Source organism: Carex rostrata, chromosome 11 (assembly GCF_964058835.1).
Source record: "Carex rostrata chromosome 11, lpCarRost1.2, whole genome shotgun sequence".
In the NCBI taxonomy this organism is placed as follows: Eukaryota; Viridiplantae; Streptophyta; class Magnoliopsida; order Poales; family Cyperaceae; genus Carex; species Carex rostrata.
The window spans coordinates 297,060-366,172 of record NC_135928.1 but is presented as its reverse complement, the minus strand read 5'-3'; the positions used below and the strand labels follow the sequence as shown (position 1 = coordinate 366,172).

General features: G+C 34.7%; 5 protein-coding genes across 7 annotated transcripts; 2 read left to right on the top strand and 3 right to left on the bottom strand.

Moving 5' to 3' along the window:
* The first annotated feature begins 6,146 nt into the window (after positions 1–6,146).
* LOC144562077 (uncharacterized) lies at positions 6,147–10,117 on the top strand. 2 transcript variants are annotated; one of them, XM_078311215.1, is made up of 9 exons: positions 6,147–6,265; positions 6,480–6,615; positions 7,677–7,763; positions 7,895–8,022; positions 8,234–8,330; positions 8,506–8,583; positions 8,818–9,043; positions 9,716–9,939; positions 10,047–10,117. In XM_078311215.1, the coding sequence occupies exons 1-9, from the start codon at positions 6,177–6,179 to the stop codon at positions 10,074–10,076; spliced, it is 1,095 nt and encodes a 364-aa protein (XP_078167341.1). In that variant the 5' UTR covers positions 6,147–6,176; the 3' UTR covers positions 10,077–10,117. The 2 variants fall into 2 exon arrangements, with proteins under 2 accessions (XP_078167341.1, XP_078167340.1); XM_078311214.1 differs by having other exon boundaries at positions 6,162–6,265; positions 6,477–6,615.
* Positions 10,118–11,318: 1,201 nt separating this feature from the next.
* LOC144562403 (sulfate/thiosulfate import ATP-binding protein, putative (DUF506)) lies at positions 11,319–12,595 on the bottom strand. The gene is made up of 2 exons (XM_078311619.1): positions 11,957–12,595; positions 11,319–11,858 (listed from the first exon to the last, which is right to left on the bottom strand). The coding sequence occupies exons 1-2, from the start codon at positions 12,469–12,471 to the stop codon at positions 11,501–11,503; spliced, it is 873 nt and encodes a 290-aa protein (XP_078167745.1). The 5' UTR covers positions 12,472–12,595; the 3' UTR covers positions 11,319–11,500.
* Positions 12,596–29,987: 17,392 nt separating this feature from the next.
* On the bottom strand, positions 29,988–35,899 carry LOC144562251 (Pentatricopeptide repeat (PPR) superfamily protein). The gene is made up of 5 exons (XM_078311440.1): positions 35,667–35,899; positions 35,152–35,226; positions 31,165–34,346; positions 30,562–30,643; positions 29,988–30,433 (listed from the first exon to the last, which is right to left on the bottom strand). The coding sequence occupies exon 3, from the start codon at positions 34,060–34,062 to the stop codon at positions 31,729–31,731; it is 2,334 nt and encodes a 777-aa protein (XP_078167566.1). The 5' UTR covers positions 34,063–34,346; positions 35,152–35,226; positions 35,667–35,899; the 3' UTR covers positions 29,988–30,433; positions 30,562–30,643; positions 31,165–31,728.
* Positions 35,900–43,677: 7,778 nt separating this feature from the next.
* Positions 43,678–46,325, top strand: LOC144561792 (uncharacterized). The gene is made up of 2 exons (XM_078310886.1): positions 43,678–43,843; positions 45,220–46,325. Exons 1-2 carry the CDS (start codon positions 43,772–43,774, stop codon positions 46,153–46,155), a joined length of 1,008 nt encoding a protein of 335 aa, XP_078167012.1. The 5' UTR covers positions 43,678–43,771; the 3' UTR covers positions 46,156–46,325.
* Positions 46,326–46,668: 343 nt separating this feature from the next.
* Positions 46,669–54,685, bottom strand: LOC144561791 (signal peptide peptidase-like 3). Of its 2 annotated transcripts, XM_078310884.1 has the most exons (15): positions 54,335–54,685; positions 53,581–53,739; positions 53,290–53,404; positions 52,653–52,772; positions 52,411–52,535; positions 51,196–51,360; positions 50,801–50,835; positions 50,245–50,398; positions 50,093–50,146; positions 49,496–49,564; positions 48,877–48,969; positions 48,285–48,430; positions 48,042–48,112; positions 47,431–47,514; positions 46,669–47,073 (listed from the first exon to the last, which is right to left on the bottom strand). In XM_078310884.1, exons 1-15 carry the CDS (start codon positions 54,677–54,679, stop codon positions 46,991–46,993), a joined length of 1,818 nt encoding a protein of 605 aa, XP_078167010.1. In that variant the 5' UTR covers positions 54,680–54,685; the 3' UTR covers positions 46,669–46,990. The 2 variants fall into 2 exon arrangements, with proteins under 2 accessions (XP_078167010.1, XP_078167011.1); XM_078310885.1 differs by lacking the exon at positions 49,496–49,564.
* Between the last annotated feature and the right edge of the window lie 14,428 nt (positions 54,686–69,113).

Genomic DNA, 69,113 nt, shown 5'->3' with positions numbered 1-69,113 from the left:
TTGGCCACTGCTCATTCATTCATTGTTGTTCGAGCCGGTGCTTCCATCTAGTGGATTTGGCAACCATTCATTGGTTCTTTCGCTTTGTGGATTTGGTCATTTCTCTTCGCATCTTCCTTCTGGGAGTTTTTATTCTCCAATACCAGTGGTTCTCTTTTTCTTATCTTCTCTTGAGCTCTTCTTTCTCTCTTTGGCAATGGAAGAGTGAGTAGAACGAGTTGTACATATAGTTACTTTATATTAGAATAAATGTTTAGTTAGGAAATAAATGTTAGTTTTTGTGATGATGATGTTTTGTGTTGTTTTTCTCCTTTTCTTCTTCTTTTTCTGTTTCGAGGTGACTGTCCTGGACTAGTTGATTTAGTTCCCAGTCTGGTTTGATTTAGTGCCTGTTCAGCTAATGGGTGCCTAACTTGGTCCGATTGATTCAATTCCCGGTCTGATTTGGATTCAGTGCCTTCTCGGTTGTGATATGCGTACAGATGATACTATCGCTAGCCTCCTATCACTCTAATCAAGCAAGGATGATTAATTTGCGTCCACATCATGCACATACCCCTGAACTTTTTTTGTTTTGCTTGGTTGTATATTTTTCACAAACATTAGTTGTTTAATCTTATGTAATAGCTACTTTGTAACTTTTCTATCATATGAAACTGCCTACGGGTTTTTAGCCAAAAACAAAATAATCCCAACCAAACAATTTTTAATCAAATTTGCCTTATATGTACAGTATCTTTAAATTTCATGTTAGATTTAAATCAGAATCTCACTCCATCCATCGGATCTAATCGGATCTAAGTGTCTCACCAAATCTGAATTCCATCCAACCACCGCCCACTACTTTTACGAGAGAAATTTTACATATTGCTCTATTTTTTCAAAACATGGAACAAAATACCTCCTTATCAAAATTCTTAACAAAATATCCTTGTGGGTCCCACTTTTCTCTTCTTTTTCCCTCCCTTCCACTTCTCTTTTTTTACTTCTCTTTAATCTTTATTTAAGTAAAAAAAAATACAAATGTGATCTAAAAAAATAACATTCCATTTATTATTGACAATGTTTATAAATGTAAAAAAAATTGAAAAAAAAATCAAAAGATTATATTTTAAGTGTAATGTTAGATATTTTCTCTAGAAAAAGTTTGTTGTTGAATATAAAAATAACATAAGGTTGAAATCATACATAATTATTGTTTATCATTTGATTTTTTTTGGCGATGATAGTTTAAAGGAAATTAAATCTTTCGATTATCAGAAATATAATTTTTAATTCTGTTGTTGGCAGTGTAAGAAAAAAATAAACAAAGATGAAATGTTTTTTGATATATTTATTAAAATTTGGCTAATGAATTTCTATAGTAATTTAGTAATATTTTTCGATATTATATTTGTGAAAGATATTTGAAATTAACTACATATCTAAGCACATTTCGTTGGTCTTCATGAGGTTGTTTTGTCATCCTCTTGACGAGAAATTTGTAAAATGAGCTACGAGAAGAAAAATCTAATTAATTATTGTGATAGTTATTTGTTTCATAAGATTATTTCATATCTTTATATAGTTAGAAATCGGTGAAAAAGCACACAGTGATACCTTTTTAACATCCTTCCAAACTTGTGTCATTTTTTTCTTTCTGTTTCTATCATATAATAAGAACTTAATATAAAGAGCTGGTAATGATATATGTTGATTTTTATTTCTAGCTAGTGTTTAGTTTGAAGCGTAAAAATAATAATAATAATATAAAAAGTCATTGTTATAATTGTTTAAAAAAAAGGATGCGTTTGTATCCGAGATATTTTTAATTAAATTTGAAAATAGATCTATAAAAATTTATTAGCCAAATTTATAATTAATAGAATGGATATATGATAGGGTGGAAATCAATGCTAATAATATTTATAACCCTAATGTCTACTCTACTGTCGATTCACAAGCATATGAATATATCGTATAGTATAGATTGGGGTGTCGATCCGCAGGGATGGTGTATTAAAAGATCTAAGATGTAAATTAAGGTCTAGGTTATCGGTTCTTTTAGGTTGGTTGAGTGTGTTTGGTTGATTGATTGTTGGTAATTATTGAATTACAACAGAGGGGTAGTGGTAGATTAAGTGTTTAGAAGATGAGTTTCTAGGGAATCAAACATTCTATCATTCAAACTTGTTTAATCTAGGTTCTGATTGTCATAACAATAGCGCACGGTCTGTCACCAACTGCATACTACTGCTAATACCTGTCAGTTGTAGAGTTACTCAGTAGCATGCGGCTCTGTCACCATCCGCACACATTTGGGTAAACCGTACAAGGTCTGGTTTCAACTCCAGTCGGAATCGCACACAGTTTGGCCAAGATCGCACACGCCCTGTACTGGCATCTCTGCGATCTGAGAGCTGCTAATCCTATTCTAGTGTTGATCTCCGGTCAATCTCACAACACCCTAACTGAGTAAGTATTTGTCGGGTACTTAGCACAATTGCATATAGATTAATAATAAGTCCTAATTACTAATATTAAAAAAAAGGTCAAGTTCACTTGGTCGGTCCGTCCTCTAACCTTTGATAATAGCAACAATTAAGATTACCCCACTATTAGTAATGGAATGCAACATTCATCTGCTAAACCACGTCCTAATATGTCCTTTAACTGTGGTTCAAATACAAGCGGTCAACCGGTCAGTCTATTATACTTGTATCTAGGATAACTTATATTCTTCGGATATTAGTTAACCACAATTAGGTATGAATGGATTGCGCACTCCACTCATACGAGGTCACTTTAAACACACAATAAACAAGAATACAAAGAATAAAATCTTAGTAAGAATTCATATCATAGTGCAAAGATAATATAAATGAACAGCTAGATTAAACTCATAAGAATTCAATATTACATGTCTTCACCCTAGAATAGGGTTACTTAGCTGCTCATGGCGGGTTCAACAACAAAAGAAACAAAAGACATGAAGAAAGAGAGCAATAAAGAAAGATGGAGGGAGAACACCTATACTGCCCCTTATCTCATGCACGCCGTCTTTACGCCTTGTTCCTTCCTCCCCTTCTAGTAGAGACCTTGCTATTCCTTAGTGATTTCTCCTTTGCATAACCTCCACTAGAGTGAAACCCTGGTTCTAAGTGCTCTCAGATGTGTATATTTTTCTGTGGTTCCAGAGATTTGAGAGAGATCTTTCCCAGGCGTCCATTTGCTTAAATGGGTCTTGGTTGGGAAGTTAGATCTGTAACTGCTGTTCTGGCAGTTTCTGCGTGCAGTTACCGGAATAGCATGCAGTTTGGCTGAGATCCGCATGGCTGGTTATAACCGTCTGCGATAGCTCTTCCGAGTAACATGCGGATGAAGGCATCCGTGCGCCTGATGCTGATCAAAATTACGTGTTTTATGCCTATTTTTGCTCCAATATCATTGAAAATCTGCAATTCTCTAAAATCAAGTGAAATAACAAAAATAAAGCTCCTGAGGCTGATCAAAATTACGTGTTTTATGCCTGTTTTTGCTCCAATATCATTGAAAATCTACAATTCTCTAAAATCAAGTGAAATAACAAAAATAAATCTGATTCTCTATAAAATGAGCGATTATAACTCGATAAATGGTAATAATATAGGCTAAGTGATAGGAAAAATAGTGACTTATTTAACTCCTATCAATATACAAAAAAAAATTATGTTTATTTTTTTCTTGCACTGCCCACAACAAATTTAACAATTATATTTGTGATAATCAAATAATTTAATTTTCTTAAAAGTATGAATTAAACTATCATTGACAACTCAAATGATAAACAATAATCATGTATGATTTCAAAAATATGTTATTTCTATATTCAACAATACACTTTTTTTAGAGAGAATATTTAATAGTACACTTAAAATGTAATTTTTGATTTTTCAAACTTTTATATTTTATACACATTGTCAACAATAAATGGAATGTTATTTTGTAGATTACATTTGTATTTTTCTTTTTACTTAAACAAAGATTAAAGAGGAGTAAAAAGAGAGGAGTGAGAGGGAGAGGAAGAGAGGAAAAAAGTGGGACCTACAAGGATATTTTGTTAAAAATTTTGACAAGGGAGTATTTTGTTGTATGTTTTGAAAAAGTATGGCAATATGGAAAATTCCCCTTTTACAAATTCAGATCCACTGAAGTAACCTAAAAGTTGGGTTTTAGATTGGAATCGTCCGATTCAAATCCGTGATAATCCATCCGAAGTGGAGCGCACACATTCTAAACAACAAATTCGAATTCTGAAGCGATCTCAAGCGACAAATTTGAATCGAACAGTCTCGATCCAAAATCCAAAAGTTAGATTACTTTAGGAATCCGGATCCATGCATGGTAAAGAAATTTGATATATGCATATATTAATCTGTTTCATCACTTTTGCGAAAAACTCTACTAGAAAAAGTAAATCCTCATTGATCCACTGCATTTCCTCCTCATTCATTGGATGTGGCTCCATAAAAGTTACTTGTTATCATGACGTCAATCCATTAAAAAATAAGAATGATATAATATATATATAGGAATATGCTAGCATGATATGCGTAGCATAGAGGGCCTCTGTGCAACGGCTCAATATTTATCTTTTCAAAATTCTAACGGTCGATTCGAACTGTTCATCTTGTTCTCCATATTAATATGTGTTTGGAGACCAAATTTTATATTTTTTTGAAATTTTTTTATTATTTTTTTAGATTTATTAAAAATCATTGTTTTCAGCAAATCTGGACCATAAAAAAAAATGATTTTCAATAAATCTAAAAAAAATAGTAAAAAAATTCAAAAAAATGTAAAATTTGGTCTCCAAATGCATATTAATATGGAGAACAAGTTGAATGGTTCGGATCGACCGTTAGGATTTTGAAAAGTCAAATATTGAGCCGTTGCATGGAGGCCCTCTATGATACGCGTAGCATGCTAGCATATTCCTATATATATATATAGGATTTGGCTAATATGCTATGGGTAGCTAAGAGGCCTCCCGTGCTACGGCTCAATATTCGACTTTTCAAAATCCTAATGTTCGATCCGAACCGTTCATCTTGTTCTCCATATTAATATGTGTTTGGAGACCAAATTTTATATTTTTTGGAAATTTTTTACTATTTTTTTAGATTTATTGAATATCGCTGTTTTTTATGGTCCAGATTTGTCTGAAAAACAGCGATTTTCAATAAATCTAAAAAAATAGTAAAAAATTTCCAAAAAATGTAAAATTTGGTCTCCAAGCACATATTAATATGGAGAACAAGATGAACGGCTCGGATCGACCATTAGAATTTTAAAAAGTCGAATATTGAGCCGTAGCACGGGAGGCCTCTTAGCTACCCATAGCACCGTAGCCAAGTCCTATATATATATCTGTATCATTGACCCCATTTAAAGAAAAAAAAATAACACCTCATCATATAGCATAATTTTGGAGATAATAAACTGCTGCCTGTTAGAACATGATGAAAAAAAAAAACTTATGGTTGAAAATTTTGAACTATTTTTCCAAAAAAAAATATAATTAATTTACAAATATCGGTCTGTTTTGAAATCTTCCAAGAACAGCTATAATAATATATAAAGACAAATTGTCTGAATTATGAAGCTGCTATGTAAAGTCAACCCACCTACTCAATTATTAGACTTCGTCTATGGGGTGTTGAAATTATCTCTCAACTAACCGTATTTTTTTTATTTATAAATTGTCTCTAACTGATCTCAAGTTTCCAAGTTGGGTGCTAGGCCTGGTATGCGGGGTGAAATGACAAAATACATTTTAATCAATATATTCAAAATATCTGAGAAATTTTGAAAGTTTTCTTACAATGAAAAATATTTGTATGGTTAGTTTCCTTTTCAATCAACAACGCAAAATGATATTCATAACAATATTTGGTGGCAATAAATTTCAGATATAGACAATTTGATTAACCGAGAATGAAACGGAATTGAACATGAATTCCAGATGAGAGACAACTAACCAAACAAATATTAAAAAAAATAAAATGATTAATGTTCAGCCAATTAAGTTTGACTTGATGTGCACTAAAATATAAATACAATTAGCTATAACCATGAGACTTTTAATTTGCTATAGATAGATGTAGATGTACACCATCTTAATTTGCCAACGACTGACATTATTTGCTTAGTTGAACATGGAACCAAACAAATATTCCCTGTGGATTTTGGTCTTGAGCATGTTGGTGCTTTCTCTATGCCTTGCTGCATCTCCATCATTATTCAGGTAATTGCTTTTGGTTAACAATTTCTGCTCTATGATTATAAATTCTTGCTTCAAAATTATATATTGCCCTTCTTTACAAGCGAAAATCGAATAAGGATTGAACAGCTCTGACCGGTGCGGTCATCCGACCGAATTTGTTTTGTATTAATTTATTTTTGGTCCTTTGATTTGCATCTAAATACAATCAAAATTTTGTTTTGTTGAATCAAAGAAGAGAGAAAGAGAGAAATCTCGTTCACGCCATTAATGAGGGAAATTCAAGCTACAGTTGGACAATAGTGAGCAAAGAATTCACATTTAATGCGGGACGTGCACCGTTCAATAGCTGTCATGCATCAACCATTGTAGAGGTACTTAATTTCTCTTAAATTTTCCAATTTTAAATTTTTGATGTTCTATATTTGTTGGAGTTATATGATCCATTTTGTACGGAAGTATTAATAATTCTTTAAAACCCAATCTTCATAACTTTTCTTTTGTAGATAGAATCCCGGGACCCGAGTGGTTTTAATTATAATTGTACTATTGAAAGATTTTATTTTTTTGTGGCTTTAATTGCTTTTTTTTTTGGATGCTTAAATTGTTTAAGTTTGTATTTGAGCAAAAGAATTTGTTTGGTGAATCCATGATGCTCACTGTGATCTCTGGCTTTGAAATGCATGTTTAGTTTTTTACTTGAGAATTGGATCAAGCTACCATTGATACCAGTCCAACTGATATCTTTCTGATTTATGAGCACTGTTCCATTGATGCATTGAGAACATTGTTGAATTTCAGATTTATGTTGTAACAGTCTACAACAATGGATCTCTTTTGGATAATAATGGTGAAAGTAGGGGCTATATTATAAAATTTCAAGGTCTGACAATTAGACCATATCAGTTGAAGCCTCTCTTAATTTTCTTGATATTCTTACATTATAAATGACTGTGATACTGTCAAATGGATCAGATCAGATCAGATCACAACCTGTTTATCCGTCTAGTCTATACTCTATACCCAACACATTAACACATTGATGATTCTTAAACAGATCATATCAGGTTATGCTGACATGACTCAGATGTAGATACAGTAATATGCCATTTCGAACCAGTTTTCATTAGAATATTATTACCAGTATCATGTCAGTTAAAAACTTAAAATACATTACATTTCTAGAATTATAAGTCTCAAATTCACTGTAAAGTAGCAAGTAGGATAGAATTAGGTTTCCAACTTCATTGGCATTGGTTAATAACAAAATTTCCCCATATATTTCGAATGGAAATTAGGATTTGATTTTTCCCAAAAACTGTAAGCAACTCTCTGTCAGTACCGCTACTGTCAATTATGACAATTCATGATTTAGACATATGTGTTTTATATTTAAATATATACAACCTTATCTTTTGTATTATTTGTGTAGTAGGTAGAGAGAAACCACTTATTAATTGCCTATTTTGGCGGTTCTAAGGAAGGTGCCTCTGATGTAAAAATATGGCTTCAAAGGTACAAGGTATTAATTATTATATTATATAAGACTTGTTCAACGGAATGCTGTTATCTTTCATAGATTACGAGACCTACATGAAATTGACTCTAAAAGCTTTCAATTTTTTATTTATTTATTTATTTATTATTTAATAGGGAGGAAACTGGAGTCCTCCATTCATAGCAGACAAAGAAGAAAATGTGCCAATGTGGAATCCTGTATTGTATAAAACACCTAACAACAGCTTGCTTCTCTTCTACAAAATTGGTGTAGATGTACAATCGTATGTATTTTTTATTCATCCGACAACAACCACTCTCATAAGTCATAATTGATATGAATTATTTGCATTCTTTATGGGATGGAGAGAAAAGTAGGAAAGTCTTACTCTGATTTTTCTTAAGAAATGTAAAATTACAAATTAAACCTTTATGAAAATATTTGGTACTTGTACATTTAATATGTTAAAGTTACTTATCTTTTAATTCAAATAGATGGAGTGGATTCATGAAAAGATCATTTGATGGTGGAGTGACGTGGCAGCCGAGGGAACAACTGCCACCTGGCATCCTTGGACCAATAAAAAATAAGGTTCTTGTTAAAATAATTTGCATTATGAAGTTATATAATGCACTGAAATGGAATCTATTTCATTAACAGTACTGGGTTTGATCCAATTCGTTTTGAATTGCAAGGATCTCCAATTTCAAATCCTTTTTGTGAAAATATTAGTGTATCATCTAATCATAAATGTAATCTTGTTAAGCCTTTTCTTCTAAGCGATGGTCGTTTGCTGTGCGGCTCCTCTGTAGAGAGCTGGAATTCATGGGGATCATGGATGGAGGTATTCAAATTTATCTCTACCAATTCAAGTACCAAACAAAACAAAAGAGGAAATAGGAATAACCAGTGTTCTAAATAGCTAGCTATAGCTGCGCTATAGCTTTTTCGGACCCTAAAAACTATGGCGCTATGGGCGATATAGCTACTTAGTGCAATCGCTTATTTTTTTTAAACCGTCCCGCTATACCGCTATAATCGCTATTTAAACCATTGGGAATAATGCATTATTGCTCAGGTAACGTCAGACTATGGATATACATGGCAAAAGCATGGTCCGATTTACATCAAAGAGAAACCAAGAGGTGTCATCCAACCTGTTCCATACCAGACCGAGAATGGTACATTACGTGTCCTAATGCGGTCATTCACAAATCTCAGCAGGATATACATGTCACAATCAACTGATAGTGGTATAACTTGGAGCTACGCACAACCTACACAGTTACCAAACCCTAATTCAGGTTTTCCTCAACCTATTTGTTATTTTGGTACAAAAAAAATTCAGATTTTCATTTTAATCAGTCATCAACCTGCCCTGCATTAAAGGCACTGATTAAACTATTAATACACATTTGACTGGTATTAATATGAATAAATCCGTATTTCTATTGCTGGTACAATCAGTTGCAACAACATGTATAACCTTCACTAGCACCAGTAGAAATTGTGTCATGTCTAGATAACAGAACAAATGTTCTAATCAGCTTTTAGTCTAACAGCTTCATAAAGAACTGATTTACCAGAACCAAACACCAACAAACAAAAGCCTCTATCAGAAACACTCCTGCAAAACTTGACTGTTTACTGAGATGGAATTGAATTAGTGGGTTTGTAGACAGCTCTAATTAATTTGGACCTAAAGCCCATATATGCCCAACCCAAGCTGGCCAAGAGCTCACGAGTACCCATGCTAAGATATCTATAGATTTTGGGTTATATTAGCTCAAGGAAAAGAAAACAAAATAATCAAATACTAAACAAGCAACTTGAAAATGTACTGATGAAAGCAGAGCTACTCAGAATCTTGACCCAGCACCTTAGAAATTTATATAAATCTATGTTCCAGAAATGAAAAAGAATCTCAACTATAGAGAAGGTTAATTATGATGCCAACTACATTTGCAACTTTATAGGAATTGATGGTGTTAAACTAAATGGTACGGAGGTGATAGTTGCATACAACACAAATTCAAGGGAAGAATTAAAAATGGCATTTTCTAACGATGACGGAGATTCATGGACTGAGATTCTTACTCTGGAAAATAGTAAAAATTTAGAGTTCTCTTATCCTTCTGTTATTAAATCATTGGATGATCTAATACATGTTACTTACACATACAACAGAACCCAAATTAAGGTAATATTTTTCTTCTTTTTTTCATTAAAATTTTTCTTTTTAGTTTTGTATCTGTACGACTGTACCTATATGGTCTTATTTACTCTTTTCTTTTAAAACAATTGCAGCATGTTGTAATTCAACTTACAAGGCTATGAAGTATTGAGATAGATGTTCTATCAAACTTCCATTATATATTACTTAGCACAGCATGTAACTTTTTAGTTTTTTTATTAGATTTATTTGTGCAAGTTGTATACATTTTCACTTCCTAATAATTATATCTGGCCGCATTGCTGTAGGTGTTTCATCTAGTAAATTCTTACAGTTATTTTCTTTTTGATAGCCCGTAGGCGTGCTTACTGTTATTTGGAGAGATGAACAATGCTTGAATTGTACATTGATTGTATTGAATAATTCATATCTAATTAAGTACAAGGTTTACATGAGCTTATATAAACTAACTAGCCGTTGTACATACATTCCTAAATATCCTACTAGCTGGTATGCTATCCTATTTTAAACTGTTAGTGTATCTGCTGTTGCACTTTCTATATGCATATCATGCACTTGTTTACTGCATGGCATGCACTTGTCGACCTTGTCTCCGAGGAACCGTTGAACGAGCTAGCGACTCATGAATGCAGCCGGGTCAGACAATTAAGCAAATAACTCGATGGAACGCGTTCGGTCAGTTTTTTGAGCAAGAATAAAAATTAATGTTACTTTACCTTCACCATGATACGGACTCCGATCGAGTTCTTATGGCAGGGCGGGCCAGATCAGTGGAGTGCGATCGAGCTGGAATTATATATGATATGACATGACATGACATGACATGGCTAGAGTAAGAGAGAACAGTAAAGATAACAATCGCGGAGCCCGTTTGGTGGGCTGTAGGAGCAGCGGGCAAGTGCTTCATCAATTTCTGGTGGTCTTACAAGTATATATCGTCTTTCTATTTGACGTGCTTCCTCTAAATGAAATTTCAAATCAACTTCAAATCAAGATATGTTTTTTAAATAAAAGACGCAGTCGTATATTATTAAATTTCTGTACCCACACTCCTTTCGAATCAAGAGATGGAAGCTTCATATTCTTCTCGAAACAAAATCAACAAAATACAGTTTAATTAAATATAAGTCCGCCCGTTGTCACTGAAATTCTATCCATCCAAGAATTTGAGTTTGAATTTATATAATTTGAAAAAAAAATTATTTAACCGGTTTCGCACTGTGCACTGCCCACTGGTTTGTAAAGTGGGTAGTTGAAGTAGAAGGGAATTTAGAGGTTAAATATTAGCTGAGGATATACTGTTTAATTAGATATCAGATATATACTGCTCCCTTTTTTTTAATCAAATTTACTGAAGCCTGAAACTGATCAGAACATCCAAAAAAAATTGAAAGAAATTTTCTTCATTGATATTACTTACTGGCCATAAATCTGAGCTCCTCCGCTATACAAAACTACATAACAACATAAAAAATAAACTCATACCAAATTAAACAAAAATTTGCAAAATCACTCCCGCATTCAGGATCCAATCTCATTTTCTCACTACAACTAATTCTCTCTCTCTCTACCTCGTACGGGCGGCTTGAGCCACCCGAAATCCCTCGACCCCAGCTGCCGGAGGAAAACCGATGACTCTACATTTCACATCGGCACCAGAGATTGGTCCCATCAAAACGCTCGTGCTGCGCTTGTACGGTCCCAGCCATTTGGCGAGCATGTACCGGCTCTTTCTCCACGGCGGCACGTGCATTCCGCTCTCTCTCAGGGACCGCCTGGCTGCTTCGGCCACAAGCCTCACTGCTCGACCGATTGCGTCTGATTTAGCTACCACCACATCCGGCATGGCCTTTACTATTCTACGGTACTCTTCAGTCGCTCTCGCCACCTCAATTCCTGTTGAAAACTCTGGTTCCACAATGTACCTAGAAAATTACGAATGCATCAGAATCAATTAGCAAACTATATATACCAATATGGCCTACATGTCAAACTTAAGTTATCATATTTTGTAATTAATTACCTGTTCTGATTGAAGACAACATCAAGATACTCATGACTACCACCGGCAAGCCCACCGGTGGTCTCCCACCTCGACTTGCATATACCCGCATCATACCCCAAATTGCGCAACCGACCCATCACGGCTCGGCGGAACAAGCCCGGTTTCTCCCACCGTAATCCCTTCTCTGCCTCAGTTGCATTCCTGACTACCGATGCCAACCGGATTCTGAACGGATCAATCTCTGCCGTTGGATCAAGCAAATCTTTTATCATTGCTGCACAATCTGTGCAGCAACTGCCGGACTCATTCCCATGGTCGGATTCTTCCCTGGAGCAGTCTCGGACATCGGATTCTTCATTGTCTATTTCAAGGAAAGCTTGTACCAGGCGGGAGAGGCATGTGGCGGGCTCATGTTCGCTGCCACTGCCACTGCCACTGCTGCTTGAATAGCCAGTTCTTTCGCCGGTTAACCGAGCCCGGGCTGCCGAGGATAGCGGTCCAGTGACCCGTTTGGGTTTGGTGGTGATCTCCATGTACCGAAGTGAGGTGGTATGATCGTTTGGAGAGAGGAGAGAAAGTGATGAGCTAGGTAGGGGTTATATAAATATAAAGAAAAGAGAAGGCCATGGAAGAATATTAGAAGGGATGAAACTACTCGAAATGGTTTATTCTCTTTAGAGTGCATGGTTAGCCTAAATTAGTCTAATGAGGCGTATATCGATCATTATATGGCATTTACCATCGAATATTCTACGTGAAAGAATTAAATGTGACTATATGAGATGCGATGGAACGCGGTACGTGTTTATTTGACCTAGCTACACCTACTACTTAATTAATTGTACTTGGTGTGACACCTGACCTGACCAGGCCTGCATATATGACAAGTGAAGATAAAATGGATATAATCATATATATATAAATAAATGTATAATATTATATAGAACTTGTCAATTTCTTTACCTATAATTAATCTCTTCTCTTCTTACATATATGGTATGTAACTAATTGATGCAAATTAAATTATCTAATTCGGTTATTAAAGGTTAAATTTATCATCTACGTACTAGCTAAAATGCATAATTATTTAATTAGAGTAATTGAATTTCAAATTAATCTCTTCCTTTACATGACATCTAGGACATGCAATAATTTTTAATTCGGTTTATATATACAAGTTCAAATTTCCATTTTCTTCCTTAATTTAAAACACTTCTAATCCTCTATTATTTTCTCTCTCTTTTGAATCAATAATAGAGGATTAGAAGTGTTTTAAATTATGTTCCGCTTATACGATCTACAAATAGTTATTAAACAAAATCGCATGCATAAAAATATGACTGGATATAATTCAATATATAATATATTCTATTTTTTGTGTGAAGATATATATATTAATTTCACACAATTCGATTTATAATACTAAAAATTTAACCCCATTAATTGTTTCAACATATTTTAATTCATATTAGTGTTTTAATTTTTTTGTTTTTAATTTTTCTCATTTTCGAGTAATTAATTTAGTTCGTAGCAAAATATTTTGAAGAACATGTCCACCTATAACTCTATACTCTCCGTATATTATATTGCATATATATATATATATATATATATATATGTATTTGCATACTACGTACATAAGCAATTTAAAAATGTCAAAAAGTAAAACTATAAACAAACAAATTTAATGATTTTAGAATTTGTGCAGTAAGAGCTTCACCTTAAAGAATGATAAAATGAACTTTTACCCAAATTACCAGCATCTGATAAGACACTTAGAAAGTAAAAATTACTTGTGTTCACATGACTTTGGCAGTAATTAAGCACCATGCTATGGAGTTTTTGAGAGGATAATGAATGAATGAATGAATGAATTAATTAATTAGGACAATTAAGGGGACAGGATAATAGGATATAGCTTTCTGGATGACCCCACAACCTGCCACGTGGATGGATATGCTCGATCAAGCGTCATTTAGTTATATATCTCTCTCTTTAATTCCTGTGGACTGATACTATTAATTCCCCACTAGGTACGTATCTCATCATTCATTCATTCGTTCGTTCAAACAGATGGTTAATTTTATGGATAAAAATAAGATCATATATGTGTCATGTAAATCATAATCTATTTTATTATTTTACAGCTCGCTCGGCTCAACTCCGACTCTAGTTATATTATATTGAATTGGGGAACAAGTTGAGCGGAGTAACATTTCTCTTGCCCTTGCCTAGCCTTGAGACTTGAGGGATCATGCAGCGTGAAAAGGAAAGGTCGCACGTGCTGCGCGCGTGAGAGCTCGTTGCATCGGCTCTTCATGGACAGATGGGGACGTTTTACTCGTCGCCTTTCTCCTCTTCAAAACCAGCTCGGATTGCATTAATCCGCCTTTTCTACGATTACTTCTAGTAGAATTTATGTCAAGTTACATAATATAATTAGACATTCTAAAAATATTTGGTTTGGTGATTCTAGAGGAGAATGAAATGAGAGCCCTTGGAAACATGAGACGAGAGCGAGACCTCTCTACGCTTCCACGCTCTATTTTTGCCGAAGAGACACAACTTGTCCCCACAATTCCTCTAACAAATTATAATTTTTATTTTATTTTAATCTATCTACTTTTTCATGTGCATGTCATGTAGATAATCAATGTTTGATATTGATTAGATGAATAAGATTTCAATGTTTGATATTGATTAGATGAATAAGATTTTGTGCATGTCATGTAGATATATAGAAGATAATATATATATATATATATATTTCTCGTTAGAATAAGAAATAATTGCATGTTGATTATAAACTATATAAGTCAAATCAATTGACCAAATTGCATTTCGCTAAAACGATTTTAGATAGATGCATTGAGAATAATTAGCACGTTAGTTTCAGTTATCAAAAATTATATTGTTTCAAACTTCAATGCATGTCACGCAAAAAAATTGATCATGATACAATACATGATAACCTGTAATTAGGACCGTTAGATTTTGATTGAATGACAACTCTTAAATAAATTAACCTAAATTATGAAAAAAAAAAGAAGTTACATTTGAACACATCACGTGCGGTTAAGGCGTGACTAACATATTGTGACCCTTCACATGTCATAATCATCATTTCTAATTTTGTCACCGTGTGACACAATACATATAATTCTGACTTGTCATTGTACATCATGTGATCCAAGTCAAGACGTGACTAGCAAATCATACAGTGTATTTTTGTTTCTTTTTTTCTTTTATGCGAATCATTATAATCTGACTTTCTTTTCTGTACAATTTTTTTTTTTACTTAATCATAAATTAAATTCAGAGATAAATATTATTTTAATTCAAATTAAAAGGTGTATAATTAATTGTACTGTCAGACAACCAGGCCATATATGATATATGGTATCCACTATCCACAGATTTTGTACCAACCTACGGCGGTACCTGGTTTCTAGGGTGTACTGTACAAAGAAATCAGTTGAAAAACAGGGGACATAGAACCCTTTCATTGAGATATTTATTTGCATCAGACAATCTCTCCTTGATATGATAATTGATAAGAGCAAACCACAAAAACAAAAGGGACAGAGACAAAAATTGAATGGTTAGGCCGTTGGAGCTCGGTTTGGCCGAAATTGGCTCTGGAAGCTCAAATTTAATAAAAGAGTTATCTATTTCTCGGCCATTTTTATTAATATCTCTAAAAAAAATCAAAATTTTACAATGCCCCTGCTCTCAATTTTTTTTTAAAACATGCCTTGACCGCCTGGGCTTCGGACGGCCCAAAATACCAAATAAGGCGCCACAGGGGCGGGCGGCCCATACCACAAGTGAGGCGCCACAGGGACTGGTGCCCCATATGCCATATGGAGCGCCCCACTGCTCAGGTTTATACACCCGTGAGCACCCTTCTTCCCCCTCCTCTACGCTCGTCACTGCCTCGCGCCTCGATTCGCTTCTCTCTCGATCGAACAAGTGAGTTCTCTTTTTTTGATTCGATTAGGGTTTAGGGTTTGGGTTAAATGTGATTTAATGGTGTAATGTGATTCGGTTTGGTTCGATTCGATGTTTAGGGTTAAATGTGAGTAATTAGTTGAATTGATTGAATTGGTCGAATTGGTTGGATTGGATGCTTGAATTGTGGCAATGACATGCTTGAATTGGATGGTTGAATTAGATGGTTGAATTGCTTTATTGCTTGAATTGGATGCTTGAATTGCTTGAATTGGTTCAATTGCTCGAATTTAGGATCATGATTTATGCTAAAATTGCTTGAATGTCATATGGTTCAATTTAGGGTTTATAGTTGTGAATTGTGAATTTTTTTTAAATTTAGGGTTTATGTTTGTGAATTGTGAATTACTTAAAAATTTAGGGTTTACGGTTCAATTTAGGATTAGAATTTATGGTTCAAATAGTTGAACTGTTTAAGAATTTAGGGTTTAGAGTTTATGATTTAAAAATATGCATATTTATTTTTTGAAAATTATTTTTGTGATAGTTCATGAAAAACATGTATATATCAATACAAAATAATTTTTACTAAAACTAATTATTTTGAAATATATCAATATTTGTTTAAAGATGACATATATATATTTTTTATTGTAAGTAAATTGCATGTATATCTCATTTTTTTTAATTTTAAAATTTAGGTCTGCAAATATTTTGTGCGGTTTAAAATTTCAAAGAATTGCATGTATATCAAAATTGTGGACCATGCAAAAACAGTGATTTTCAATAAATCTAAAAAAAGTAAACCCAAAATAATTGCATGTAATTAAATTGCATGTATATGATTTTCAATAAATCTAAAAAAAGTAAACCCAAAATTGTAAGTAAATTGCATGTACATGCATTTTTTTGTTTAAAAATTAATTTTGTTTTTTGTAAAGTTTATTTGTTTGTCAATTTTGAAAATAATTTTTATTTTAAAAAGTAAAAATTTAACAATGATTTTTATATTAATTATATAATTAATAGAGTGAGTCTATGGTACTATGCATATCACGGGTTGGTCCGTGCTACGGCTCGATATTCGAGCTTTCAAAATCATAATGGTCGATCCGAACCGTTCATATTGTTCTCCATATTAATATGTGTTTGGAGACCAAATGGTATATTTTTGTAATTTTTGAACGATTTTTTTAGATATTTAGAAAATCACTTGATTTGAAAATTGTGGACCATCCGAAATAGTGATTTTCAATAAATATAAAAAAATAGTAAAAAAATTTCAAAAAATATAAAATTATATAAATTGTATGTTTTGATTAATATTTTTTGGTAAATGTAGTAGGACTAGAGTTAGACGGTGGGGAGTACGAGCTGAACCTGCAGCGGGTGCAGATGCTGTGGATCCTAGTGGAGCGGGCACATCCTCGGTGGATCCGACTGGAGAGGGCCAGTCGTCGTATGATGATACGACTGGCAGGTGTTTTGAGGATCCGATTGGAGCGGATCCGTCGTCTCAGGCCGATTTTCCAGATGATGTGCATGATCCTGACACATTTAGTCCTCTTCTATGGACCCATCATGTTAAACACCGCGTCTCATTGGCATCTGTTGTGGTACGTGATTTTTATACTTAAAAAATGACATCTATTGAGTTACTAAAAAAATGGCACGATTTTGAGGCTGACAAATTGATAATAAATACAGGATGATGTCATGCTTACGGTGAGGCACCGCAGGTCTGAGATTCTGTTTGTTCCCCATAAAGAAATGCAGCGATACATCTTGAACCTCGGGTTGTACCAGCTTGCCACCATGCCGCAGAGTAAGATCGATGTGTCTCTGATGCATGGTCTAGCAGAGAGATGGCGACCTGAGACTCATACATTTCATCTCCTGGTCAGGGAGATGACAGTCATCCTTGGTGATGTGAGCGCCTTATGGGGTTTACGTATCGATGGCGACCCCATAGGTGCCATCTCAGACCATCCAGAGCTGCTGCAGAGGACCGGAGTTGTTAGGGTGTGATCCGAAGACTCTGCAGAAGAAATATAAGAAGAAGAAGGGGGAGGAGGAGGAGTTTCGCTATTCCGGGTACTGTATTTCTCTAAAGGCACTCTGGTCTCACTTCTTCCAGAATCAGATATTTCCTGATACTGATGACATTGAGGCAGTCAGGAGGTACTATTACACTCTTTAAATTAACTTAGTAGTTCCTCAACAATCTCAATTATTTACATTGATTATTTTATATTGCAGGTATACTAGGGCATATGTGCTGGATTTGTGCGGTGCTGTCATGTTCGAGGATTCCAGCGGTGACGCGGTTCCGATGATGTATCTCTCCCTGCTGAGGGACCTGGAGAAAGAATCGAGATGGAACTGGGGTGGAGCTGTCCTCGCCCACTTATACAGAGGCTTCTGTCATGCTTGTCTGGTAAGTCTGTATTAATATACGTTGTTATTGAAGGTTGGATAAGAAGCACCCAATTTTTATTTTAAGTTAAATTTTCAGGTGAAGAATAAACAGCTTTTTGGACCACTTCTTCTGCTCCAGCACTGGTCGTGGTCACATCTGCCCATCAATCAGCCAGTTATACCATTGCCACATCCCCAGTGGGGAGGTCCTGACCCAGACAGATGCCCCGCGTACGCCGCTATATGGGGCAGTCATCACGATCATGATGAGAGGGGCAGGGGGATTTCTTATGTCCGGGGTCAGCTCCAGATGCTCCGAGATGCGAATATCGATTGGTTTCCATATCGTGCATGGTATCAGCGTAGATGGCTGAGCCCGCTGACATTAGAGCAGACACATCTATGATATTATCGGGGACCGGTCGTCTGTTTCTGGATAGTGGAGTACCACTACCCCGATCGGGTATCCCGACAGTTTGGCTTGGATGCTTTCATCCTGGAGCACCCGCTGATGGGCAAGGATGCTACCGACAAGTTCCACAAGTAAGTACCATCTACTTAATTTCATTATCACTTTAATATATCCACTGTTTCTCTCCTTTCTAATTAATTGCACTTGCAGAACGACTCACACTAAGTCGAAAGTCGACTGGAGTCAGCATTTTGTCATGCAGTACAACTGGGCTCGACAGCCGGAGCAGCACTTATGGACCCGCCATCTACTGCATCGTTGGGTGCTGGTCCCGGGGATCTGAGATATGCCGTATGGTACCAGAGATGGGGCATGTCGTCAGTCTACCTGACGGGTCATTATGGCGAGACCCTTCGACGTACACTGATGGATTCATCCAGCAATTATATGCCTTGGGGTCCGATCAATGCTCGCGCGGTAAGTACAACCGAAACATACTTTAATTTAAAATTACAAATTTTAATTACTCATTGTTGGCATAATCATGTTGTGTGCAGCTGTTGACCACTATGAGAGGAGTTGGACACAGCTTGGTGTGCATGGCGAGGGATACTTGGCGATATATAGGATGCCAGATGCTCGAGCACACTGCACCAATCGTGGAGACAGGGGGTTTTGAAGGCCGCCTCGTTGGCATGCTGCGCGATGCTGAGGAGAACATCAATTGGCGGGAGATAAAGTCTGCACCGCGGAATTCGAACTACCAACCAGAGGCCATCTACAGTCACGATATGCCGCCACCTCCTGCAGGTAATTATCAGGTGATAACGGCGTAGAACACTGTTGGATTTCGGGGTAACCAAAACCCGTTTAGACTTAAGCTGCGGAATGACTGTAGAACAAAAATTTCTACGGCCAACTTAAGCTCAAGATTAAACGGGGTATGTCAGGAAACTTTCCAAGGCGGTCCACCTTCAGTATTCCTTTGGCATCGAAACCCAATTTAATCCTTTTTACAGATCTACTCCATGATTGATTTCTAAAACTTTAATCTACTTACCAATTAAATAGATTAATATAACATATTTATACCTTGTTTCCAAATCACAGTTGGAATGTAGACCGAGCGAGTAGAGCTACATCACGAGAATGATTCTCCTCGGAGCATCAGACGTCTGATGCCTCTATCGGTTATCCACCAGGACTAACCGGAGAGCGGTTTATTTCTTTTGCCAGAAATACTATAAACCGCAGAATTATGCAAAAACACTATTCATGAAGAAAAAGACGAAAACCCGTAAACACGAATTTTCGGTTACTCAGTTTCATCAATGAGCAAAACTGAAATACCGTGAAATTCAGGAAAACACTATTCATCAATCCCGTAAATATACTTCACAACAACCCACAAGATTATACGTCAACTACGTATAACTTTCTTTTCTCAACCGAAACACTATTTAGGAGAGAAACCGAGAAAGAGAGAAAATACCGATTCGTTTCGACACGAAACGATACGATTGAATTAGTATTTTAATCTCTTCATGCACCCCTCTATTTATAGCCTCTAAAATGATGTGAAAAGACCAAAATACCCCTATGACAAGGCATGCCACCTAGGGGGTGAGGTGTGATAAGCCAAAATGATATATGTTGAAACATAGGGTTTGTTGTGTAAATTAAGCCGAGTTTTGTTGAAATTAGAATTTAATTAGGTTAGAAATGTTTAAAAGTTCAAGTTACTGCCCTAGCTGTGTTTATTTTGTAGGCAATCAAGTGCTTGGAGCTTAACGGAGGAAGACGAGCTATCTGGAGCAAGAAAGCACGAAGTCTGGCGAATTTTCACTTTTATTGCGGGCCGCAATTAATTTATTGCGGGCCGCAACCAACTAGTCAGAACTGATTTGCAGAACAGAAAATTTGTATTATTATTGCGGCCCGCAATAAACAGTTCCAGAGCGAGATTTTTGCTATTATTAGTTGTTTTTACTTTCTGAAAAAAATATAACTGTTGTAGGGACGAATTTTAGACATTAGAAAGAGAGAAAAAGCACAGGAGAATAGGGAGAAAAAGGAGAGACGAAAGGAGGGAGAAGAAGATAGCGAATTCTTCGAGCGGTTACATTGATTTCTTTCTTTTAGAACTCTTTTACTTGTTATTTCTCTTGTGTGCTTCAGCCATGATTGGCTAAGGTTATTTCTAGGGTTGATTAGGGTTAGACTTGAAACTTATGTCATGGATTAGTTGATTTTATATTATATTTACTTGTTCCTTGGTATGATCTTTTCTTTATATTATTTGATTGTGATAACTTAATCGAAATTGCATGAAACCCTAGGATTCGGTATTTACAATTGAGAAATTGAGTATTTAGTCCTGACCATAAAGAATAGGGTATTTGATAGGCTAAGTACCGAGAGGCGACGCTTATCTTATACGGGCTTAACCCGATAGGTTAGAAAATTGTACCAAGTACCGAGAGGTGACGAATAACTTTCTATACCAATTGGGACAGTTAAGAACTTAATATACTTTGGATTAGTGTAACTAAGTACCGAGAGGTGACATTTATGCTAATTTAAAGACGGTATTAACATAGAGATATCACTTTATACCGATAACATTAGACTGTGCCTTCATAATTATAAGAACAACCTTAATAAATCAATTAATCGTGACATTAGTGGATAGGAACCCTAAGAGACCCTGATTTCTCATTCTTGCTTAAAAACCACATTTAGACCTAGAATTTAGTTAATTCAATTTGATCAGCAACAAACCAAACCATCATAAAAACAAACAAATTCCTTTTATTTCCTTTTACTAAATTAAATTAGTAGGTTAGGTTTAATATTCCGAATTGTCCCTGTGGAGACGATCCCTAAGTACTACTTGACAAGGTTGTACACTTGCAACCGAATTGAGGGTAAATTAGGATTTATTACTTGTGTAGTAAAATTCACATCAAGGTGTTATGTGGATAGGATTGATGACGTGTCATCTGGATAGGATCGATGACATGTCATGCGGATAAGGACGAATCTGAAAAGACCCGAATGCCCTCGGCCCGAATACAAATAATATTCGTATAATTATTCTTAACAATTATATTTCTTGCGGTTGTTGTTTCGGTAACTTTTATACAACGTACCGTGTACGTTTATAAATTAACCATTGTTTTTGCTTGTCATCTTATATGACATTTATAATTTAATTATAACACGTATAATTAATTATAACCATCTTACTATTTATCATAACTAATTTATAATTAATTACAATAAGATTCTCCGATTAACTCCTATATGGTGTGACTCAATAGGATCTGTGTTATGTTGGTAAATAGAGTTAAAACTGTTTTAACTTCTATAATCATGAGCGGTATCTGGCAGTATACATCATGACCATCCAATTACACAGATGATGCTATACTGTACAATATCACGATCCAGTAAACTATTTACTTGTGTCTGTTCTTCTGTCTCATAGCTATCAGATTAGTTTCAAGGTAGATGTGTGTCATCCTTGCTAACTGAATCTTTTCTTGATCTTGAGCAGATTATCAAATATAATTACTCTGCAATTATACCGCTAGCAGATAATCTTACTCTATCAAGGGGCCTAGTGATGCTATAGCTCGTATAAAATACGAGAGACAAATAGTATTCTTGGTAAACTATCACTTCCTCAGCTAAGCCATGTATACCGAAGAGCTACCGTTATAACTGTATTTTACCGACAGCGTTAGATAACAATCACACATACATATTTCTCAGTGGGAACGATAAATACCTCATATTGTAGAACCTGACACTGAATGAAAACATAAATAACACGAACACAGTTATATTTAATGTTTCATTCGAGGTCTGTCAAATACCATGTTCCTAGAACATGTATCTATGTGATTAAAATGACATCTCGTGTCAGGTGATTTGTAAAACTTAACCATCTTTTAATTCACATACTAACCTTATCGCGGTAATTAGTGTTCCTGCTAATTATCTTGGTCAGTGACTTTTTAAGAGTATATATCATCTATATTATGGAGTTTCACAATTTCAGTCATGAACTCGAAATGATCCATAAATTCAATAATACTCAAGGCAACAAAATAATATATAAATAAACATTCAATTCATGAACAAAGCTTTATGATAATTTATCGTGTTATTGACTTCTAGATTATTACAAACTAACAGTAATTACATTTCAAACTTAAAAGTACGACACACACAATATTCTTATTTTCGTTGAATTGTTCGTTCTAACTCAGTTAACTTCCAATTAAGCAGTTGATGACTCAGGTTGGGCGTTCCACGACTGGGTGTTGAATACCCAAGGATGGGATGCTTATAAAAATAAATACGGAGTTCCAGTAGAGCTTGGCACGCTCAGTCGCCAATTATACCATTATTTGTTGCAGAGTTCTTTGCATGTAGCAAAACTAACATTATTTTAATCTAGGATGGAGCACCTCGTTGGAATGCCGATCCCAGATTTAGCATGGATGAGCTGGCCCCGACAAATACAGATGCAGAGGTCATTGGCTCCCATAGACCACGATATGGAGTGGAGATGGAGCATGACTTTGAGGCTAGTGGGAGTGCATCTCAAACTGCAGATGGCTTTGTCTCTGCATTATTTGGCGCACCGCCTCCTGCCACGTATGCTGCAAGCTGGGAGCAAGATCCATGGGAGCTACGTACACAGCTCGCCAATGCAGAGTCAGCTGCTGTATTTGATTCATGGGCAGCCAGTACAGGTACGCAGCACATGTATACGGGGGAGGAGGATGAGGATGTGGGAGATGATGAGGAGGATTTGGGAGAGGAGGCGTTACGAGATGTGAGTTCGCAGAGGCGCGTGCAGCCGCACAGGCATGGCAAGGGCATAGCGGCTCCTAGGTTGTCTCTATCCGGAAGGAGACGAAGATGATGATTGTAGAGTTTTTGTTTATTGTGATATATTTCTGACTGTAGTATTTTGACTATGGGACTGCTGTATTATACGCTTCTGATTATGTTTTATGGCATTATGTTGACATTATTATTTTTTTATTTTATATTCATGTTGGTATTATGTTGTTTGCACTTTACATTTCTTTATTATAACACGGTTTAAAGTTCAACAATACAATCAAAAGCGTAACAGTACACTTCAAGTAATTACATTGAAACTAAGAAATTATATTGAAACCGTAATTTTTCTTTGTGACCCACACTCCCAGCAGACCGCCTGTGATAGGGGCGGTTTGCTAGGGTCCTGACCGCCTGGGCCACGGGCGGTCCACTAGAGATGCCTATTTATTCGTTTTTCCTCTCTCTCTTCTCACTCCAACATCAGTCTACCTCTCACTTCAAAGGCAGAGAGAAGGGAGAAAGAGCTGAAAGCAATTTCGGGCGATTTCTGGGCGACTACAGCTACAGGTAATTTAAATATTTTTTTTAATTATTTTTTCAAAAAATTAAATATTTTGTAATTATTTTCTAATTAGCCGTTGATTACTATACAGTTAGTCTTTAATTACGCACATAATTAGCTTTCCTAATCAATTGCTGTCATTTGAAACCCTAGTTATAATGGCACCCAAAGTTGGAAAAAATAGAGAAAGAACTTAAACCGAACGCGAAGCAAAAAGAGCACTTATTAATAATTTTTGGACGGCTGAAGCCTACGCGATGAGGAATGTGGAAAGAATGTTTTCACCCAAAAATAATGAAGAATTTCTTAGCACTCTTGATCCATCAATTAGAAAAATGTTGATGGAAGTCTGGGTGGACAGGGTCCCTCCACCTGGATGGGGACAGTGCTGCTTATGTGAGCTGAAGGGAGATATGGTGGATATGTTCTTCTGTTATAAATGTGACAAAGCTGTTCATCCCAATTGCATGGACCCGCATGCAGATCTGCTGAATGACGCTCGTCTCACTACGTGGGAGTGTCCTGCGTGCGTCCGTCGGGCTGAGGAAAAGAATGGAGCAAGCTCCTCAGCTCGTAAGGCTTAGACCCCAATTGTATGCTGTTGTAGTATTTTGCTTATGCAAATTGATTTATTTGGTTTGAACTATGTTATGAACTTTAATTGCGCTTTTGATTGTATTGTTGAACTTTTTATTGTTGAACTATGTTAAACTATTTTTAGAACTATATATGTATATGTGTATATGTGTATATGTGTATGTGTATGTGTATGTGTATGTGTTATGTGTATGTGTGTATATTATACATATATTTCACCAAAAAAAAAAAAAAAAAAAATCAAAGTTATAAAAATTTATGACATCACTCCGTAAATATATCAAATATTTTATTTTTTGGCATACGCATATACATAAACCCTAAACCCTAAACTTTTTTTCACAAAATTATTCAAATCAAAATACTAAGATTTCTCTAAAAAAAACACACACACATGGGGCGCCCGGGGGGCTGGCGCCTCACTAGCCTTATGGGGCGCCCCAGGGGCTGGCGCCTCATTTGGTATTTTGGGCCGCCCGAAGCCCAGGCGGTCAGGACATGTTTAAAAAAAAATTGAGGGCAGGGGTATTTGTAAAATTTTGATTTTTTTTTTAGAGATATTAATAAAAATGACCGTCTATTTCTAAAGTCGAAGGCAGTTCAATGGCCATCTTATTCAATTCGCTCCAATGCTCGGTTGGAGTTTATTAAGTGTGCATGAGTTTTGACGCTGATATAACCGCACGGCTCTAATTAATCAGACATTCAACCAAATTGTTTGGATATGGAAGCTAAAATTCAATAAAATAGTATTTAACTATTATCTTTTTCTTTTTCTTTTTTTGGGGAAAACGGATGCCGTAGTTGTTGGATGTATACAATTATTAAATGTGAGGTGCTTCATTATAAAACAATATTATTATTGACTAATTAATCCTTCACAAATCTAGAGTACATTCATGGAATTTGAAGCAATTTGAATATATATGATAAACTGTCAAAGGATAACGCTAGTAATCAGAGACCCATTTGAGTTTGTTCACGGTATAATTTATTTAAAGATAATAATTCTTTAAGAACATCAAATATATTAGAAGAATCCAAGATGTAACTAACAATCTACTTTTTAGGCAAAAATATGGAATATTTTTTTTACCGATTTTTTTATTTATATCCGTAAAATAAATGAAATTTAAAAAAATAACCAAACGGGTTATAAAAATCGAAAAGTATCGAAACCGGTTAATGGTTAACCGGACCCAAATCAAATTTTCGGTTAACCATTAACCGAATTCTTTGAAATGATCCGGTTAACCGTTAACCGGTTTTTGGATTTGGGTCCAGTTAACCATTAACCGGTTCCTTGGTCCGGTTAGTGGTGAACCGGACTTTTTTTTTTTTTTTTTACGTGGGGGTCATGCATTGGGGTTGCATGGGGCGTGGACACGTGGTAGGTCCGGTTAACCATGAATCAGACCTTCTTCTTTTTTTCAAACCGTGGGGGTCATCCATTGGGGCGTGGACACGTGGCAGAAACACTGTAGACCCGTGGACGAGCTGCTAAAAATCATTTTGAGCTGAGTTTTTGGTACTGTGGGAAGGCAGCTGCGTGTAGAAGAGAAGAGGAGGAGGAAAAGGCCGAAAGAGACTTGAATCAGGTTTGTTTTTTTTTTTTTTAGAGAATATTAAAGTAGTTTATGATATTAATTAGAATAGTTTAGAATATTGATTAGATTGTTTAGGATTATTTGGAATATTGTTTAGATTCTTGAGATTGTTTAGAATTATTTGAAATATTGTTTAGATTGTTTAGAATTATTTGAAATATTGTTTAGATTGTTTGGAATATTTATTTTGAATATTATTTAGAATATGGCATTGTTAGATTAATTAAGAATATGATTAATTTACTATGCATGCATATATGCTTGCTGATCCACAGGGACAGGGTAAGGGTTAGGGGTGTTCATTGGGGCCGGTTTGTTTGGTTTTTAACCGAACCAAAATTTTTTGGTTCAAATGGTTCGGTTTTTCGATTTATTTGGTTCGGTTCGGTTTAAATTTTTTTACTGTTCGGTTTTTTCTGTTTGATTCGGTTTGTGATATTAGAAAACCGTAGAAACCGAACCGGCCTAATATCATAACCCTAGTTTAGATCTGACCTGTCTGTCCCCCTCTAATCCTCTTCTCTCCGCTTGAAAGATCCAAACTTCTCCAAAATCCAAATCAAGTCTTCATTGTTCGTGCAATCCCTCCGCTTGAAAATGTAATATTGGTTTAACTATAAAGATATAGTGGTTGTTAAATATTAGATATACTTATTGGTATGTTCGGTTTAACCGAACAAACCAAAAGTTACTTTGGTTCGGTTTTAATCGGTTTATAAGTTTAAATCGGTTGGTTCGGTTCTATTTTTGAAAACCGTATAAAACTTTGGTTTATCTATTTTATTTCGGTTTGAGCCGAACCAAACCGATGAACACCCCTAGTAAGGGTATCTTTGCCTTTGCCAAGATGGTTAATTTTGCAAAGATATAATAACTATTAAATTAAATCAATGAAACCCTCCCCACACGATCGATCACATGATGATGACTATCAATGAATGCATAACAATGCAATGCATGCATGTTTGGATAATCTTGAATGCATGCATTCAGATTTAATTTTTCATTTCATACTTATAGAAATTTTTGTTAAAAACTTTAAAAATATGTATTTTGAAATATTGTTTCGATTATTTTGAAATGTTTTAGTTCAGTTTAGAAAATTTTAAAATAGTAGCCCGAATAATTTAGAAAGTTGCGAAATAGTGTGGAATAATTTAGGAAGTTCCAAAATATTGTAGAATAATTTAGAAAAGTTTCAAAATGGTTTAGAGTAATTTGTAAAATTCCAAAATGGTGAAAAATAATTTAGAAAGTTGTAACATAGTGTAGAATAATTTAGAAAATTTTAAAATGTAGCCCGAATAATTTAGAAGTTCCAAAATAGTCGGGAATAATTTATAAAAGTTCCAAAACGGTCTAGAATAATTTAGAAAGTTCCACAGGATTCCGATTGGTACTGGGTTGGGATCGAGGTTCAGGAATCTGACTGGTATAGTTCGGTTCCAATTCTACATATAACTCCAGAACTGGTAACCTTTGTGAAAAAGACGACACAATTCCTAAAATTATTTTGAACGATTGTTGGTCCATTACCGGTACTAATTGATAGTCACGTTGGCCATCGGTGGACATATTAAACCTAGCTTGGATTTCCAGATTTGTTTGACTAGCATTGTATCCAACAAATTTATAAATCTCATTCCGAAGATAATCAAAACTGTGGTTCACGGTTAGCGGTAATGAGTATTTAGCTCGAGTGTTGTAAAAGATCCCGTCATCATTGTATTAGATTTTTCCTCCAATAAAAATTTTCACACAAATATTTGTCATTTTTAGCTTCGATTGGTCTTGCAATTTAAAAAATAACAACATATGAGTAATTAAAATTTGTACGGACCTCTAAGAATTATTCCAAATCCATTTTATAATTTTCTAAATTATTCTACACCATTTTGGGATTTTTTAAATTAATAGGGCAATATTCTAAACTATTTTCGAATTTTATAAATTATTCTAAATCATTTTGAAATGTTCTAAATCATTTTGAAATGTTCTAAATAATTCTACATTATTTGGACAACTAAAAAATAAAAAAACTATTCTGGAATGAACTAATTAATTATAATATAAATTAAAATTAAAAAAAAATAAAATAAAATAACCTGAATCGAAGAGCCGATCGATTAGACAGTCAGAGCTCCATAAGGGATCCGAAAAGAAAAGAGGTTCCTAAAAGAATTTTATATCTTTTTAGAATTTTCTATATTATTCTAGATCATTTTGAAAATTTCTAAAATATTATACACTATTTTGGTTTTTTTTTTTAATTAATAGGACAATATTCTAAACTATTTTCGAATTTTTTAAATTAATAAGACAATATCTAAACCATTTCCTAAATTATTATAAACTATTTTTCAATTTTCTAAATTAATAAAGCAATATTCAAAACTATTTTGGAAATTTATAAATCATTCTAGATTTATAAACTATTTTCGAATTTTATAACCAATAACCGGGCACATTTCAAATTTATAATCGATAGTTAAAAATTACAAAAATAGATAGTTAAAAATATTTCAAAAATCGATAGTTAAAAATTACATTTAAAAAAAAATAAAAACTTACATAATTTACAAATTAACTATAAAAAAAATTACCTTCTTTTCTTCCGTCCGTCTCTTAGTTTGAGGGCGCTCCTCTCTGTTATTTTTTCCTTTCATTCCTTCGTCAAGGTGTTTATATAGCAGTTTTTTTTCCGGTTTATTGTGAACCGGACTCTATTTCCAGTTATTGGTTAACCGGAATCTATTAACCACGCGGAAAAAAAAAAACCACTTTTACAACTTTTCAGTAAACGGCTAACCGGACCAAGGAACCGGTTAACCATTAACCGGACCAAAATCATATTTCCGGTTAATGGTTAACCGGACTCAAATTAATGTCCGGTGAATAGTTAACCCGGTATTTGGATTTGAATCTGGTTAACCATTAACCGGTTGGGGTAATTTTGCAATTTCATCAGCAATTTGATTATTTTTTAAAATTTAATTTAATCTCTGGATATAAATAAAAAAATCGGTTTTTTTTTAACATGGTAATAAACAAATAGGTTGACAGATGAGCTAAAGCAATTGTGTCAACACATTGCGTAACATTATAATCCACATAAATTGAAAGATGTTAAGTTGCTTTGGTGCTGGCGTTTAATGTATGAAACACCTGTCTTCATGATATGCCCAAGATTTGGTTGGATAAACCCGAATTAGTAATCATTATATCTAACATATTCTATTCAGATAATGTTCAACCTTCTAATCGAGTACTGATATGATTTTTATTATTATAATATCATAGCATCTTTCTTTCAAAAGGTTCTTCCCTAGTGGATTACCATGATAGCTGTCCTTCTTTCTAAGAGCATTTTGAGGAACACCTAACATTAGCTTAATGAAAATCTTATTGCATAATATCAAAATTATCTGACAGGACATTAATTAGCATTATCTTATCAGATTCAATTTGCAATATTTATTATTTCCTAAAAGCATATCAACTCATATCTCTTCTATTGTAAGAAAATAATATTTATTTTGTAAAACCTATTTCTCAGTAGGCAGCAAGGATTACAACATTGGAACATTGGATTAGGTATGGGCCAAGTTTTTCAACCTTCGTGTAATGATCTATTTCTGGTTTGTTTGGTATCAAGGAAAATTTGTTCGGATGTTTCTGGAATGTCGCCTAGCTGTGGGCTAATGTAGAAATTATAAAGCAACAATCAGGATAGAAGCAGAAGCAATTCTAGTTAAATTCTTTACTTCCAGCCAGATAGGATATGGATAAAAACATCTATCCAGATTCACCATCAATATAATTTACTTGGTCAAAATTGAAATCTTTGATTTCCCTTTCATTATACGTGTCAATTCATCTAGTACTGACAGTAACATGAATTTCTGCACACGTAGCAGCATCAGTACTGGTATGCGGATATTTAACAACATCGGACCCATTCCAATTGATCGGACCCATATCTACTGGTACGCACTAGCAGCAGATTGGCAAATGGCCTCGATTTATCCTCTCCTGTGCAATTAAGCCTCGCCAAGCCCGGATGTTGCTAAAATTTTGCTCTTGACCTGGACAATTATATATACATTTGGCTCAACAATTTGCATGCATATGTTTGCAATGGATAATTATGCTATGGAAAACAAAAAACAGGTCAACAAAAATGGCTAAGACTTCAACAAATACTAGCACATACTCTTTGCAATAGAAATTAAACTAGGTGCATCATGTTGCCAGCTTAATGTTGCTGGTGTTGTTAATGTAGGAGCCCTCCAACCCTGCAAAATAAATAAATGGAGATATCAAACATAGCACAATCTTTTTTTTCTTTTTATAAAATCTCCTGATTTGAGGAGACAGATGCCAATGCACAACCTCCACAATTGTAATTGAACCCAAATTAAGACAAAATTAGAAATCCGACATATCCCTGTTTGCTCCTATAAATCCTCAGCTATCCAATTAAGCGATGGCTAAAATTTAGAACATGACATACGGAACCAATTACAGTTCAATTTAAACTCAACCTTTAGTTAAAATTTATAAAATTATTCCCCAAATTGACAAGAAACTAATTCTGCTCAGCTAGTTCAATATTGCAATCTGTGTTGTTTACTGCTGATTTAACCAAATTTGAATAAACACGAAAAAGCTAGGAAAAAATTACAACAACGAAACCAAATATCTAGCTATAACTGCAATTAATGGTTATAAGAATCGGAACCTTTATTTGAACTTAGCTATAAGAATTATGAAATTATCCTCAATCCATAATTGACAAATTTGTGAGAAATCATACCACTGGGAAGAACCAGAGCCAGCAGAGGTGGGAAGCGCTGATCGCAGTGAGAAGCGAAGGCTATGAGCCGAGTAGCGACAGATGAGATAAGAGGAGCGGAACTGAAGCGATCAGGGTCACGAAGAGAGGAGCAGGAGTAGAATGAGGGCGAGGAGTAGCAGGAGTAGAATGGATCTCGAGGTCACGAAGAGAGGGTGAGGAGTAACTTTCAGGTCATTTTGTACTCCGGGAGACTGGAGCGAGAGCAACACGTAGCGGCAGACAGGAAATAGGTGGCGCGTAGAGAAAGAGGGGGCGAAGGACAGGTAACACTGAAGAAATGAACTGGGGAGTCAAGAGTGGTCAAGTAAAGAGTGATGAAAGCGAACATCAGCTCAAAACAATCAGAGTCGTCCATCTCGGATCCACAGTAACCAAGAGAGATGCACTGTTCATTGCTGAGGTCTCATCCCATCCAAAATTAAGGTATTATAATTTCATTCATCATTGTTTGATGTTTCTGTACAAAGGTGATACTCCTTCCAACTAAGTTGTCCCCATACATTCACATGTAGAAACCAAGGCTCAAACACATTTTAACCACCTGCTTTTTTTGCTATTTACCTTGCTATCTCTTACACCATCAAGCAAAACCTCGTATGAACCATAGGTTATATGCCCCTTCTTCATAAGCTCTTCCACTAGTATTTTTGGTGCCGCAATTTCTCTTTTGTCAGTACTCATGATTGTATCGACTATCTCCGGTACCCACCCTTTTTGTACCATAATTTGAATCACACCGACTGCGTCTTCTATTCTCCCATTCGCGCATAAACTATTTATCACCTGGCCGAAAGTTGCCATAGTTGGAACAAACCCTGAATCGACCATTGTGATTAAGTATTGATAAGCATGGTCTGTCATGCCAGTCTTACAACTACCATCAATTAGTACCCGATAGATATATGCATCGGGATAAAAACCATTTTGCATCATCTCAGTCAAGATTTTCTCAGCCATTGGCAAATTCAACTTACTACAATAAGCATTTATCAAAGAATTATATGTAGTTAGTGAAGGAGAAAACTTCTGCTCTCTCAATTTCTGGTACAACTGATATGCACCTTCTGGGTCAGTCCTACAAACACCATGAATTAAAGTGTCAAAAATTATACCATCAGTATTCAAACCTTCTTTTTTCATCTTCAGTACAATCTCATATGCCTCCGGAATCTTCTTTGCTTTACAAAGTGCCTCTATCATTATATTATATGAAATGGTATTAGGGTTACAACCTCTTGGCACCATTTCTTCAAATGTGTCCATTACCTCATTAATTTTACCAGCTTTACACAAACCATTTAAAATTGAGTTATATGTGACGACAGTGGGTTTCAGGCCATGTGCCCACATGTCACTGACCATAGAGAGAGCCTTGTCTAGCATTAGTCCCTTGCAATACCCGTCAATTAATGTGTTAAATGTGTATAAATCTGGTACAAGCCCATGAACCAAACAATCATTCAGTACCACTTTTGCATCAGTAACATTACCCATTTTACACAAACCATTGATCAATATGTTGTACGTGCGGATATCAGGTTTGCACCCGCTTTCAGGCATTTCATGAAGAACCTCCAAGGCTTGCAATACAAGGCCTTGTTTGGAGAGCCCCTTTATAAGAGAATTGTACATGAAGATATCTGGTGTAAACCCACTAGCTTGAGCCTTGTTAAAAAACTCTACAGCTCTTTTAAAATCTCCTTCCTCACAAAACCCATTAATGAAGGAACCGTAGGTCACATTATCTGGTACAAACCCTCTAAAAACCGCATCCTTTAAAACCTCACATGCATCTTGAACCATGCCCTTCTTGCAATACCCATCAATAATTGTATTGTATGTAAAGACATCAGGAAAACAACCTGAATTAAACATCTTAGGTAAATATTTCACGGCTTCACTGACCCTGAGCTCCTTGCATAAACCATTAATCAAAGTATTGTAGGTAGTTACATCTGGAGTCATACTCTTATGCATGTTTTCTAATAAGTTCACTGCGTCGTTTAATCTATTCCCTTTACAAAGACCCAAAATCAACAAATTGTACGAGAACAAATTTATTTGCAAGCCTAATTTCATAACCACAGCTAAAAGTCTCAAACTCTCTAAGACCTCTCCTTTTTTACAAAGCACATGTAAAACCTTGTTAAAGTCCACTAAATCAGGAAATAACCCTTCATTAAGCATTTTGTCAAACACCTCACGTGCATCAGAGGTAAAGCCATTATTCACAAGCCCACAAGCAACTGTGCAATAGGTTACAGCACTGACATCGCAACCCCTCTCAGGCATATTTCTCAACAGCCTTAGTGCCATGTGGGGCCTTCCAGTCAGACAAAACGCCTTTATGCGTACCGTGTACGTGCACGTATCTGCTCTGATTCCTCTGTCAAGCATGCGCATGTACACCTTGTGCGCCTGATCAAAATATCCACGATCCACTAATGCATTCATAATCACATTGTAAGAAACCACACCTGGCTCACAGTCGTAAAATGGCATTCTCTCGAACACATCAGCTGCGTTTTGTAACTGGCCGCCGCGTGAGTAGGCTCGCATGGCAGCAACGTAGGCTGGCTCGTGGGAAGATGGGTCAGTGTGGCGCTGGCGCATGTGAGAGAGCACGGTATCGACATTGCAGAGTTCGCCATGAGAGGCGAGGTTCTGGAGCAGAGACCTGTAGGTGGAGACTGGGTGAGGGGTTAGAGAAGCAGTGAAGGCTTCGAACGATAAGAGAACGTTCGTTTGGGTTTGGATGAATGTAGATACTTGTTTTGGGAGGAGCTGGCGTGGCATGGGGTTTGGCAATAGGGGTGCTAATGAGCGGGAACTCGCCCAAAACTCAGCCCAGCTCATTCAATCTTTCATTAAAACCCGACTCAGCTCAGCCCAACTTTGATGAGTAAAGTCCGACTCGGCTCAGTCCATTGGATTCTTTAGGCTCGGCCCGAACTCGGCTCAAACCCAATTGATTGTAGTATATTTCAAAGGTGTGTATATTTCGAAGGCTCGAACCCAATATTTTGAAAATCTCGCTGCCAAGTTTTGAATTTTCCTTAGCTTTCTACTAATGAAATGTGAGAGCTTCAATAGTCGTTGAGAAGAAAATTTCAGAAGTAAAAAGAAGCCAATTCTTACAACTGAAATATAAAAAAATAACAGGTAACTATCATCAAACTTTTATAAGAGATAAGAAGTATTGTACCGCTACACACAACTAATATCCAATTGTAGGGTTAGATTGTAATTCAGATTTATGTTTAGTGGAACCCAGGAAAACAGCATATACAAAACATTTCAATTGAGGTTCTTTGAGACCAATTTAGTAAACAAGGAAATAATGACAGAAATTGAGGTTCTTTGAGACCAATCATTTCAATCAACAGGATTCTACAGTGAGAAACAGACTCAAGAAAAAAAAACAAATATAAAGAAGCTGAAGTATCAAGCTCTCTGCAATTAAGAAGACTTCATTTGATTGGTATGACCTTAATGGGCATCAAAAAAATGATCATGGCAGGAATGTAAGCTAGTCAATGGAAGATTTGAACAGTAGTTAGAGCAGCTAGCTAGACAGATCCATTAAGAGTTCCCTAATTTTTTTTTTTTTTTTCATGTGCCACTAGAGTACTGCAGCCCATGAATTGTTGGATTTTGAATTTACTTGAATTTTCCTTTCGTCGTGATAGGTTGAGCATAAACATCTTTTAGTTAGTCTTTGTGCTGATTATCAAAATTAGATATAGAAGAATCATACTGATGAGCACACATAACAACATATCACACTGATTACATCAATAAAGCAAAGGTTTACATACAACAGCAAGTTGAAATATACGTCTACTTTTAGTATGACAACATAGCAAATATACCATTTTCCTATAAGAAACTAAACAAAATTAATACGAATTTCAAGAAAACATCATACGAAAAAAAAAATCAGACCTGGAAGTATTTTTCATCAATAAGAACACTCAAGCATGCTGCTCCATTTTCCTCATAGCTTTGAGCTCTAGCCACCTGTTGATTTGACCCATATAATATATTATATCAGCAAACAGTAAACATGCCCAGCATGTGTGATCAAACGATGGTTGGGTTTTCAGAGTTTCGATGATCTTTTGGTTCCATTACCAGAATCTTGTTATGACAACTAAAACAGCAAAACTTTCCTAATAAAGCTCAAAAGATCATGGTACAACCTTAATGGGTTGCATTCAAAATCAAGTAGAAATTAGAAATCCTATCAAAACTGATAGGATCATGGTATAACCTTGTTATGAAAACTAAAACAGCAAAAGAGCAAAACTGATAGTATTAGAAACCCTATCAGTTAACGGTATAACTTAATGGGTTGCATTCAAAATCAAGTAGAAATTCCTAATTAAGCTCAAAAGATCCGAGTTTTTATCAGTTGTTAAAACTAAGACATGAAAATCGAGCACGAGCTAGTGAGTTACCAGTTGAAAAGACCAGTTGAAGAGAGATAGCGAGGCGTGCGCGAAGATGGGGCGAAGAGATAGCGATCTGACGAGGGATACGGTGCGCAAAGAGAGGCGAGCAGAAGAGATAGCGATCCGGGGAGGAGCCGAGGAGGCGAAGAAGAGGAGGAGGTTCTCGTGCGCAGAGAGAGGCGAGCAGCTTGGAAACGAAGAGGAAGAAGACGGTGCGCAATTCAATTCAATGGGCGGCTCGGATCGGATCGGATCGGAACGACTCGGTTAGATTAGGGATGAATTATTTCGAGTTCGGGCCGAGTTTGAACTCAGCTCAAAGTTCATGACCCGGCCCGACTCGTTTAGCAGGCCTATTTGGCAGGGGCTTTGGTCGATTTTGGAGAATCAGGAGAGGGTAAACATGGCAGTTCGGCGTACAGCTGCTAAACGGATTAATAAGCTGATACTAATATATAAGTCCAACCCGACCCATCATCACTTATAGATCCATGATCCATTATACCCTACAGTTTGGCGAGAAAATGAAAGGTACTGCATCTAAGTACGAATTAGTGTAAAAAAAAAAATCAAAATATCTAGAAAAATTAACTTCATCAAAATTATTTGGGATGAGAGGAATTTAAATAACAAAAATTGAATTAATTTAGATAATAATAATAAAAGATTGTAACGTTCCGTCACATCAACTTTTTAATTTTATATATGAATTTTGCGGACAAAATTATTTTTAAGGGGGAAAGGATGTAACGTCCCGTCACATCAATGTTTTAGTTATTAACATAAATAATTACAAGAGAACGTAGAGATTATTATAATATGGAATATGCTGGCATGCTATGCATAGCATAGAGCACCTCTATGCAACGCCTTGGATTTCGACTTTTCAAAATCCTAACGGTCGATCCGAACCGTTCATCTTGTTCTCCATATTAATATGTGTTTGGGGACCAAATTTTATATTTTTTGGAATTTTTTTACTATTTCTTTAGATTTATTGAAAATCGCTGTTTTCAGCAAATCTGGACCATAAAAAAACAGCGATTTTCAATAAATCTAAAGAAATAGTAAAAAAAATTCCAAAAAATGTAAAATTTGGTCCCCAAACACATATTAATATGGAGAACAAGATGAACGGTTCGGATCGACCGTTAGGATTTTGAAAAGTCGAAATCCAAGGCGTTGCATGGAGGGGCTCTATGATATGCATAGCATGCTAGCATATTCCATTATAATATATATATGTAACACTTCATCATGACTAGGTACATTTTAGAATGTAAAGAAAGTTTAAGCACTTTGTAAAATAAGAGTCCAAATGAGAAACCAATCTAATATACACACCTTGAGTTAGAATTGCACACATAGTTATCCATATAGAAAATATCATAATAAATCTTGTAGAAAGATACAAACATTTCTAAAATAAATGTTTTCTTACCTGACCGCAACAATTAGGATATAAATACAAATCAAACCTATAATTAAAACCTAGATCTGAACTATCCTATTTTTGATGACCTTCTAAATTTAACTTCAACTGGATTTTTCAGACAGATAGTTGTTAGTATTCTAATTGCAGCTCACTCATATTAATTCGGAATTAAATGAAATTTAATACCTGAAAAGTTAACTTCAGTATATACAACTTTTGTTTAGAAACCTACCTCAAATTCCGAACGTAGAATTCTCCATAAAATTCTAAAATCAGTAAACAGTGCTGTTCGGAAATTGCAGACCTATGTCGACTAATTTAACAATTCCTACTCACTGGAAATTCTGATTAAGTTGAAATAAGTCTGGTTGAAACCGTAACAGAAAATCCTATGACTATTATGTAGTAAATTTTCCCAAATTCCGAACCTATAAGTCTAGGTAACTTTATCTTTAAGGATAAAAATTAAAACTATAGAAAACATAATTTGTCATTAGCCCAAGTCAGTAAGATTGATTAATTATGGTCCATTAAAGCCCATCCAACAAACCAAAATCTGAAGACAACCCTAGTCTTCTCTCTATATAAACACACTCACACCCCCCCCCCCCCCCTCCCTCAAACCCTAGCCGCCAAAGCCTCTAATTCCCATCAATTCGGATCTAAACCCTGCTGGACCCAAACCAGCCAGCCGACTTCCGCAAAGAAATGCTGCCAGTGTTCAACACGAGAGTTGTAGTGCTCGGCGATACAGAACCATGAGCGCTGGATTCATCCCGATTGAAGTCTCGACCGTCGAGAACCATCAGAAATAGTGACTGTTGCCCATACCTTCGTAAACTGCAAATTCGATCATAATTCTCATTTTTTTTTAATGATAAAGTCTTGACTATCAAATAATATTTACTAAATTTATATATCTTGAAACCTAACCCACCATTTAGCAAGCAAAGACTGATTAAGTCTTTTTAGATCAATTAACCCTAACCCTCCCTGTGATTTACTTTTACAAATAGTTAACCATGAAACTAAATAATATTTCTTTCCTATTGAATTGCCCCCAAATCATAGAAATCGTCTTCGTAATTTATCAATTCTCAACCTAATTTTAGCTGACATAAAAATTAATTTATAAACCTTCTAATTTTGACCACTTGACTCTATACTAAATTAATTCAAAACTTAAATTTTTTCACATGTAGACGCATTACTCATAAGGTAAAAAGATTTTAACGGTTTGAATTCGTTATTTAAAGCAAATTCAATAAATTTTGGAGATGAGCTGGACTTGTAAACTTAGAAACACCGTAGTTCTACTCCGAAACATCATATATTTTTTGAAAGCATTGATTTTTGAAAGAAACACAGACATAATCCACGTTTTTCCAACTGTTTGTTTATTAAATTTTTTTTTTTTCAAATGCTACAAAATAAAAGATCGGCCCTAGTATATATTCTCCAATTATTCAATAATAACACGAGTACACAACCGATTGACTGGACGATCCGGTCCAAAGCGGTAGCTCAAGCCTTATTTGACCGTCTACTGTAAGTGAAACTCTCTCTTGTGTGAGGAGAATTAACGGCGATTTTTATTAATATTCCTAAAACAAATCAAAATTTTAAAAATGCCCCTGCTCCCAATTTTTTTTAAAAAATGCCCTGACCGCCTGGGGTTCGGGCGGCCCAAAAAAGCCTGTGAGGCGCCACCCCCTGGGGCGGCCCAAAGCACAAGTGAGGCGCCACACAGCAGGGCGCCTCATGTGTGTGTGTGTGTTTTTTTTTTTTTTTTAGAGAAATCTTAGTATTTTGATTTGAATAATTTTGTGAAAAAAGTTTAGGGTTTATGTATATGTGTATGTCAAAAAATAAAATATTATGAGTATGTCAAAAAATGTAAAATTTGGTCTCCAAGCATATTTTATAATAGATTGAACATCTAACGGTTTTAATTATATTGTTACGCTTTTAATTATATTGTTCAACTTTAATTGTATTATTAAACTGTGTTACAATAACGAAATGTAAAGTGCAAACAACATAAAATATGCGCGCCAATGTAATACAGCGGTCCCATAGTAAAAATACTACAATCAGAAATATATTACAATAAACAAAAAAGTTCACACAAGCAAAATAGCAAGTTTATCTGCCCCTACCACGACGTCTCAATAAACCTAACAAACGACTAGTTGTACTGGTATGAGCTGCAGGTGCGGCATTACTTGTAGAGGCTTGGCTACTAGATGATTGGCTCGGAGGAGGGGGGGTTGTGTTCTACCAGTTGCTTCAGCAACAACTCTAGCATTTTCTCTTTCGTTGTGCGCGTTTATGGCATCTGAAAATAAGAATACAATTCAGTTAGTAATATAATAAAATCATAAATGAATTCCGAAAAATGCTACATACCTGTGTTGCGCCTGTCAGAAACGGAACGGCGAGCCTGATTTCCCGATGGCCTCCTACCACCCATCTCGTCCATGGTCATTATAGCACGTTTGTGTCTCCTCCTCCCCTTCCTTATCCATCCTTCTGAAGGGAGTATTCTATCACCGACATATGCAGGCCACTCGTGCTGATCGGGATAAGAATGGAAAGATCCACCCCAAGTGGAAGCAAGGTAATCGGTACGGTACATGTCAGCAACATAGTGATCCTCGCAGTAGTTCCTCACTCGGCATACCGCCATCACGTGACTGCATGGTATGTGACTTAGTTGGGGTCCCTGGCATGTACAGGTTACCGCCCTGGCATCTCCGAATTTAACCACGTACTTGCAAGCCCTCTTGACAAACGCCATAGTGCCGTCTGGTTTACGGCTGGTAGGAACGTACTCATTTGGATTTTGCACTTCGAATTCTGTTCCATCATTACCCATCGGGATCACGGTCATAGTTGCACCTTTGTCCCTGTGTCGTCTTAGTTTCTCCTCCACCCTTGTTGAAAATGACTGGTTCATCCTTATTAATTATGCGGCCTTAGCACGTCGTTCCTGAAACCAGGCATTTAACTTGTAGAATGTGTCCTCTACAACTGCAGCCACAGGCAACATCCGGCTCTGCTTGAATACTGCATTCAGCGACTCGGACCCGTTGGTGGTCATAATTCCCCAACGCCAACCTCCATCACGGGATTGATATATTTTCTTGTATGCTGGATCTTCGTTGACATCTCGGGGATTATTTTTGCCCACCTTCATTAAGTAGAGATTTGCCTTTGGCATGTACTACATAAAAAATAAGGAAATAGAATAATGTAAGTAAACAATTGTACTAAAAAAAATTGTTTTCTTAAAGTACAATAATATATGTAAACAATTGAAATACATGTACCTTTGCAAAACTGCTAGTCATCTCTACCACCCTTCTCGGCTTTTTCTTTCTGCAATTCCATCTAAATGTATCAGTAACCCACTTGTCGCCCCCGGTTGCCTTGGAAAGGTTCTCCGCAACGTGTTGCATACACAACCTGTGCACACACTGGCCAGTACGTGTTGACCAACCGTAATCTTCACGATCAAAAACATATTTTATTCCTTTGTGCTGGTCTGATATCACGCAGAAAAACTTCCCTTCCCCAATCACCCGTCTTCTTAAAAACTGCATAAAGAATCCCCAGTTCTCGCCGTCCTCTTTATGAACAATTGCAAACGCCAAAGGCAACAGCTGGTTCTCAGCATCATATGCGCATGCTATCAGTAGCCTCCCCTCGTAACGGCCAGACATGAAGCATGCATCAATGCTGATAACGGGTCTGATGTATGGCACAGCCTGGATACAAGCACCGAAAGCCCATGCTATGCCCTTGAATTGTTGAGCTCCCTCTATTAGTACTCCGTCTTTATCAAAAAAAGGGCCATGCCATCGCTCATATACGGTGCCGACATTTGTACTTGCCATGGCCTGGAGCAATGGTGCCAGATAGCCATACGAATCCTTCAAACTACCGAATATCCTGCAGATAGCAAGTTCACGACCTCTCCACAGCCTGTTGTATTTTGGGATTACATATTTGTATTTGTGTCTGACGGTCATAGCCACCGCCTTGATGCTCATCGATGGATCCAACTTAATGTCCTCCTCAATTGCATCGGCAATTAGTGATGTCGTCAGCTGCGCATGGTCTGTCCTTGTGGACGCAGACTTGCATGTATGAGGTGGTTCACACTTCTTAATCATCCATGCTTCCCCTGAACCCACAGGGGTTGCAAAAAGGCGGAACTCGCAGCGCGGGTGAGTTTTACACAGCACAACTAACCTTGTTCGGTCCCTTTTGTGTAGTATACATTCCCAGTTGCCGTGAACATGAGTCTCATTTATTTTCTTTACAAGTTCGTCTATGTTGGTATAAACTTGCCCTGCGGCAAGTTCTTTATTGTATTCAACACGAGGACCGAAGAAACTAATGTCTGCCTCTTCGAAAGCTGTGGTGTCGTTGAATGTGGCGACCGGATGCTTACTTCCCCGACCTGTAATCGGGAATTTTTCTACCCTGGATAAACCTGGTACATTTGCATCACCATCTGATAAGTCATCAGCTTCCCAAACCCCTTGGTATTCGTCCCCCGTTTCCATTTCCCTTTCTGGTATGGCATCAATAGCATCAACATCAATATCAATATCATTTCGATTAACGGGTACCGGTCCTGACTCTGGCATAGTTGGAAATCTAGGGATTATGGGTGTCTGTCTGGGTGGTGGTGGCAACTCTTCAGTATTTTCTGGGGAGTTGTGGTACCCCTGGTTGCCATAACCGGGGCTGTGGTACCTCTGGCTGTCATAAGGGGACTGCTGGTGATATTCCTGGTTGTCATAAGGGGATTGCTGGTGGTACTCCTGGTGGTCATAAGGGGAGTGCTGGTGGTACCTTTGGTTGTCATAAAGGGAGTGCTGGTGGTACCCCTGGTTGTCATAACCCGAATTGTCATAACCTGAAGGTCCCGCCCCAGCCGAACTTGAAGGTCCAGCCCTCGTCCGGGGAACCCTCTTCGAATATATGTCCATCACCGGGACCCCACAAGCCACAAATTGAGTATACACAACTCTCCACAAATTGGCATCTGTTATTGGAAATTTAACAAAGTAAGGTCTACCCCCCACACGTGAGTTGTCAATCCGTGTAGCCAATTCTATTTCATACCTGTTGGGGTTTACATATGTCTTTTCGTATATTAGCTCCTTCAGTTCCTCAAATGTGGTATTTTCATTAATCTCGAAGCCAAATGCGACTTCTTTCGTGTAATGCACGTCATCTTCATCCCTTTCTAGCTTGCCGCCGACATACAGTGCAACTAACATCTCTTCTTTAACAAACTACATTTTAAAAAAAAAATTACAAGTATTACATGACATAATAATGGGTACAATAATAAATGACTAATTGAAAAATAAATGACTAATTGAAAAATAATTTAAAAAAATTACAATGTTGCTACAGTACGTGTACAGCAATTGCTACAGTAAATATACGGTACGCTACAGTGCTTGTACAACTAAATTGCTACCCTAAACATACAGTACGCTACAGACAATGTATAGTAGGCAACAGTAAATGTACAGTAGGCAACAGTAAATGTACAGTACGCAACAGTAAATGTACAGTACGCAACAGTAATTACAACAGTAAAAAATAACTACAGTAATGACTAATTATTATAATTAAAAAACATACCTATTCACTCAGTTTCTCGCCTCGAGCGAAATTCTCAAATCGAGAAGTGACAGAGGCAGAAAACGGGGTTTAAATCAACACACACATGAGGCGCCCTGCTGTGTGGCGCCTCACTTGTGCTATGGGCCGCCCCATAGGGTGGCGCCTCACAGGGAATATTGGGCCGCCCTGGGCCCAGGCGGTCAGGGCATTTTTAAAAAAAAATTGGGGACAGGGGCATTTTTAAAATTTTGATTTGTTTCAGGGATATTAATAAAAATCTTCGGAGAATTAAAATGCATTATTTTTTTTTGTGTTTCTACCGTGCATTCTCTCCTTGTACCTTTCAATGTATTTTTCATATTAAAATGTGTTTGAAAATTAAATTTTATATTTTTTAAAAAAAATTTATTATTTTTTCAGAATTTTTGAAAATCATCACTTTCTTGAATTTTTTATTATTGTTAGGTTTAATCAATTTTTTTTGAAAAAATAGTAAAAAAGTTTTTAAAAAATATAAAATTTGATCTCCAAATACATTTTAATATGAAAAATATGTTGGAAGATTTAAATTGACTATTTAAATTTAAAAAAATACATATTAGATTAACCGCATAAAAGAAAGGATGCATTTTAAAAACCCCCCCTCTTTTGTTATCAGCTATCAACTTATCACAATACTGTAGAAGGCTTTAGTAAAAGCTGAAGGTACCGGTCAGAACTTTTCTTACAAACTTGTACCATGTGCAAGTGGCGCAAGGAATTGTGAAATATATATATATATATGCGAATAAAACAATGAACAGTTGGCACATTTGTAAAAGTTTGTAAATAATTACGACTGAAAGAAAATGCAGATTATGTGCAGGTTAATTTTTGAAATAAAGAACTCGGTTTCCTTTTACAGACCCATTCTCTCTATTCTCCTCTCGTCTCTCGTCTCTTTTGGATTTCGAGATCTCTCTTTCTGGATTGGAACTTAAAAGCTCACTCCTTTCTCCCTTTTTTCTCTCCTCTCCAAGATAAGATGGAGAGCACTTTGGCTTTACCTCCCCCGGCGATCGCCGCCAAACCTGTCCTCCACCCTCCTTACAAAGAGGTATGCAGCGAATATACTAATTTCTTTTCCTGCTCAAAGGGAATACAGATAGTATTTTTATTTCCAAAATGAAATATAAACCCTAGGTGCACGACAGTTCTTTAACTGGTTTACAAGCTTATAGAAATAGTAAGTTGCTATTTTAATTTTATTAACCTTTTCTTTTTCTGAAATTATGAGATGAGAAAGTGTATGCGTTAAAATGTGTCGGTAGGTTGCCTTGCTCGGGGCTCGCAGGTTTTGGTGGTGACGTGTGTTTAATTTGTGAAAAATGGGAGAGAGTTCATGCTACATAGATGGCTCAACCACATTTAATCTTGCTTCTTTTGCAAACACGTCCTCTAGAATATATGTTTTGTTAAAGTAACTCACCACTAACATTAATTTGCGCAAGTCTACCAAAAGGCTTGAACGTTTTTTTTTTCTTTTTTTTTTTTTGCAACAACTCAACTGACCTAAAACTATGTGGAGTTTTCTATTTTATTTTTGCAAAAATAAGTTTCAAGGGGCTTACTAGATTGCTGAGGAACTGATAGAGTGACTACATTCAGACAAAAATCATAGAAAATAATATTGTTTTATGATCCCACTCGGGTCACAACAATAAGAGCCCACTGACCTAGTTTAAAATACATAAACAAATAACAGCTTAACTTTGGTACTATTTTGTCTAATTTAATTAAGGTTATCTTTTAAGTAAGGGTTTTGTATAAGAAAATTTACTGACTTTTAGGTTTCAACAATAAGTACGCACTTTTTTGTATGGATTATAAATTTAGTTTGTATTCTGCAATTATTTTTACCCTTACAAACAAAAGATTATGTACTAATTCTCTTTTAGTTTGGTGCCTTGTACCTGGAAAGTTATGGTGCTGAACAATTGAAATTACAAGTTCTGAGATTTTGAGAAGCATACTTATTCTTAATTGTTTATGCCACCTGAGACGGTATTTTCTGAGATGCATTTTTTGAGGAAAGATGTTTCTTCTCTCTTTTTGTTGTTCCTTTGTAAGACAGTGAAAATTATAGAATGATGAGAATTAATGTGGTTCGTAAATAAATGCCAACTAGCTTTATGCTCACCAAGATATGGATTTTTCTGAATTCACCCTACTATTATTTTCATTTTTCAATTGTTGTAGGGACTCTTATGGAACTATTTTTGGTGTGTGGTAGAAGTGCATAATGTGCAGTTGATCTTAGTTGCTAATTGATGAAATCAAAGTTTATAAATAATTTAACTATGCAAATTAATGTCATTAGTTAATTAATTAGTGAAGAACTTCATTTCGAGTTGTGGCAGGTAAAGCTATGGCCTGTACGTGGCAAGCAATGCTTTTTGTCAGGTTGAAATTGATGTGTAATTTTCTGTGTAGATGATACTGAAAGCAGTGGTGGTGTTGAATGAACGTGGAGGGTCTAGCAAACATGCCATCTCTAAGTTTATCAAGACCACATACACCCACCTCTCTGAGAAGCACAATGCATTGCTGGCGCACCACTTGCGCCGCCTCCGCACTGAGGGCGCACTACACATGCTCAGGCACTCCTATAAGCTCTCTCCCAGGTCTAAACTCAATCTTGCTTCCTCTATTGTCACCTCTCGGCCTCGTGGAAGGCCCAAGAAGGTTCTAGAAACTTCCCAGTCGTCTTTAGGCCAATCTGTTAAACTGACAGTAAAAAGGGCCCCTGGTAGGCCACCAAAAAGTTTGGCAGTGAAGAGGGGCCCCGGCAGACCACCAAAAAGTCAATTGTTGGCCCCGAATAAGCAGCCTGGCAGGCCACCGAAAATCCAGGCAGTGAAAAGGGGTCCTGGCAGGCCACCAAAAATCCTGGCAGTGAAAAAGAGTCCCGGCAGGCCCCCGAAAATCCCGGCTGTTGGCATGGAAAAGGTGGCACCAAATGGGGCAAGCAAGCGGGGCCGACCACCAAAGAGTGAGAAGGGACCTGGGCCTGGGAGGCCAAGAAAAGAGTCAGTGGTCCAATTGCAAGGGGGCAAGAAAAGGAAGGGTGCAGGTAGGCCTAAAATGGTGGGGAATGGGGGCCCACCTGTCATGGGTGAGAAGAGAAAGGGGCCTGGGAGGCCGAAAACGGTGGAGAACGGGGCCCCACCTGTCATGGGTGAGAAGAAAAAGGGGCCTGGGAGGCCGAAAATGGTGAAGAAGGCATCAGCTGAGATTGCCGAGAAGAAGGGACCTGGAAGGCCTAAAAAGGAAGGAAACGATGTGGCATCAGAACAAGTGAGCGGGAAGAAAAGGGGGCGAGGGAGACCCAAAAGGGAGCTGCGCACAACTGATGTAGTTGTTGACTAATGCACTTGTGTTTTAATTTATCTTGTTAACTAATGTGCTTATGCATTGTTTGGCACTGATTAGTGTCTACTCCCTCATGTTTTAAGGAAGATTAGGCAATGTTTTTAATTGTAACAAGTAGGAGTTCGTTTTGGATGTGAGATTTAATTTTTAGGAGCTGTTCTGGAAAATGATATTCTTATGTCTTATACAAAATGGTTCATGGAAGTATGGTTTCCAAGAGTGATAAAACGGATCGCAAATGAAATGGGCCACACCAGAGACTACAGGTACGTGATATTCCAAGGAGAATTAAATAATTGCTCTATTAAGTTTACCAACTACAGTAATTTCTTAGCATAATATATGCAAATGATGGAAGTCACAGCAATTCTTTGAGAAAATAGTGGAAATTAATTAACCTATAATATATTGCATGCTAATAATCTCCAAAATACGATTTTGGGTTCATCTATTTTGCACTAGGGAGTAGACCAGGGTTCTACATGTCTTGTATCATTTTGGAGTAAATCCTTTTCAGAATAACACTCAAATAGTCTCATGAAAATGTAATGAATATATTCAAGTTTCTGAACAGTTTGATATTTTTATTTTTTAATGTAACAAGTCTTTTCTTCATCCAACATGAATGGCTATGTACTTAATTGATTCAACATAATTTACATTGTATTTTTATACAAACATTTTCAAATTCCAGCAAAAATTACGAAGGGAACTTTTCATCAATGTACCATTTCTGAAGATGTAGGTTCCTTTCCAGTTCAACATATGAACCGTGCCACTTTTTATGTAACCTTGGCTGTAGCATATTGATCTCAAAACCTTTTAATCAGTTTCAGGTGTCGCATTTTTTTGTAGCTTTAAAGCTCCAAAGATCCTTCAGTTCTCTTCTCTTTGCACCCAATATAAGTATTAGCCCTGTAAATTCCACATAATATAAGTAGTGTAACCATAAAAAAAATATTAGTGCAACTTCAGCTTACCAAAGTTTTTGGCGATCTTACTTATAAACAAGACTTTTACATGGCCAACTTAAGGCCAGTTTAGCTCAAGCAAGTTGTAGTTAATTCTCAATTTAATCCAAATTTGGCTCAGCTAATCCTTTACTATGCAATCAGTACTAGAAGTTAATTTACCCAATTTCCAACTTCATCACTCCACAATTGTGCAAGGCTATGAACTTTTAAATGCAGCATATAAGCTAGTGCTATCTTATTTGAGATTTCTCAATTTTTAATATGTGGAAAAGGTCACTCATTTGAGCTTTGCTTATACCTAAGGTGCATGGAACAAGGTAGAGAAGAGCAGGCTGCCCATGACCATTCATTACATAAAGAGCCACATATGTGAGGGTTAATCCTGGACAAAGAAAGAAGGGGTAGATTTTAGTCCCTAATACAATCAATAAAAAGCTACACCTGTAATTGAGGATACATCACCTCATTTAAAAAGAACAAAATGGAAAACAAGTTTATTATTCCATTTGCTAATTTTTTGGTATTATAAAGATCAATGTTTATAAAATCTCAGCAAATATGGGTACATGGTTTGATTGGCACAGTATTGGCTCTGTGCTGTGTTGAATCAAGCACCATCTATTCTAAAACTTGATATAACCCAATTTTATTTAAAATTTTAAATTAACCTATAACTCTGCAATGAACTTCCATTGGGGTTCAAATCAACCTGTACTCCCATATTAGCTTCAAATTACCCTGCCTAGATATCTATCTATACTTCCAAATAATTAAAACCCATGCTATTTCAATCTAAGAAAAGAAATCAAAAGAAGAGTTTGATTTGGTGCTGTAAGCATGTAACCTTTGCAATTTTCACTGGCATCAGTTACAAAGTAAAAGCACATTAATCTACAAAATGAGACGCACCACATGCATAGCCAATAGATAGCCAAAGAAAATAACCATCGGACCATTCCTTATTTCTGATCTGATCATATCTGAAATATAGTAAAAGTAAATCTCAATTAATTTGTGCAAGCCACAGAAAAACTTTAAAACAAGCAAAATTCATTGAAGCAATGAAGTGATCACTGGTATTGCAATTGTACCTAAACAAAAGCATACCAGTTCACAGTTCACTTCTATGGTTTAACAAGATAAAACAGGTACCTGAAACTAAAGGCAACAAGTAGTCCAGGGAGTAGTATATCTCCAAACCCAATCATGTCATACCCATACCATGCATCCAAATGTCTTGGCATTTTTAAAACCATGGGTATGGCTGGCCCACCGCTGTTCTCGTTTCCTTTTGCAACCTAAAAGAAAATCCAATCTAAATTGTTGTCCTTTTGCAAAATAACCATGTATCATTAATTCATTACGTTTTAACAACAGATGGAAAATATGTGTCTAGTAATCTAAATAACAAAGACAGCACAGTTCTTGCTAAATTTATAACCCAAATAAACAAATTTAATAAAGAAAACTTAAATTAGTACCCCTCCAGAAACAATAAAATAACATGTATAACTCCAACATAGGAATTATCATGTATACCGGTAGAAGGCATTGAAAATATTTTCAGAACCTTGCTTCTCCACCTTTTGCAAATGGTACCCAGGGTACTCTTTCTTCCAGTTGTTTTTCACTACTTAAATACAGAAGAAAGGAGATGGATCTCATATGGAAGGCTAAAATTGAAATTTTGAGGGCACATGCAAATTCTTCTATAAAAAAACTTGCATGATAGAGATGTACTTACTGTTATCATAACACTTTTTTTAAAAAAGAGGGGAGATATAAACACCCAGAATATATCATAAAAAAATGCCATTCCCAGAAGTGCTGCTGCAACCTGAAAAACAGTGGAAAACATAGTTTGAGAACACATGGTTTTATAAATTTTTAGTATTTTTCCTTTTTAAATGATTGTAGTCTCTTGCCACTTGTTTGTATATTCTCTGCTGCTCTTGTACTGTAAGCTCTTTTTATTGGATTAATAAAGATTAAAGTAGGCTTTGACCTACTTGCTTCCAAAACAAAACAAAAAAAAGGTTTTACAAGTTAGCCCCAATATCTCAGTAATAAAAAGGGATGTCCTTGGATAGACAACCACCCAATATTTAATAGAATATTAAGTAACCTGGATTACACACTGTAAGAATTAGTTATTTGCATATACATGGACTTTAGATTTTAAGAGATTCAGTAGAATGATATATGTTAAAGAAAGAAGATTCACAAAGTCCCCAATTCCTTGGATGTACATGTTGTCAAAGATTATGCATTGCTCCTGAATTTCCATTTACAACAAATTGGTCCCAGAAAGTAAGAGAAACAATCCAGTATTCCAGCTAGTCCTTCCATCGTTCCTCGACTACCTTTTCTTTTGCTGACGTGGACTGCTTGGCTATCCAAATGCACCCACCATGTGGGTCCACTTTGCTTTGCTTCATCAGAGAAAAGGAAGAAGGATACAGAGCAGATAAGAGAAGAAAATTAAATTCATTACTCCATTAGAGAGCGGTCTATGTAATGAGCCAAGCAGTCCATGTCAACAGAAGTTAATGTGTTAGCTGAGAAAATAGAGGGATGGACATATGGAGTTGCTTTTCCGAAGTTTAGATATCTATTTATTGGAATTAGAAGTCCATACACCAATAAAGTTCCTCTGAGAAACATTCTTGATTAATACCTGAAATGATCTATTGTGATATGCCAAAAAGCATAAATAGCTTAATGTTGCTAATTTTTCTACTTTGGCAAAGTAAAGTTTCTCTAAAAGGATTCAGAAGCAATAGCGACATTAGAACCAAAATAAGTACCACTAACAAATTAGCTGATCAATTTTGAAAGTATTCAACCTCAAGCAAACAGGAATCATTTCATTCTTTAAGGACCATTTTAAGTTATTTACCTAAAATAGAAAACAAGAAAAAAACACTATTTAACATAGATAAATATGAAATGTTAATTACCATTACATTCGGTAATTGCGCTAACTGCAATACAGTTATCAACAAACAGATTCCCTGAAATCCCAGAAACAAAAACCTGTTGTTAGAAATGAGAGAGAGAGGGAGAAAGAGATTTCCAGTTTGTGTGTGTGTGTGAGAGAGAGAGAGATTACCATAAAGTCTTGGCCAACAAAGGCACTTGGAGAGTCCTGATGGATGACCCACCAAACAGACACAAAAATGCAGATTGGTACCACGATAAAACTTAAGATCAATTGTTCCCCTATCAATGGCACCTTCACCTTCCGTTCACATCCTTTAAATACTCTGTTTAACCATACATCGTGTACCTCTATTCAATATTTCAAATCTCCAAAAAGAAACCATCCTTCCTTCTGGATCCTGATTGAACAAACAAGGGCTAAACTAGCCTAGAAAGGGTGAACATAACTAAAGCCAGGATCACTGGTACCTTTTTAAAGATCTCTGTACCAGATACTTAGTAATGACAAGGTTAATCTATGATCAGTTGTAATGGCAGGCAAAATTCACAGCCAACAGTCTATACCAATACCCCTTTGTAGAGCATAATACACTACCACTCACGTGCTGGTCATCCACAATATATTGTAAGTGCTGTTTTGGTTGAGAAATGAATATCATGAAATGAAAAATAAAATTGGACAAGGTACCCAACATTTGAAAGTAACCATTAGTCAGGTCACATACCTTGTGATAAGAGTTACAGCCACAAAGTGCATTCCCTGACAAGTTCAAGATACAAATTATCATTATGTAAAATGAAAGAAAGAAAAATATCACACATAGTGAGGAACATCACGAAGGATATCTAAAGCACCGAAAATCTAACACCTACACTTTGTCACCTAATATCTTTAAAACTTTACCCAAATTACCCCTCATACCTTCTCATTTGTAAAGAGAACAAGAAGAAAGTAGTATGGTACTACTGTAGGACATCTTGTGAAGTAAATGGACAAGGTAAGGGAGCAACATATGCATTTTATATTCTCTACAATGCCTCCCAATGGGTAAGCATGATATTTCAGGGGTCTGTGTGGTAATATTACAATTAAGAGTAGTTATAAAAGACAAGTGCAAACCTCAATAGCAGCAAATGCAAATAAGACAACAACCACCCAAAGAATAGCAGCAGACATGAAGAAATATAGAATTACTAAGGCTGCTGATGCGACCACCGCAAATACTATGGCTCCAAATGCCTTTATTTCGAACACCCCATCATCATCATCATCTTCAGGTGATTCCTATGCATTAGAAACAAAAGTCAGCTAACAATAACAAGGACAAGGACAAGAATAAGGATAAGAATAAGAATAATAACAATAATAGTAATAGTAATAATAACAGTAATAATAACAGTAGTAACAACAGTAATAACAGTAGTAGTAGCAGCAGCAGCAGCAGTAATAATAATAATAATAGATTATTGAAATTGAAACAACAATAAGAAATACACTTCATTCTTTGTTATGGTTTTTCTTCTTTTCACAAATTACATCTAACATTTACTGTACGTACAAGTGAAACAACACATTTTTAATGTATTTGCTATGAATGTGTTCATGTCCTTAGTTTATATGGAACTAGCAGTGAGCTGTTAAATTAAAGGTTCAATAGATAGAATGATCTAATTGTCCCTAGCAGTAGGAAAATCTAAACAAAATTGTTTATCAAAACTTGAGACCGTGCAAATCTATTCAGGAATAGGGTAAATTGTCAACATCGATGGGACTTAAATTATTGGACAATACTAGCAATGTCAAGATGTTAATTTTTTGCAAATAGGTAGTATATTTGGGTGTAATTTGTAAACAATGCATATTTGTCACTAATATAACTATAAAATGAAGGCTTCATGATGATGTACTTAACAAGACAAAAGCATGTCATATGTTGTATTTGTACCCTTGTAAGACATATGATCCATCATTTTATCCTCCATTAACAGAGTCCTTCAAAACAACACCCGGACCACCTGTCTTCCCCATTGATGCCAATATACCAGAGAGAGAAAGGAGGGGTATTTTGGGTTACATTCTGAAGAAAATGGAGAAGGGTAGGGCACATAGGATACCCTTGTATTTTATAGGGTTTATCTGACATTATATAATTTTGTTAGGCAATGCATAGTATCAGGTTACCAATAGCTAAGTCGGTTATATATGGAATGATGTCAGCTTCTCCATATCTGTTTTTGAGACTTGGCATATTTTACAAATTGATTCTTTAGTAGAATGAAAAGACTATCTTCTAATGTGTATGAAAAACCATTAAAAATACTATTTGGATCTTGCCTTGTCACATGAAATGTATTTTCCCCAAAGAGCCGCACAGACAGTACATCCGACAGCCATGATCCACAGAATCGCTATCCCCATGTCCAATATGGGCTTGTTCGGTGTATATAGCAGCACGTCAACTGGAGAGAGAGAGAGAAGAGAGAGAGAATTAGATACTATACCAAAGAAAGGGTGCACGTGTTATCTACTGTTACCGGGACTCTGGTACTATACCAAATAGGTGCACTGAAACTTACCTCTTGCTTTCTTCTGCAAAGAATCTATAATTTTATTTCCAACAGATGATGATATCATTACAACCGGTATTTTAACATCAGAAGCCGTGTCATTTGCTGAACATACCATCTCCTCAAGATCTGAAATATCAATCATGATGTGGAAATTTTAGTGATTTGTGGTCATGTCATATAAGTTAAGGAAGCTGGATCTAAACTGACTACACCAGATGACCTAGTGTAACAGTCACCTTGCTGGTCTGGCAGGGTCATACTGAGACCCAAAGAAGTTTAGTATATTAGGTTTAAAAATATTTTTTATATGAATAATCCACTAGTAAATAATTAAATATTATTCAAATGATCAATTATAGATAAAGAACTGCAGGCTTAGCACAGAGGTATGAGCCCCGTCTTTCTACAGAGAGATGCAGTTCCAATTCTTAATATCAATCAATTATGTTTGTCTGATGATCTCATTTCATACTCATTGGTTGTGTGTGGCGCGTGTGTGAGTACTGAGTATGTAAACTTTGTTTCTGCTTTTATCAAGCATTGCATAAGTTTCATCTGTCCGTGTTCCCATAGAAAACATGCATGGTGTATTTCAGAGGGGATATTTGTTTGGGGAGAGAGAGAGAAAGAGAAAGAGAGAGACCTTCATCAGTGTTAACCAAGAGAAGGCCAGCCGCACCAGATGACTGCGCGATTTTAGCTTTCTCAAGGAAAGTACATTCTCCTCTTGTTGCCAGTACTATAGCATTTGCTGCCTCCTACATAAACACCATATTCACAATTATACACGACTAAACATAATATACAGTTTCTACCATATTTATGTTAACAAAACTTGTACGCTTGCCTATAAGATGAATGTAATGAAGAAGTTGGGCAAGATACCAATCTTTGATACTCAGAAAAAGATGCTTCAAAATTGAAATATACTTACTAATGAAGACATTTTGGCACAACTATTTAAAGGATTTGCAATAAGAATTTGCCTATTCACAGCATCAGCTTGGAGAACAGGCAAAACTTCCCCAAATCTGGCATTTATTCCAAGTTCGCTTGGCTGTTCTGCACCTTTCAACCATATTCTTACTCGAACCTAAGCCATTAACAGAGTAGTTAACTAAAAATATTAATTAGAAACAAGAACTATGTGTGCTGAAACAAAATTCATTCATAGGCCGGTTCTGGTAAGAATCAGTTTTCATGTAAGACCTTGCCAACCAATATGTAGTACTACATTGAGTTTTGCCTGGACTAAGCTTGCCTGTTATAATATATTGTATATAATATGTTTATGTTACCATGTACTAATTAGTAAATATGAGTGGAAGTTATAATGGGCTCTCTACCCTGCATGTGTTCCAGATATTTAAATATTCAAGGAACCTTGTCAGTGGATAGGTAAACAACAAAGCAAATACACTGATATTATCAATCCAGAATGGTATGTTTCAGCTATGGCACACATTACATGGATGAGTTATTGCAATATCATTTAACTAATTGACTCAGAGCAATTTTTTTTTTTTTAGCAATCTTTAATTCTATTTACATCCCAAACCAAATGCACCTGAGTTGAATACAAATTAACATTAACAATTACATGTACTCATCCATGATTACCATGATTTTGAATCGCAATCTTGTCAGAGTTAATTGGTTTGATCAATTCCCGCAAATGAAAAATATACCTTTCTGAATTCGTTGCTACATCCAGGGTATTTGGCACCAGAACCATCTTCCATAGATTCACCATCTCCCAGCACATAGAAAAAATTCGGCCCAATTGAAAGAAGAAAAATTACAAAAATTGATGCGCCGTTGTACAAGGAAAACGGTGAAATGCTCCTAATAGCCATTACTGGAGAGCAAATAAGGTCGCTCCTCAAAATTTGCTGTCCCTTTTTCTGTAAATATTTGACATAAAAGTGAGAAGAAGCTTTTTTTTTTTTTTTTTTTTTTCTTTTTTTTGTGTTAATTTGTTTGTCTGTGGTATCAATATGATCAGTTAGACCAGGTGGCGGGACGATTGGCATGCACGCATAATTCATTTTCTTTATTAATAATTTGTTTGTATAAAAGATGTAACAATATATATCTTATTGTTTGTATATATTTGGTAACACGGGTCGGAAAAGAAAGAATGAATAAGCCGTTATAGCAAATGAAGGTTGGTTGTTTGAGTACATCCGATCCTTGTCACTATCTTTGGTGTCCGGAGTCCCGACAGGTAGGTCAGTAGGTGATATTACAGCTTTTGGTATGGTGGCTTAGATTAATCTGGTCATAGACTCATAGCTGCCTGCCCGCCTAGCTGGGACTGGGAGTATGAGTATGAATGGCTTAGATTAATCTAAAAGTCATGAGATAAGATATATTTTCAATACCGATCGATTGGGATTTGGGATTTGGGATTTGCAATACGCACATTGCACATTGCACATTGCACATTGCACATTGCACAGCGTGAGCCGTGACCTACGTACCATGGCCCAATCTAGGCTTTTTGTTTGGGCCGTGGGCCCATATGCTAGTCTTGTATTTGTCTAGGCATCCATGCCCATGCGTAATGTGCAATGTGCAATTGTGCAGTTGTTCAGTGCCGTTGCTGCTGTATTTTGGCATATTGATATTGCCAAATCGACTCTAGAGACTAAGAGACGAGAGAGAGTCATAGGAATCGAATTACAGATGCAAACAAATCTAAGTCTGAGTCTGACCCCTTTTGAATCCAACAACCCCACGTCCCCACCCCAATTTGATTTCCTCTTACCGTTTCTCTTTCATTTGGGACCAGTCACGTGCACACCACACAGTGACAGTAGTACTATACTACTATTTTAAAAGGAGTATGTTCAATTTCTTCTATGGCCATCTCAAACGGTCTATTATGCGGTGTCATCATAACTTACCAGCCGTATTTCGTATATAATATACTATATAGGTCCCTATATATTATGGAAAAACGAATTTCATAACTTACCAGCCGTCATGTCTACAGGGATATTAATTAGTTCAAACTATAAATCTGCATATAATATAATATATCATCCTCCTTTTTAGTTTAATAAACATTACAAGAAATTCTCACTTGACTCGGACCCGATCGAACAACTAAAAACTTTATATTAATTTAGATCTGATCCAAATTGAAAAGACTCCGGTCTGGACCAACAAGTTATAGTTATAAAACCCTACACAATATATATAGAGGAGGGTTCAAATACCTCCATTTTTTGTGCCTCCACCGTGCCTTCATTTTTTTAAATTTTAATAACTCAAAATTTAAAACTTAAAAGTCAAAATAAAACCGTTGAATATGATCTACGTCATTTTATTTATGCACATGTAAAAAATTATGACATTTCAATTTTATTTTGATTGTCATCAAGAGCTTGTAAAAAATGCATTAATATGGATGATTTCTAGACGTTGATTTTTGAACTTATTGATTCACATAAAAACAAAATTAAAATGTGATAATTTTTTATGAGCACATAGAGAAAATAACATAGATCACATCTAACGGTTTTATTTTGACTTTTAAGTTTTAAATTTTGAGTTATTAAAGTTTTAAAAAATGGAGGCATGATGGAGGCACAAAAAATGGAGGCACAAAAAATGGAGGCATTTGAACCCTCCTCATATATCTCCATTCTATTATTAAGCACGTTGGGTGTCCGATCTGCCAACGGCTACGATTGAAAGTTCAAATTTCGGATTCAATCTCAGCCCTCCAATCACATAATCTGCCTTCTTTTGATTAAATGCATCTGAATAATGTGTAGAAATCTAAATTTAACTCAAAACATACTCGCCACATCTACCGCCACACAAAAAATTATATTCTCAAATTTAATTTTAATTGTACTGTTTCCTTATTTACGGCCATTTTTATTAATAACCCAAAATAAAAAGTGAATTTTAAAAATAACCCCGCATCCTATTTTTTTTCAAAAATGACCAAACCGCCCGGCACACGGGCGGTCTCCTCGGAGACCAAACCGCCCCCCCCCCCACGGGCGGTCTCCTAGGGACCAACCCCCCCCCCCCCCCCCCCCCCCCCCCACGGGCGGTCTCCTTTTTTTTTTTTTTTTTTTTTTTTTTTAAGAGATCTGAGTATTTTGATTTAAATAATTTTGTAAAGAAAAAGTTTTATTGTTTAGAGTGTATATGCCAAAATAAATTGTATATATGTATATGTGCATATGTATATGTGTATATGTGTATGTGTATATGTGGATATGTATATATGTATATGTGTATGTGTATATGTGTATATGTATATATGTATATGTGTATGTGTATGTATATGTGTATATGTGTATATGTATGTGTATATGTGCATATGTATATGTGTATATGTGTATATGTGTATGTATATGTGTATATGTGTATGTGTATAATATTGTGTAATTAGTATCTTATTAACGATATATAACTATATAATTAATATGTTATATTATTAATATATTAAATAATTATTATAATAATATTATAATATTTTATAGTTATTATTAATATATTAATATTATATAATTAGTATCTTATTATTAATAATTATTAATATATAATTATATAATTAGTACCCTATATTGTTAATATATTAAATAATAATTATAATAATATTATAACATATTAATATTGTATAATTAATATTTTCTTATTCATAATTATTATTAATATGTTATATTGTTAATATATTAAATAATTATTATAATAATATTACAATATATTACAGTTGTTATTAATATATTAATATTATATAATTAGTATCTTATTATTAATAATTATATAATTAATAATTAATATTCTTAATATAGTAAATTATTGTTATAATAATATTATAATATATTATAGTTGTTATTGATATATTGCTTCCGATGGAATTTACTTGCAAAAAAAAGTATGCATATTTTTTTTTTCTAAAATATTGATATACATTTTAATTTTGTTTTTATGTGAATCAATAAGTTAAAAAATCAACGTCTAGAAACTATCCACCGATTTTTTTATTTATTCCGGATTTAGGAACCAATTTCCGGAAATTTTTTTTTCCGAAATTGGTATGGAAACCGGAAAATTTTTTTCCAGTTTGGGTAGTTTTGGAAATAATCAAGAGGCTTGGTTAGTTTTTTAAATTTATATTTTTTTTTTGGATATAAATAAAAAAATCAACTTCTAGAAATTATCCACATTAGTACATTTTTTATAAGCTCTTGATGACAACCAAAACAACATTGAAATGCCGTCATATACATATACACATATACACATATACATACACATACACATATACATATATACATATAGACATATACACATACACATATCCACATATACACATACACATATACACATACACATATACACATATACAATTTTTTTTGGCATATACACTCTAAACAATAAAACTTTTTCTTCACAAAATTATTTAAATCAAAATACTCAGATCTCTTAAAAAAAAAAAAAAAAAAGGAGACCGCCCGTGGGGGGGGGGTGGTTTGGTCCCTAGGAGACCGCCCGTGGGGGGGGGCGCGGTTTGGTCATTTTTGAAAAAAAATAGGATGCGGGGTTATTTTTAAAATTCACTTTTTATTTTGGGTTATTAATAAAAATGGCCGCCTTATTTACTTCTTTCCCTATTTCTCTCTTTCTAATTAGATACGACTCTATCTGTATAATTTGTTTCTTTTTTTCATTTCTTCCGATGGCAATGGAAATCAAAATACCTTCCGTTGGCAGATCCGATTTGCAATAATATGAATTTTATGAATTGATCGAACAAATTTTGTATATTTTACAAATATAGCAACTCTTTTTATCCACCAGATTTGCAATAATATGAATTTTATGAATTGATCGAACAAATTATTTGAATGATTTATTTATTTACCACCTTATTTGTTTCATTTTGTTGCTAAAAAAAGAACATATGTACTGCCATTGCTCTTTTTATACAACAAGTAAATGTTCAAATTTGATTATAATCAATTTGTTGTCTGCTATACAGATGATGATTCATATGTGTCGGACATTTAATAGACGTTCTTAAGAAGTAAATGGAGAATTTCATTTTTCTAAAATATAGTTGTGATTGTTAACTATTATGATTATCGAATTGCAATTGTCCATATAATTAGTTTGGTAGAATGAGTCCAATACTCCAATATGATTCAAAAGTCGAATTGTAGGATAGTTTATTTTATTTTAAAAACGAATCTCATTCTTGTATGTTTATTGCTAATAAAGTAAAAAAATCCCAATATGAGAAAGAGAAAGAAGAAATAACTAAAACAGTACTCACCTTGATATAATCTTTATTACTGATATATAGTTTGATTGCCGAAATTTTTATAAATACCCAAAATAAATATAAAATTACGGAATCTACCCACTGTTTGAATGAAATTCGAAAAATACCCAATCCGGTTATCCAATAACCGGATTTGTGACAAATTTCCGGTTAATGGATTCCCGGACTCAAAACAATACATCCGGTTAATGGTTAACTGGAAAGTTGTATTTTTTTTTTTTGAAAACAACATATCCGGTTAATGGTTAACCGGAAAGTTGTATTTTTTTATTTTTATTTTTAAAAAACAACATATCCGTTGGAAACTTGTACTTTTTTATTTTTTTTATTTTTTGTATTGAAATATTAGAAATGTTGAATATATTTATTTAAAAATAGATGGAATAAATATAATTTGATTTATTAGAAAGACTGCAACAAATAATCCGGATCAATATTTTTCAGGCCGGATTTTTCGCGGCTGTAAGAAAAATTAATATATTTCTTTATGTGTTATTGGAAAAAAATAAAAATGCTTAGATTCTGAGTTATTGATCCCGGTTCAAAAGTCACTTCTATGTAATCTAGAAAATATTGTGATCCTTCTAGGACATTTAATTTATAAAAAGTTGTATCTATTTTGAGAATTCTTTTTGAATAACAATTATTAAATAACTTAAAGTTTTTGTTTTTTTCAAAAATAGATACAACTTTTGATAAATTAAATGTCCTAGAAGGATCACAATATTTTCTAGATTACATAGAAGTGACTTTTGAACCGGGATCAATAACTCAGAATCTAAGCATTTTTATTTTTTTCCAATATCACATAAAGAAATATATTAATTTTTCTTACATCTGCAAAAAATCCGGCCTGAAAAATATTGATCCGGGTTATTTGTTGCAGTCTTTCTAATAAATCAAATTATATTGTATTCCATCTAATTTTAAAGAAATATATTCAACATTTCTAATATTTCAATACAAAAAATAAAAAAAATAAAAAAATTTATGTTTAAAAAAAATAAAAAAAGTACAAATTTCCAATGGATATGTTGTTTTTTTTAAAAAAAAAAAATACAACTTTCCGGTTAACCATTAACCGGATATGTTGTTCTTTAAAAAAAAAAAATACAACTTTCCGGTTAACCATTAACCGGATATATTGTTTTGAGTCCGGGAATCCATTAACCGGAAATTTGTCACAAATCTGGTTATTGGATAACCGGATTGGGTATTTTTCGAATTTCATTCAAACAGTGGGTAGATTCCGTAATTTTATATTTGTTTTGGGTATTTATAAAAATTTCGGGTTGGATTGTAAGGCGAAACCTACTCAGGAGTCATTTGAAATAGAGAAGCTATATAGATTTTTTTAATACAAATTATTTTTAACTAATATATGAAAAATTACAACTTACATAAGAAACATAAAAAATTTAAAAACATATTAATTTTTTAACAATTTTTATAAAGTTTTATAAAAATTTAATAATTAATAATTTTATTAATAAAAATAATTGTATAATATTCCGTGACAAACAAATATGTCTTTATAATATGTACCCGTTGCAACGCACGGGCACGATACTAGTATATATATTTCAGAGCCTCTAGCTCCTTCTAGGTCAATGCTTGTCTTGTCCAGGTTCTCTATTGTAAAGTCGCTCTCAATCTATATACCCCCACAGGCCCTAGCCCTAGTCAATTTGTATCCTCTGCATTAACTCAAAAATGAATATTTTGAATTAATGCATTTCGACCGTCTGATTAGCTTTAAGATTCGTTTCAATTAGATCTGTATTAATATTAAAGATCACTATGTTTTAGGCGAGGACCGGATAAACTCCGTTTACAATCGGACAGCCAACATGTATTAACTCAAAAGATGCTCTTTTGAATTAATGCAGACGATGCGGACTCAACCCTAGTGGTCACAATCAAAATTTTGACCAACCACGCAAATGATGGCATGATCCCAAGCATTACCCATTAAATGATAGAGAAGTGTTATAGTCTCTGAGCCATCATATCCGAGCGCGTCTTCCAAGTAGTTTAACAGAAAAAACTTTACAATATTGTTTAACTTTCATTTTCAGTGCTAATATTAAAAAAATGAAAGATTCTTTTTACCCACTATTTTTTAATTTTTCTCTAATCATTCTAATCTATTTTTTCGACGATCCATGATGAATTTTACGAATATAAAAATATGAACGTTTTATATTCGATTTTATCTTTCAAATAAGATCCATAAAAAAATAATTTTGAAGTCATTTATTTTTAAAAGTAAAACTCATGAGCAGTTTAAATTTTCAAGTTTTTAAATCTCATTCTACAACCATTAAAATTTTCAAAGCTTTGTACATGAGGTTTATATGTTTTATGCATGAGCTTTTGTACATGCAGTGCTATTGTTGAGATTTATACGCTTTGAAGTGTTATTATTGAGGTTTAAATTGTTTGTACATGAGGTTTATACGCTTTATTCTAGATATTTAAATTGTTATTAATGAGTTTTATACGCTTATACATGAGGTTTATACGAAAAATTTGAAGGCTTGTAAACAGATGTTTAAATTACCAAATACTTGATGTCTTCTTCCATAGAGCTCCGCAAGGTGCACCGGAAATATATACTATCGGCCTGACATGTCAAAAGGACACATTTCTTCATATAAATTAGTTTCCATATCAAATTTCAACATTTTTAATAAAGTGTAAATTGGATACTTCATAATTTTAAAATGAGTTTAAATATAAAATACATAAAAATAGATAAAGTTGTGAGTTTTTAAAATTTAAAAGGATAAATATGAATTTTAGAGGAGAAAATACGGAGTATTAAAGTTTTTGAGGGATATACATGAAATTCTCCCTTTGTATAAAATTTACATAACCTTTTATGTGAAATTGCATATAACGGGTGACTTCATTTTTTCACATGTCATGTTCATTCATATTAAAACAGAAAATCCAGAGCAAAAAGTTACGTGAATATCTTTTGTGGTCATTTATATTGAAGCGCTCAATATTCAAACTAACCACCAAATGAGAAATTATACAATCTCACTCATGCGATATAAAGTCATGAAAGTTTAAATATTGAAAGCGTCTAATTATCCACGCACTTTTATCCATCATTTGTCCACAGTTATGACTTGCGCGAATACTGTAAAATTACTTCTATATGTTGTATAATTATACAATATATCACATAAAATATATCAGTTAATCACAAAACATCCAACAACTATTTGAAGTGGTCCCATGATAGTTAAAAACAGATTGCAACTTGCACTACAGAACAAAAAAATTGTACTTTCAAACTGTACTTTCAGAAATTGCAGTTATAGGAAGTTATTGGCAGTTAATATTAGTTATTAACAGTTATTTTGACAAAAAACGTGATAAAAAGACAAAATTAAATTTTTCCGATTAATTTTTTTTGTCAATTTAATGAACACACAAATAAATGCTCAAAATATTGAATACTGTAAAATTGACCACTTTACCTAAAAAAATAAAATATACAAACTATTAAATTACAGAATTGCAAAATTCACATATGAAATAAAATATAATATTAAAAAATATTTATTTTCAATACTGTAAAATTATCAAATTAAACTGTGAAATCAAAAGGTAAAAACTATAAAATTACAAAATTGTAAAATTAGCAGATCAAATAAAACTTAAAAAAATATCAATTTTCTATTTTCTATCATCTCTTTCTTTCATATTTCCACAAGATTAATACTGTGAAATTACAAAATGAATACTGTAAAATTAACAGGGAAAATACTGTAAAATTAACGTATCAATACTCCATATCGCCTCTCTATCATATCTTTCCTCCATATTTGCACAAGATGAATACTGTAAAATTACAAGATGAATACTGTAAAATTACAAGATGAATGCTGTAAAATTAACAGAGAAAATAATGTAAAATTAACATATTAATACTCCATATCGCCTCTCTATCATCTCTTTCCTCCAAATTTCCACAAGATGAATACTGTAAAATGACAAGATGAATACTGATAAAATTAACGGGGCAATACTGTAAAATTAACAGATCAATACTCCATATCGTCTCTCTATCATCTCTTTCTTCCAGATTTTCACAAGATGAATACTGTAAAATTAACGGGGCAATACTGTAAAATTAACAGATCATTACTCCATATCGCCTCTCTACCATCTCTTTCCTCCAGATTTCATTTGAAATGCTAGATCTGTTACTGCAAACAACGAAAACAACAAATTCAACAGAAATAACTTACTAGATTTGAATTTTGTCGTGCTCTTCAATAAAAACAACTTCTATTCAATCGCGCTCCACGATTGAAGGTTCCATTGCGATCATGTATAAAAAATGAGACCGAGTCAGTAATCTCAATTAAAATCGACAAAGGAAAAATGAATCAAAGAAGGTAAATACAAAAAAACAACAATTACGATTTCGATTGAATCAATTTCAGTTGCTATGATATTGCGACTAGCTCCGTAGAAATCGCGACGAACTAGAGAAGAGTTATCAAAAAGAGAAAATGAATCAGGAAAGAAATTGCGACGGAATCCTAAAGAGAATGAAATCGCCTCAGTTGTGGGAAAATCTGATCGGGAAGACGGTTTGAAAAATGAGATTCAAAAAAGGTAACCCATGATCTGATCAGGAAGGTTTAAATAGGCGAAGGATTTGAATATCCGTTGAAAGGTGGGGACCATCGTTAATATATGTTAAAGACAAGTGGATAAGGCTTATGGACAGTTCGTGAACAAAAGCCAGTGGACAACGACCTCTTCTCTTAAATATTTTCCCAATTTTGTCGTCAGGCCTTCAATTTTATTCAAATTACAATTGTCTTTAAGTATATTAGGTCTGGTATTTTCTTTAACCGAATATATATATCTCGCACATTTTGCATTGAGATAATTCCTTTTCTTTTAAAAGTTTCTTTTATTATTTCGAGCAAAAAAATATTCTATATTGAATAGTTTTGAAATTATATATTTTTGGCGGTTGTATATTCTTTTTTCCGTGATGTACCAAACCAAAATTGCAAAAATTATTTGTTTTTAAAATATGATTTAAATGAATTCTAATCTTCAAATATACGTCTCTTCAAGTACATCAAAATTAAGTAAATTATATTTCAACATGTTCATTTCGCCATTACATGCAGAACGATTCCAATATTGGATATATTTCAGAATCATTTTCGAATTAAAATTGTATATTTTTTTTGGCTTGGACCTTACAAATTAATTTACAAATTTCATTATGTTTTCAAATATGACTTCAATGTATTCTTTTCAATAATTTTTATTTATCTCTTGTTGTATGGATCAAAATTAAGTAAATTCCTATAGAAATGTTTGGTTTATTATTTGAAGCTAGCGTAATTAACGAGCCCAGATATTTATTATCATTTAGACCATATATCTCTATTTTATTATTAAGCACGTTGGATGTCCGATTCTTCAATGGCTACGATTGAGAGATGAAACTTCGGATTTGATCTCAGCTCTCTAATTACATATTTTGTCTTCTTTTGATTAAATGCATCTGTTTTATGTATAGAAGTCTAAATTTAGTTAAAAACATACCCACCATATATGCTGCCACATGATACGATACAATTAAAATTGAATAAATTCTGAAATTTAGCAATATATTTATCTGTTTCCTTATTATTATTTTTTTTTTCATATTTCTCCTCTTCAATTGAGAAGACTCCACCTTCTATTTTCTTATTTAGTATTTTCTTCTTTGTTTCTATACGGATCACAAAGGAAATCATTTTTTTTATTTTTTTATTTCTCTTTCTTTGTTTCTATACATATTGGTGTGGCAATTTAGAATATATTTTCGATATAGAATATATCAATGTGTGTGTGTGTGTTCTAAATTGGAAACAAAGAAGAATATAAATTGGAATGTGTGTGTAAATATATATTTTTCTTATAATATGTGTATGTGTATGTGTATGTGTATGTGTATATATATCCTATACATACACACGATAACACTTTTTATTTATGTTTTTTTATATCATATTATATGTTGATATTGAATTGTTGTATGATATTTGATATTAGATTCGAATCGAGCTATTATTTGATATCATTGGTACTTAAAAATAAAAAAATCATCACATCATCAAATTATTATCAGAGATCACGATCGATTAAAGTTAATTAAAAATACATAATCATATAAATTTTCTATTAACATGTGTTTTAATTTTTAGATAATTATTATTTTCATTGATATATTTGTTTCTTATAATATGTACCCGTTGCAACGCACGGGTATGATACTAGTATGTTATAGTCAATACAAAAGTTAGTTTATTATAGACACACATACCCACACACATATAGAATTTTGCTAATAAACTAGCATTAGATGGGCAGGGGCAGAATTAGAAAGTTTTAATAAGAGACTGAAAATTTAAATGCACAATGTGGTTAGTGGAATTTGAACTCAAGCTACTTCAATTACAAAATAAAATTTCAACCACTAGACTACAACTATATATTTGATATTATCTGAGGGTGACTATATATACCACATAAAAGTTCTAAAAAAAAAAAAAAAAAAAAAAATCAAAATTTCATTAAATTTTAAAATATAAGTAAAATTTTAAAATCAGAAGGAAAGCTTAGCCATTCTACAAATGAATGATCTAGATCCGACCCTACTAACCGGTCAAATTTTACATTTTTATGGAATTCTTTTTATAAACCATAATTAGAAAAAAGATTTTTATGAAACTAATATGATTATTTTTTTTTACAAAAACTATAAGAACTGAAATGTCATTTCGGTCCCGAATTTTTTTTTTTTTAGACCGAAAAGGCAATTCGGTTCCAGGTATTTTTTACAATTTTTCAATGTATTTTTTTTCTCGAAATCTGTGAAAACGGCTGGGATTGAAATGTCATTTCGGTCCCAAAAAAAAGGATCAAAATGACATTTCGGTTCTTTTGATTTTATAAAAAATATAATGATGTTGGTTTCATAAAAATCTTTTTTCTAATTATGGTTTATAAAATAAATTCATTTTTATGTCCAAACGATCAATCTAAGCATGCATCTCAATAAAATCTGCATATCAAGTCTGGTAAAATGCAAAATTTTAAAATTTTATGATTCATTTTAGTATATGTTGTCTTTTTAAATGATGCTTAGATTGTAATATATAAATTTTAATGAGATACTCGAATGAATCATATATAAGGACATGAAGGTATAATTTTTGACCCGTTAGGAAATGAAGAGGAGAGCAGAAAAATAGTTTCAATAGAGTTTTTTTAATATTATTAATTACGAAATTCAGTCGATTTATTGCAAAAGAGAATTCTTAGTTCTGGCTAATTAACTAATTGAATCAATAAGCATTTTCGAAAGTACAATTGCTAAAAAAGATAACTACGTACCTTAATTGTAGAAATTAAGATCTAGACCGAAACTGAAATCCAACAGACTAATTAAAGGGGAAAAGGCAAAAATAGTTGAGACCAATTAAGAGCAAAAAAAAGAAAAAAAAGAAATAACAGAAGGAAAGAAATTGAAAACAACATTCCTCATCAATTAATTAATACCAATTGAACAAAAGATAATCAGTAATTAAATAGACAAAATTAAAAGAACTAGGTATAACTCTGGATCGAGTTGCTGAAAGCTCATCTGTGGCAGAGACATTTGTAGCGATAGGCGCTATTCATGGGGTCATTGGCATCGACTGGTACCTGCTCGGCGCTGCATTTGAACCGGCATCCTTTGCATTCATTGAATGTACAAGCCGGAGCCCTTGAGCCTATCATTCTTCTTTCCTTTTCCTTTTCCTTTTCCTTTTCTCCAATAAGCCCACCTTCCTTCTTCAAACCCTAGATGTTAATTTATTAATTTCATGAAACTTGAGAAAGTATATATATATGTATGAACTTCAAAAGTAATTGTTTTAGCTAGCGATGAAATTAAGCACGTACTTAATGCAGTCAAGTCATGTATATATATATATATATATACACCTTATACCATGCATGCATACATGCATAATTAAAAAACAACAAGCTAACTATAGCTATACTACAAGAGTCATGCTTTAATTCACCTCTGGATGTTTCTTCATGCTCGACTGAAAGAATATTTCTTTATGTCTATATTTGACCTCGTAATAATCTGCAAAGTTAATTACGAACAGAGAAATTAATTAGTTTAGTGACAGAAGGGGTTTAGGGGGGTTATATTAATAATTTAATTACCAGGTCTACATAGAGCCCCAAAAAGAAGCGATGAAAGAATGAAGAAGAGAATTAGAAAATTGATATTTTTGGCCATAACGAGATAGATAGAGATGCTCTTTTGGCCTTTGGGGAAGCATATATGCAGTAGGAAATGAATTAAATTAAGGTGCCTTTTGAAGTTTGAACAGAAACAAGCTCAAGCGAGCTCGAGCCTCACAAAACTTGTAACCAACAAAAATACCTCTGGAGAAAAAAACAGGCGTGCCAGTGTCAGTGTCAGTGTCAGAGAGATTTTCCCATGCATCTATAGGATCTCTACACCATGCACTCTCCCCCCACCCCCACCCCAACTCTAAAATCTAAATTAGACATGACACAGTCTATGTCTATCTCATCCAAATTAATTAAGTGCTGTCATATTCATTTGTTGCATATGCAGATCTGTGTCTAGAGGTAGCTAGGGCTAGCTGTGCAATTCTTTTGTCTTAATGGCATGGGAATCGGGGCGGTCCAATGTCTGGTCGGAGCTGTCCGATCCACATAAAGATTCGCGTATAAAAATTTTGTAATGCTCTCACCCGGCCGTACTATGGATCCATGGCTCCATGCCATGCCATATCTCTATTTTCAAAAGTTGCAACTTGCAAGCAGTCGTTTCTTTTTCTTTTATTTTTTTTGAGGGGAAACGAGTTCATGACTGATTTATATATGAAGTTTAAGCCCATGATTATGTTGGGCCGATAGGACATTGGATCGGAGGTGTAGTGCATTGGTTATTGGGCCAAGTCCGGAGGCCCAGAATGAATGAATGAACGAAGGAATGAGTGGAGTGGAGTGGAGTGGATACCGATCGACACCCGTGACTCCGTGAGCACCAGAGAACAGAGTCACAGACAGAACATATATAAAACTGGGGGGTTCCGAGTTCCGACCATAGATTAATTTCCAGGTTGATTTTATATTTCTTTGTAAAAATGGATACAGGCAACGTGTGCCTAAAAGCAACGGTGTTTTTAATTAATGTGGATTCAAATTTCAGATATTCATATTATGTATTTTATGTTTTAGCCTTTCGGTCTATTTTCTAGTATGCCTTGACTGTTTATAGTTATAATAAATTGTTTTATTTGTGGTACACATTACGGTCATTGACTCGTCATATTGTAGGATAGTCTAGTACTGACCACGGAAGATCAAGGTTGGGCACACATGCCAATATGCCCCAAGGCCCCAAGAGTGCGTATCCTCTGAGATATCTCAACTTTTGCGTGACCGACGTGTCCGGTGCCTATTCGGGAGTGATGTAGGGGTCAGTATTATGTGTGCTTTGAGATTCGTGCAGAACGTATTTAAACGGTTGGGATTTTACATAAAGTCACGCAAAGTTTGAGATATCTCAGAGGATACGAATTCAGGCCCCAATGGGTTTTTGGATTAACAGATTCAAACTAATTAAACAATCTGCCAAATCCGTGTTCCCATTCAGAGCTAAAGTTAAGATTCAAGTACATCTAATGTATTTAATATATATGTACCCCCCTTACAATCAATTTCATGCACAAGTCCAAGATTCTTATTAGTATCGGTCATTTATTAAATAGCCGATACTAATAATATTTTTAGTATTGGCTATTACTTATTAACCGATACTAATGGTGACTTTAATATCAGTCTAAATGACTGATACTAATTAGTGTAACTATTAGTAACAGCCCGATTAGTATTGCCCAAAGTCTGATACTACTATATGAAAATAACCAATACTAATTCCAAATGAATGTGGGGATATATTAAAGTTGATATCCAGAGTACTTACCTTATTATGTGATCATTTATTAAAAAAAAATGTAATATTTTTTTTCGCCTCAATTTATAAATTAATCTATTTTGTTGATATGTATTTAATCAAATTT

Bases quoted from the DNA above. Each gene is read 5' to 3' on its own strand.
- LOC144562077 (XM_078311214.1), top strand. From the start codon at position 6,177: ATGGAACCAAACAAATATTCCCTGTGGATTTTGGTCTTGAGCATGTTG. The intron at 6,616-7,676 runs GTACTTAATTTC...TTTGTGTAGTAG, and splicing joins ATGCATCAACCATTGTAGAG to GTAGAGAGAAACCACTTATT. The intron at 9,044-9,715 runs GTTTTCCTCAAC...GCAACTTTATAG, and splicing joins GTTACCAAACCCTAATTCAG to GAATTGATGGTGTTAAACTA.
- LOC144562403 (XM_078311619.1), bottom strand. From the start codon at position 12,471: ATGGAGATCACCACCAAACCCAAACGGGTCACTGGACCGCTATCCTCG. The intron at 11,859-11,956 runs GTAATTAATTAC...GTAATTTTCTAG, and splicing joins GTTGTCTTCAATCAGAACAG to GTACATTGTGGAACCAGAGT.
- LOC144562251 (XM_078311440.1), bottom strand. From the start codon at position 34,062: ATGAGCTGGGCTGAGTTTTGGGCGAGTTCCCGCTCATTAGCACCCCTA.
- LOC144561792 (XM_078310886.1), top strand. From the start codon at position 43,772: ATGGAGAGCACTTTGGCTTTACCTCCCCCGGCGATCGCCGCCAAACCT. The intron at 43,844-45,219 runs GTATGCAGCGAA...TTTTCTGTGTAG, and splicing joins TCCACCCTCCTTACAAAGAG to ATGATACTGAAAGCAGTGGT.
- LOC144561791 (XM_078310884.1), bottom strand. From the start codon at position 54,679: ATGCCAATCGTCCCGCCACCTGGTCTAACTGATCATATTGATACCACA. The intron at 53,405-53,580 runs GTAAGTATATTT...GTGTTTATGTAG, and splicing joins GTGCCAAAATGTCTTCATTA to GAGGCAGCAAATGCTATAGT. The intron at 51,361-52,410 runs GCAAGATCCAAA...TCTAATGCATAG, and splicing joins AATACATTTCATGTGACAAG to GAATCACCTGAAGATGATGA.